Source organism: Bombina bombina, chromosome 1 (genome assembly GCF_027579735.1).
Source record: "Bombina bombina isolate aBomBom1 chromosome 1, aBomBom1.pri, whole genome shotgun sequence".
Classification (NCBI taxonomy): domain Eukaryota; kingdom Metazoa; phylum Chordata; class Amphibia; order Anura; family Bombinatoridae; genus Bombina; species Bombina bombina.
Window position 1 is genome coordinate 296,867,574 of NC_069499.1, and position 72,089 is coordinate 296,939,662.

A 72,089-nucleotide genomic window follows, 5' to 3' on the forward strand; every position below is an offset into this window, starting at 1 on the left:
GAGAGCCAAAAAGAATTATTTTCAATGTTGTTTTTTCGTATGATACTAATGTCTGGTTCCTTTTTTGTATGTGTCTATACCCAGAGTGCCAGAGACACATGGCACTGCCCAACCAGAAGAAAATATTATGGTGGTTGTCGTTGCGGGGGTTTTTTTTTTTTTTTTTTTCCTCTCTTAGGTTTCAGGGTATTAGAGATATGGCGAGAGCCAAAAAAAACTATTTTTAATGTTGTTTTTTTGTATGATATTAATGTCCGATTCCTTTTCTGTATGTGTCTATACCCAGAATGCCAGAGACATATGGCACTGTTTAATCAGAAGAAAATATTATGTTGGTTGTTGTTGCTGTTTCCTTTTTTTTTTTTTTTTTTTTTTCTCACCTTCCCTTTTCCGCCTCCCTCCTCTCTCCAACTACACCCCCCTCCAATCCTCCCTTCCATAAATATGCTCTGTATATATCCTGTAGGAGTACAATATATCTTATATCCCTATTATGGCTGTACCATTTAAGCTAACCTCCTGGAACGTTGGAGGTATCACCTCCCCAATTAAAAGAAAAGCAATAATTAAACAATTGGCTAAAACTAGAACAGATATTGCGTTCGTACAGGAGCTACATTTAACGGCTACTGAAATCCCGAAACTTCAGACCAATTGGGTTGGGGAAGTGATCGCTTCCCCGTTTAATGCACGCAAAAGGGGAGTAGCAATTCTATTGAACAAAAGATTTGACTATAAGATAGATGCCCATATCACAGATCCAGAAGGGCGGTTTATAATTATAGAACTAACACATAATAAGACACGATACGTATTATGTAACATATATGGACCTAATAATACTGATAAAATATTCTGGGACAAACTTGTCTCTTACCTTCATAAATTTATAGGTCAGAACCTCATTATAGCAGGGGATTTTAACATAATAGCAGATCCCTCTCTTGATAGGCTTAATAGAACAAATAACGTTAAGCCTGATAAAAAGACACGTATTCTTCAGAGATTTTGTTTTCAACTGGGGCTGATAGACATTTGGCGGATACAGAACCCGGACCTAAGAGCCTATACATGTATGTCAAAAGGTCAGCAGGCACTTTCCAGGATTGATTTTTTTTTGATTGCTGAATCTTTGACTGGTCTAAACTGGGAAGCAGAGATAGGGGAAATAGTGATCTCAGATCACGCTATAATCTCATTATTATGTAAGTCCCCAAGGACAGATAGGGGAATGAATCAATCTATATGCTTCCCAAAATACTTAATAAATAATCTAAAATTTAACAACTGGTTGATTGAACAGTGGCGAGACTATGTGAGGCATAACCGAGACTATGAATTTAAACCTGAAGTGTTCTGGGAAGCAGCTAAAGCTGTGTTAAGAGGCAAAATAAAGGCGTATCTATGTAAAATGAAAAGGAAAGCTAGGTCTCTAGAAATCCAACTATCCCAGCATGTCAAGAACACATATAGCACATATCTTGCGGATCGTTCGATCCTACACTGGCGGAAATACATCTCCGCTAAATCCACCCGAGATGTTTTTATTAAACAGGAAACCAGAGCAGAAACACAACGTCAAAAAGCCCTTTATTGTGGATTCGCGGGTAGATCCGCTAAATTTGTGGCAAGACTGATTAAACCTAACAATAAAAACAAAATAAGTGCTATTAGAAAAGGTACCGAGAGATTTACATCTAGCAAAGATATTGCCAAAGTTTTTTATGAGTTCTTTTCAGAACTATATGGGGCAGAAGAACAAGACACAATGAAGGAGGTTTTTTGGGATAAAATTAAGGTGCCTAAAATCCCCGCCGAGAGCTTAGCAGAAATTAATGCCCCAATTACCATAGAGGAAACTCTGGAAGCAATTGCAGGTGCTAAGAATAATAAGGCTGCAGGTCCCGACTGTTTACCTTCTGAATTTTACAAGATTTTGCAGCTACATATTGCCCCATCTCTAGTTAAACTATTTAATTATTATTTTATTGAACATAATAAGTGCTCACCCTATTTTGCAGCAGCAGTAATTACGCTGATCCCAAAAAAAAACAAAGACCCAGAGGTGCCCGGCTCATATAGGCCTATATCGGTCATGAATGGCGATTATAAACTGTTAACATCGATTCTTGCAAAACGTCTAAAACCCCACCTCGGTCTTATAATTCATGAGAACCAAGCAGGTTTTATGGCTGGGAGAAACCCAACCAGGAACATACGTAAGATTATGACATTAATTGACTACTTCTGGTACAAATTTAGTATAACTAGGAATAACACGATGACAGATCTAGCGCTTTTAACCATTGATGCGGAGAAAGCATTTGATCGTGTTTCATGGAAACACCTATTCTTTTCTTTAGGGCAGTTCGGTCTGAGGGGACATATTCATGAAGTGATACGTATCATCTATTCATCTCCGATCTCCACATTGCTTATCAACGGAGATCTATCACAACCAGTGAAACTATTTAGGGGCACTCGACAAGGATGTCCCCTATCCCCGTTACTTTTTAACATCTCACTGGAACCATTAGCAATTCTCCTGCGCCAACAGTTAGACGGAATACGTATCGGGACACAGAAATTGGTCCTACTGATGTATGCAGACGATATTCTGCTCTGTCTAAGTAATATTAACAAGAACCTCCCGTTATTCTTGGATATAGTCGATATCTTTGGCAGGATTTCGGGTTTTAAAATTAATTTAGTCAAATCAGAACTTCTCTGGTTAAATAAAAAAGCCCGAACGATAAAGCATCCATTCAGAGAAACTGCTTACATAACTTACTTAGGGATCCTATTGAACCCAAATCCACAAGAATGGTATAAGTTGAACTACAATAAATGTTTCGCAGAATGTAAGGAAAAAATGGAAGATTGGATAGACCTCCCTATTTCCTTGTCCGCTAAAGTTACCCTCATAAAAACTATTTTGTTTCCTAAAATTTTTTACCTTATTCAGAATATCCCATTACCTATGCACAAAAAAGATATAATACAATATAATAAGGCTTGCTCTAGATTTTTATGGCAAGGGTCTAGAGCAAGAATCTCGGTAGCACGACTGATGAAAAATATAGAAGCGGCGGGTATGGCACTCCCCAACATATCATTTTACAGTTTAGCGGCACGGGTTAAAACGGCAATCGATTGGATAACCAGACAGGATCAGATATCTCCATTAGAATGGGAAGCCACATTAATAGCCCCTTATCGTCTAGATGCTATTTTACATTGCCCAATCACAGCGTTACCTACACAGATCTTCATGTTAGAAACTTTTAAAAACATCATCACAGCTTGGCAAAGATTGTGTGTCTGCCTCGATATCTCGCCCCATGTGTCTAAATACTTACCTATTACTGGGAATCCGACTTTCACGCCAGGAGTTACAGATGAGGTATTCAGAACTTGGTCCAGTAAAGGGCTAGAATATGTAGTGCAAATCTTGAACTCAGACTTAGAACTTTTAACGTTTGGGGAAATTAGTAACCAATTTGGATTGTCTAATAAAGAGTTTTATGCGTATTTACAGATAAGACACTTTATCTATGAACTCAAAAAAAAACACGGGACTGAATGGTCTTTATGTGAGCTCCAAAACAGTATCAATAATTTTCAAATTGGTACCTATTCTATCGCCCCATTCTATGCCCTTCTTACTAATGAGACAGATAGAGTTCAAATAAAGCATATTGTGACTATATGGGAAAAAGTTTTTCCACATATAGACGAAGAAGTTATAGAGAATGCTTTTAAGGTAATACAGAAAAGCTGGGTGCAAACTACGTGGAGAGAATCCCAGATTAAAGTGGCTTTAATGACATATCTAACCCCGGCAAAATTAACTAAATGGTATAAGACAACGATTAAGTGTTCTAGATGCAGCTCAGTTGAGGCAGATATGTGGCATTGTTTCTGGGCATGCCCCAAAATCGCCCAATTCTGGGCCAAGGTAATATACTGGACGAAAACAACCCTTAAAGTGGAATACGTTATACGCCCTATAGAAATATTTTTTCTAGTGAAACCACAAAACCTGGTTTCGAATCATAAAATGATCAATATAATTATACTACTTGTACGTAACTTAATATTAAGAACCTGGAAGGCTAAGTCAGCACCAAGTTTAAAAGAATTCAAGAATGCATTGACCTCCCATTATATATCTGAGCAACTTAGTCTTCAGAATCCTACTGATACCCAGCTAGCTAGGTTTTTTAATGAGTGGAAAAATTTTATTACTTCCTTTCCAGAGGAGACACAGAAGACCCTAGTTAGGCCATTTAAAAGTTCGTCTTACCTGCAACTTCAAGTTCTAGCAGGACATCTGCCAGATATCTGGATTTGTGACAATGAGGATAGGACATAGACTGATCCAGAGTAAGCCATGGATGTGGGGGCGTGGAGGAGAGGGGAGAGAGTATATTTTCCCTTTTTTTTTTTTTTTTTTTTTTTTTCCTTTCTCTCTTTTCTTTTCTTTTCCTCTCTTTTCTACGACTTGTATAATGCTAAAGAATTATAAGGATAATGAAGCATAATCTGTTTTGTTGCAAGGTCTCTGACCTATTGGGGGCCCTGCGTGGCGCACAAGGTAAACGACTTGTATATATGTACATCTTGGTGAATATCAATAAAAATTTGAAAAATTAAAAAAAAAAAGAAAGAAAAAGAAAGGAAAACTTTGTATTGCTGACATTTGACAAAGGTGTTTTGTAAACACAGAAACGTTATGTATTTTTAATTTTTGCATATTTATTAAAAGTTACATTTTATGTGAAAAAAAAAAAAAAAAAAAAAAAAAAAAAACTACGGAGGTGCGCGTGCAGGGATCTAAGGCCAAGTGTTTGTCTCTACTGCGCATGACGGCTTCAGACAAGCACTTGGCCTTTTATAATATAGGATATCATTATCCCAAATTTAAGATACTGCAAAACAATGCAAGTTTTGCTAACAAACAGTGACAAGCTTTGTCCAATTCTGTAAAAAAAAAAATCCTGGTTAAATAAAGCAGGTGGAGTGTGAGTTTGGCCATCAAAAACAATTTCAGCAAACAATGTGCTAATGCATTTAGAACGTTTTCATAGTCAACTAACATTTTGGAAATTACACAGTGTTTTATATCACTTCAATTTTATTATAGCACAGGGGTATGACAAATAAAAAAATGGATATTTTTCACATATTAAAACTTCTTTCTTATACAATTTACAAACTGGTAGTAGATAAAAAAAAAAAGAAATCTATATAAAGTTACTGAAATCTACATAAAGTTACTGATTATTGTGTTTCACTGCCAAGTAAAGTGAAAGTAAACTGAAATAAAATGTAGGCTAGCGTTTATCAAGGTTGACAGAATTTACAACTTTGTTCCGATGTAGACAAATACGTCCCGGCAGGAAGGGGTTAAACACACTGGCAAATGAAAAGAAAGCTAAAACCGCCAAGGCCGTTTTCACTTTACAGCGGAGCTCCGGTCCCTAACCCGCTGTATGAGCGAGGTATATCTGTACTGGCTAAAGTTACTATATAGTTACTTTTATAAGTGCTTTAAAAAAATTAATATATGAGTATCTGATACTCAAAACAACTTGCATAAAATTTTTTAAAAAAAAACATAGGACCCCATAGGAACATTACCTGGTTAGGTTCCATTTGGATATCTATATATGATCCTGGAGTTTGAAGACCGCATTACAAAAACACAGATCTTTAGAAGACCCAGGATGTTTCTCAAAGCACAGATCATAATGCATGTGCAGGTAGCCAATCAGTTCCCTGCCTTGTTGTATACCACTCCTACACCCCCCTAAACCAATCAGGGAGGCTGTAACAAATAAAACTAATATTTTATGTATAAATTTAAATTACTTGATGAGCAGGTGGAAATTACAGGACCTTTAAAAACTCAATCCCAATGTCTCTCTTTTCTCTGTTTATGCATGTTTTAAATGTATGGTTTTTGTCTATATATGCAAAGCTAAATGTGGCTTATAGAAACAGATATACATTACATACCGTTTATATTATTTCAGAGAGCTAAGTTAGTGTTCAGGCATGTGCCAATATCATATATATATATATGAACTCCCTAAGGGCCTCATTAGAATAGATAAGGCTAAGGAGAAACTGCCCAATTACAAACTCATAGACTGGCAAAGTTTTACATGTCATACTCAGCAACAAATGTGGTGACACCTTAGCTTTAATTCTCAAAAACATATTGCAATCTGAAGGCTTTAAATCTTACATCTTGTCCTGGGCTTATAGCATTTAATTTTAATGGAAACACCATCTCTAATGAATAGGTAACAAATTTCAAGCTGAGAACTTGCCACATATAAAAACTCTGAAGACAGATCTAAGTGAGATGTCTTTTAGGAAATGTATACTTTCCCACAGAGTTGGTTCTATAATGGGTCCTGGTGGGACCATGGAGACATTTGTCAGGGATAGCAATTGAGGAGAGTAGGTTTGCCTTAAATATTATGAGCCCACGTTACCTGTACATATCTATGTATCTATGATGTCTTTATGATAATGCAATGCAGTACTATGGTTGGGTTTAGACTGTAGTGGTAGGAAAGATGGGGGAGTCATTGTTTAATTATTGGTCTCAGACAGCACAATGTCTGGCCCTACTTTCCCATATCAATAAAGTTTTGGTGAACTTAGGCCAATGTCTCTTTCCTCTCTAAATGTAAAATGCATGAAGAAACTGAAAGAAATGGGGCAATTAAAGTAAATATGTGAAAAATAAATGTACTGTCCCTATAATCCATGCCTCTCAAGCCTCACTATTTTGGACAGCAAGTGCTTTTTTTTAAAGGCAAATATTTATTTCCTTCATCTGTCCCTTACATGCGTTTATAGAGAATCCAGCATGTTAAAAAGGACATTCTCATTTTAATCATAATCATTTTAATCATAAAATGACGTCATGTTTTATCAGAATATTTTATTTTTAAACAAATTATTTTCTTTTACTATGTGTTCTCCTGTAAAGAAGTTAAATGAATAATGAAATTTGTGGCCTTGTGTACCCCAGATGAGGATAGAGCTGGAGGGCCAATCAGGAGCACACATACTTGTGTATGCTCCAGTCCCTGGCAATATCCTCATATGGAGCAGAATATGGGTTTTTCAAAGTGCAACTGAGACTACGAGGCCTATTTATTAAAGGTCTGTCGGACCTCATCCGACAGTGTGGATCAGGTCCAACAGACCTAGCTGAATGTGGACAGCAATACGCTCTCCGTATTCAGCATTGCTGGTGCAATGCCCCCCTCTGCAGATTTGCGGCCAATCGGCCACTAGCAGGGGGTGTCAATCAACCCAATCGTACTTGATCGGGTTGAATTGTGGCAATGTCTGTCCGCCTCCTCAGAGCAGGCGGACAGGGTTATGGAGAAGCGGTCTTTAGACTAAGGCTAAGTTTTAACAAAGGTTACCAAGAGAAAAAAGTGCATTTGATAGTAGCAATAAGGGCAGCCACAGACCTATGAATATATAGGAGGGGCATTTAACCCAGGGAAGGTCAAGTGAAAGAAGAATATGGAAGGGGTTTGAGGAGAGGGCTTTAAAAAGGCTGGGGATGGGAAAAAGGCCTCCTTTCTGGAATGCCGTGCCTATTAAGTATTAAGGGTCAATTGCATTATTTTAATTGTACACTATCTGAATCTAAAAAGTTTAAATTTGACTTCTATGTCAAATCTTTAACGTGGATTTAATTTAAAACCATCAGTTATCTGAATAAAAACAACACAGATATGCCAGTACATTTCTCAACTATAACATTACTGTTTGTGTCATTATTGGCAGGAATTGCAAATCCCGGTATGGTTAAATCATGAGGTACTTGTACGTTATGACCAAGGAGGTACTTTCCAGCACTAACTTACACTCAAGAAACTCCACAGGCCACATTTTGCTTCTAGAACAGAGGCTGGTGGTAAAAATATACTTGACATCTCATCGCTCATTCTGAGACAAATAGGTGAAGCTGTTCCTAATTTGAGTTTTCATCTAATTTTATCCCTGAACTCCTTGAGGAAATAAGGCTAAGCGAAAAAATCTTTCATTATCTCATCAATTACCTTATTAACATCTGACAAGACCTGGATTGAGAGCCCAGCTCTAATCATTCCACAGGGGCAAAACCATCATGCTTTGCATCCAGGCCAACTTTTGGTGTTAAATTTGCATTAGTTAATATTTTCACTTAGTATGCATTTAGACAGTGGTACTTTATTTTATCTAAACATGATTAAAGGGACAGTATAGCCAAAATTAAAACTTTAATAATTCAGATAGGGCATGACTTTTATCATTAAATTTGCTTTGTTCCCTTGGTGGTATTTTTGAAAAGCTAAACCAAGGTAGGCTCAAACTGATTTCTAAACCGCTGAAAAACGCCTCTTAGCTCAGAGCATTTTGAAAGTTTTTCACAGTTAGACAGTACTAGTTCATGTGTGTCATATTAGATAACATTGTGCTCACTCCAGTGGAGTTATTTAGGAGTCTGCACTGATTGGCTACACTGCATGTCTGTCAAAAGTACTTAGATAAGGGGGCAGTCTGCAGAGGCTTAGATACAAGGTAATCACAGAGGTAAAACATATATTAATATAACTGTGTTGGTTATGCAAAACCGGGGAATGGGTAATAAAGGAATTATCTATCTTTTTAAACAATAAAAATTCTGGTGTAGACTGTCCCTTTAACTTATTTCTTCAGGGAAAATACAATATTTGTAGATAAAAAGTTTTCAGGAGTAACAATGAAGGATTATGTCTATAATTCACATAGCAGTTTTCTGTATACCATATAACTTTGCATCATAAAGTGGTCTTTTAATGAGAATGACTGTAAAATGGTCTGCATTTATCTGACTTCCATTTAAAGGGACATAAAAGTAAAAATAAAATCTTGAAACATCCATTTTGTTGTTGACTATTTGCCTCTTATTTCCTTTGTTCCGCACCTTGTAAATGCTAAGATATAGTTTAAAGCGACACTCAAGTCAAAATTAAACTTTCAGGATTAAGATAGAGCATACAATTTTAAACAACTTTCCAATTTACTTCCATTAACAAAATGTGCACAGTCTTTTAATATTTACACTTTTTTGAGTCACCAGCTCCTACTGAGCATGTGCATGAATTCACAGCATATACATATATGCATTTGTGATTGGCTGTCACATGATACAAGGGGAGTGGAAAACAGAATTTATGCTTACCTGATAAATTACTTTCTCCAACGGTGTGTCCGGTCCACGGCGTCATCCTTACTTGTGGGATATTCTCTTCCCCAACAGGAAATGGCAAAGAGTCCCAGCAAAGCTGGTCACATGATCCCTCCTAGGCTCCGCCCACCCCAGTCATTCGACAGACGGACAGGAGGAAATATATATAGGAGAAACCATATGATACCGTGGTGACTGTAGTTAGAGAAAATAATTCATCAGACCTGATTAAAAAAACCAGGGCGGGCCGTGGACCGGACACACCGTTGGAGAAAGTAATTTATCAGGTAAGCATAAATTCTGTTTTCTCCAACATTGGTGTGTCCGGTCCACGGCGTCATCCTTACTTGTGGGAACCAATACCAAAGCTTTAGGACACGGATGAAGAGAGGGAGCAAATCAGGTCACCTAAATGGAAGGCACCACGGCTTGCAAAACCTTTCTCCCAAAAATAGCCTCCGAAGAAGCAAAAGTATCAAATTTGTAAAATTTGGCAAAAGTGTGCAGTGAAGACCAAGTCGCTGCCTTACATATCTGGTCAACAGAAGCCTCGTTCTTGAAGGCCCATGTGGAAGCCACAGCCCTAGTGGAGTGAGCTGTGATTCTTTCAGGAGGCAGCGGTCCGGCAGTCTCATAAGCCAATCGGATAATGCTTTTAAGCCAAAAGGAAAGAGAGGTAGAAGTCGCTTTTTGACCTCTCCTTTTACCAGAATAAACAACAAACAAGGAAGATGTTTGTCTGAAATCTTTAGTAGCCTCTAAATAGAATTTTAGAGCACGGACTACGTCCAAATTGTGTAACAAACGTTCCTTCTTTGAAACTGGATTCGGACACAAAGAAGGTACAACTATCTCCTGGTTAATATTTTTGTTGGAAACAACTTTCGGAAGAAAACCAGGCTTAGTACGCAAAACCACCTTATCTGCATGGAACACCAGATAGGGCGGAGAACACTGCAGAGCAGATAACTCTGAAACTCTTCTAGCAGAAGAAATTGCAACTAAAAACAAAACTTTCCAAGATAGTAACTTAATATCTATGGAATGTAAAGGTTCAAACGGAACCCCTTGAAGAACTGAAAGAACTAGATTTAGACTCCAGGGAGGAGTCAAAGGTCTGTAAACAGGCTTGATCCTAACCAGAGCCTGAACAAATGCTTGAACATCTGGCACGGCTGCCAGTCTTTTGTGAAGTAAAACAGATAAAGCAGAGATCTGTCCCTTTAGAGAACTTGCAGATAATCCTTTCTCCAAACCTTCTTGTAGAAAGGATAGAATCTTAGGAATTTTTATCTTGTTCCATGGGAATCCTTTGGATTCACACCAACAGATATATTTTTTCCATATTTTATGGTAAATTTTTCTAGTTACAGGCTTTCTAGCCTGAATCAGAGTATCTATTACAGAATCTGAAAACCCACGCTTTGATAAAATCAAGCGTTCAATCTCCAAGCCGTCAGTTGGATGGAAACCAGATTCGGATGTTCGAATGGACCCTGAACAAGAAGGTCCTGTCTCAAAGGTAGCTTCCATGGTGGAGCCGATGACATATTCACCAGCTCTGCATACCAAGTCCTGCGTGGCCACGCAGGAGCTATCAAGATCACCGAGGCCCTCTCCTGATTGATCCTGGCTACCAGCCTGGGAATGAGAGGAAACGGTGGGAATACATAAGCTAGGTTGAAGGTCCAAGGTGCTACTAGTGCATCTACTAGAGTCGCCTTGGGATCCCTGGATCTGGACCCGTAGCAAGGAACCTTGAAGTTCTGACGAGACGCCATCAGATCCATGTCTGGAATGCCCCATAATTGAGTTATTTGGGCAAAGATTTCCGGATGGAGTTCCCACTCCCCCGGATGGAATGTCTGACGACTCAGAAAATCCGCTTCCCAATTTTCCACTCCTGGGATGTGGATCGCAGACAAGTGGCAGGAGTGATCCTCCGCCCATTGAATTATCTTGGTCACTTCTTTCATCGCCAGGGAACTCCTTGTTCCCCCCTGATGATTGATATATGCAACGGTCGTCATGTTGTCTGACTGAAACCTTATGAATTTGGCCTTTGCTAGTTGAGGCCAAGCTCTGAGAGCATTGAATATCGCTCTCAGTTCCAGAATGTTTATCGGGAGAAGAGACTCTTCCCGAGACCATAGACCCTGAGCTTTCAGGGATTTCCAGACCGCGCCCCAGCCCACTAGACTGGCGTCGGTCGTGACAATGACCCACTCTGGTCTGCGGAAGCTCATTCCCTGTGACAGATTGTCCAGGGTCAGCCACCAACGGAGTGAATCTCTGGTCTTTTGATCTACTTGAATCATCGGAGACAAGTCTGTATAATCCCCATTCCACTGTCTGAGCATGCACAGATGAATTCGTGCAAAAGGAACTATGTCCATTGTTGCAACCATCAATTCTATTACTTCCATGCACTGCGCTATGGAAGGACGAGGAACAGAATGAAGTACTTGACAAGAGCTTAGAAGTTTTGATTTTCTGACCTCTGTCAGAAAAATCCTCATTTCTAAGGAATCTATTATTGTTCCCAAGAAGGGAACTCTTGTTGACGGGAACAGAGAACTTTTTTCTTTGTTCACCTTCCATCCGTGAGATCTGAGAAAGGCTAGGATGATGTCCGTATGAGCCTTTGCTTTTGACAGGGACGACGCTTGAATCAGGATGTCGTCCAAGTAAGGTACTACTGCAATGCCCCTTGGTCTTAGAACCGCTAGAAGGGATCCTAGTACCTTTGTGAAAATCCTTGGAGCAGTGGCTAATCCGAATGGAAGTGCCACAAACTGGTAATGCTTGTCCAGAAAAGCGAACCTTAGGAACTGATGATGTTCCTTGTGGATAGGAATATGTAGGTACGCATCCTTTAAATCCACAGTAGTCATAAATTGATTTTCCTGGATAGTAGGTAGGATCGTTCGAATAGTTTCCATTTTGAACGATGGTACCCTGAGAAATTTGTTTAGGATCTTCAGATCCAAAATTGGTCTGAATGTTCCCTCTTTTTTGGGAACTATGAACAGATTGGAATAAAATCCCATTCCTTGTTCTCTTATTGGAACTGGATGTATCACTCCCATCTTTAACAGGTCTTCTACACAATGTAAGAATGGCTGTCTCTTTATTTGGTTTGAAGATAATTGAGACCTGTGGAACCTTCCCCTTGGGGGTAGTTCCTTGAATTCCAGGAGATAACCTTGAGAAACTATTTCTAGCGCCCAAGGATCCTGAACATCTCTTGCCCAAGCCTGAGCAAAGAGAGAAAGTCTGCCCCCCACTAGATCCGGTCCCGGATCGGGGGCTATCCCTTCATGCTGTTTTGGTAGCAGTGGTAGGCTTCTTGGCCTGCTTACCCTTGTTCCAGCCTTGCATTGGTTTCCAGGCTGGTTTGGGTTGTGAAGTATTACCCTCTTGCTTAGAGGATGCAGAATTAGAGGCTGGTCCGTTTCTGCGAAAGGGACGAAAATTAGGCTTATTTTTAGCCTTAAAAGACCTATCCTGTGGGAGGGCGTGGCCCTTTCCCCCAGTGATGTCTGAAATAATCTCTTTCAAATCAGGTCCAAATAATGTTTTACCTTTGAAAGGAATGTTAAGCAATTTTGTCTTGGAAGACACATCCGCTGACCAAGACTTTAGCCAAAGCGCTCTGCGTGCCACGATAGCAAACCCTGAATTTTTCGCCGCTAATCTAGCTAATTGCAAAGCGGCATCTAAAACAAAAGAGTTAGCCAATTTAAGTGCTTGAACTCTGTCCATAACCTCCTCATACGAAGATTCTTTACTGAGCGACTTTTCTAGTTCCTCGAACCAGAAACACGCTGCCGTAGTGACAGGAACAATGCATGAAATTGGTTGTAGAAGGTAACCTTGCTGTACAAAAATCTTTTTAAGCAAACCCTCTAATTTTTTATCCATAGGATCTTTAAAAGCACAACTATCTTCGATAGGAATAGTAGTGCGTTTGTTTAGAGTAGAAACCGCCCCCTCGACCTTGGGGACTGTCTGCCATAAGTCCTTCCTGGGGTCGACTATAGGAAATAATTTCTTAAATATAGGGGGGGGAACAAAAGGTATGCCGGGCTTTTCCCACTCTTTATTTACTATGTCCGCCACCCGCTTGGGTATAGGAAAAGCGTCGGGGGGCACCGGAACCTCTAGGAACTTGTCCATCTTATATAATTTCTCTGGAATGACCAAATTGTCACAATCATCCAGAGTAGATAACACCTCCTTAAGCAGTGCGCGGAGATGTTCTAATTTAAATTTAAATGTCACAACATCAGGTTCAGCTTGATGAGAAATTTTTCCTGAATCTGAGATTTCTCCATCAGACAAAACCTCCCTCATGGCCCCTTGAGATTGGTGTGAGGGTATGTCAGAACAGTTATCATCAGCGTCCTCTTGCTCTTCAGTGTTTAAAACAGAGCAATCGCGGTTTCTCTGATAAGTAGGCATTTTGGATAAAAGATTTGCTATGGAGTTATCCATTACAGCCGTTAATTGTTGCATGGTATTGGCGCACTAGATGTACTAGGGGCCTCCTGTGTGGGCAAAACTGGTGTAGACACAGTAGGGGATGATGTAGTATCATGTTTACTCCCCTCATTTGAGGAATCATCTTGGGCAATATCATTATCTGTGGCATTACTGTCCTTACTTTGTTTGGACACTATGGCACAATTATCACATAAATTTAAATGGGGAGACACATTGGCTTTCATACATATAGAACATAGCTTATCTGATGGTACAGACATGTTAAACAGGCTTAAACTTGTCAACAAAGCACAAAAAACGTTTTAAAATAAAACCGTTACTGTCACTTTAAATTTCAAACTGAAAACACTTTATTACTGAATATGTGAAAAAGTATGAAGGAATTGTTCAAAAATCACCAAAATTTCACCACAGTGTCTTAAAGCATTAAAAGTATTGCACACCAAATTTCAGAGCTTTAACCCTTAAAATAACGGAACCGGAGCCGTTTTCAAATTTAACCCCTATACAGTCCCAGCTATATGCTTTGCTGAGACCCAACCAAGCCCAGAGGGGAATACGATACCAAATGACGCCTTCTAGAAGCTTTTTTAGTGATTCTTAGATCCTCACACATGCATCTGCATGCCTTGCTCTCCAAAAACAACTGCGCAGTAATGGCGCGAAAATGAGGCTCAGTCTATAACTAGAAAGGCCCCCAGACTAAAAAAGGTGTCCAACACAGTGCCTGACGTTTTTTAAACGTTCCCCAAGATTATAATGCCAATTATTAGCTAGAATCTGCATAATATGCCCCAATAAAGCAATCGTTTTAGCCCATAAAAATGTCTACCAGTTATTAAGCCCTTTTTTAAGCCCTTTATTCTTTTAATTTTTGACTAAGAAAATGGCTTACCGGTCCCCATGAGGGGAAATGACAGCCTTCCTGCATTACATGGTCTTGTTAGAAATATGGCTAGTCATACCTTAAGCAGAAAAGTCTGCTAACTGTTTCCCCCAACTGAAGTTACTTCATCTCAACAGTCCTGTGTGGAAACAGCAATCGATTTTAGTTACTGTCTGCTAAAATCATCTTCCTCTTACAAACAGAAATCTTCATCCTTTTCTGTTTCAGAGTAAATAGTACATACCAGCACTATTTTAAAATAACAAACACTTGATAGAAGAATAAAAACTACATTTAAACACCAAAAAACAATTAACCATCTCCGTGGAGATGTTGCCTGTGCAACGGCAAAGAGAATGACTGGGGTGGGCGGAACCTAGGAGGGATCATGTGACCAGCTTTGCTGGGACTCTTTGCCATTTCCTGTTGGGGAAGAGAATATCCCACAAGTAAGGATGACGCCGTGGACCGGACACACCAATGTTGGAGAAATAGACATAGCATTGATATTTTTCAGAAAAAAAATCTACTACTCATTTGAAGTTCAGAATAAGTGCTATTGTATTGTCTTTTTATCATGTATTTGTTGATTATGCAACTCTACTTTATTTACTGGTCCTATAAATTATGCCACCCATCCAAAAAGATACAGGCAAATCAACTACTCAGAAAGATCCATTACAGCCTCAGATTGGCTCATTTTCTTTTGCATGTAAGGAGCCCTGATAGTCAACAAGTTCTAATGATATAGAGTGGTTTGTGTTATATTCTTTTGCCATTTAAAAGGTGACCCCATTATGAGCTTAAAGGGACATAATACTCATATGCTAAATCACTTGAAACTGATGCAGTATAACTGTAAAAAGCTGACAGGAAAATATCACCTGAGCATCTCTATGTAAAAAAGGAAGATATTTTACCTCACAATCTCCTCAGCTCAGCAGAGTAAGTTCTGTGTAAAAAGTTATACTTCACCTGCTCCCAGCTGCAGGTAAAAATAAAAATAAATGAAGAAATGAACAGCAGCCAATCAGCATCAACAGTGCTGAGGTCATGAACTCTTACTGTGATCTCATGAGATTTCATAGTAAGCTTCCATTACCTGATTGGTGAAATAATATGAGAGTTCACAAGGCTCATCCTTTCAGCGGTCCCAGGACAGACACACTAAAATGCTGCTTAGAAATCCTTTACAATGGGAGGTGGCTACTGAGGAACTTTTGAGGTAAAATATCTTTCTTTTTTACATAGAGATGTTCAGGAGATATTTTCTAGTCAGCTTTTTACAGCTATGCTGCATCACTTTCAAGTGTTTAAACATTTGGGTATTATGGCCCTTTAAGCCTACTTGGGGCATAGGACCATGACTGCAGTGGAGATGGATAAAAAGTCTGTAATGTCAGAGAAAGGGAAGTGTGTAATTTCTATAATGATGTATGTGAGGCTACATTTTCCAATATTTAGTAAAGAGCAAGACAGGGAGCCTTTTCTTTCCCTCCTCCCCACCCCAGCTTTAATTGTTTTGTTGTTATGATTCCTTGTATTGATGGCTTCCAGAAATATGAAAAACTCTTTGTATAAAGATTAAAACATTTTGAAAAAAAATATGCTAAAATAGGGAGAAATCATAAAAACAGAATTTATGTTTACCTGATAAATTACTTTCTCCAACGGTGTGTCCGGTCCACGGCGTCATCCTTACTTGTGGGATATTCTCTTCCCCAACAGGAAATGGCAAAGAGCCCAGCAAAGCTGGTCACATGATCCCTCCTAGGCTCCGCCTTCCCCAGTCATTCGACCGACGTAAAGGAGGAATATTTGCATAGGAGAAATCATATGATACCGTGGTGACTGTAGTTAAAGAAAATAAATTATCAGACCTGATTAAAAAACCAGGGCGGGCCGTGGACCGGACACACCGTTGGAGAAAGTAATTTATCAGGTAAACATAAATTCTGTTTTCTCCAACATAGGTGTGTCCGGTCCACGGCGTCATCCTTACTTGTGGGAACCAATACCAAAGCTTTAGGACACGGATGATGGGAGGGAGCAAATCAGGTCACCTAGATGGAAGACACCACGGTTTGCAAAACCTTTCTCCCAAAAATAGCCTCAGAAGAAGCAAAAGTATCAAATTTGTAAAATTTGGTAAAAGTGTGCAGTGAAGACCAAGTCGCTGCCTTACATATCTGATCAACAGAAGCCTCGTTCTTGAAGGCCCATGTGGAAGCCACAGCCCTAGTGGAATGAGCTGTGATTCTTTCAGGAGGCTGCCGTCCGGCAGTCTCATAAGCCAATCTGATGATGCTTTTAAGCCAAAAAGAGAGAGAGAGGTAGAAGTTGCTTTTTGACCTCTCCTTTTACCAGAATAAACAACAAACAAGGAAGATGTTTGTCTGAAATCCTTTGTAGCATCTAAATAGAATTTTAGAGCACGAACTACATCCAAATTGTGCAACAAACGTTCCTTCTTTGAAACTGGATTCGGACACAAAGAAGGCACGACTATCTCCTGGTTAATGTTTTTGTTAGAAACAACTTTCGGAAGAAAACCAGGTTTAGTACGCAAAACCACCTTATCTGCATGGAACACCAGATAAGGAGGAGAACACTGCAGAGCAGATAACTCTGAAACTCTTCTAGCAGAAGAAATTGCAACCAAAAACAAAACTTTCCAAGATAATAACTTAATATCTACGGAATGTAAGGGTTCAAACGGAACCCCCTGAAGAACTGAAAGAACTAAATTGAGACTCCAAGGAGGAGTCAAAGGTTTGTAAACAGGCTTGATTCTAACCAGAGCCTGAACAAAAGCTTGAACATCTGGCACAGCCGCCAGCTTTTTGTGAAGTAAAACAGATAAAGCAGAAATCTGTCCCTTCAAAGAACTTGCAGATAATCCTTTCTCCAAACCTTCTTGAAGAAAGGATAGAATCTTAGGAATTTTTATCTTGTTCCATGGGAATCCTTTAGATTCACACCAACAGATATATTTTTTCCATATTTTATGGTAGATTTTTCTAGTTACAGGCTTTCTGGCCTGAACAAGAGTATCAATGACAGAATCTGAGAACCCTCGCTTTGATAAAATCAAGCGTTCAATCTCCAAGCAGTCAGTTGGAGTGAGGCCAGATTCGGATGTTCGAACGGACCTTGAACAAGAAGGTCCTGTCTCAAAGGTAGCTTCCATGGTGGAGCCGATGACATATTCACCAGGTCTGCATACCAAGTCCTGCGTGGCCACGCAGGAGCTATCAAGATCACCGATGCCCTCTCCTGATTGATCCTGGCTACCAGCCTGGGGATGAGAGGAAACGGTGGGAATACATAAGCTAAGTTGAAGGTCCAAGGTGCTACTAGTGCATCTACTAGAGTCGCCTTGGGATCCCTGGATCTGGACCCGTAGCAAGGAACCTTGAAGTTCTGACGAGAGGCCATCAGATCCATGTCTGGAATGCCACACAATTGAGTAATTTGGGCAAAGATTTCCGGATGGAGTTCCCACTCCCCCGGATGAAATGTCTGACGACTCAGAAAATCCGCTTCCCAGTTTTCCACTCCTGGGATGTGGATTGCAGACAAGTGGCAGGAGTGAGTCTCCGCCCATTGAATGATTTTGGTCACTTCTTCCATCGCCAGGGAACTCCTTGTTCCCCCCTGATGGTTGATATACGCAACAGTCGTCATATTGTCTGATTGAAACCGTATGAATTTGGCCTTTGCTAGCTGAGGCCAAGCCTTGAGAGCATTGAATATCGCTCTCAGTTCCAGAATATTTATGGGGAGAAGAGATTCTTCCCGAGACCAAAGACCCTGAGCTTTCAGGGGTTCCCAGACCGCGCCCCAGCCCACCAGACTGGCGTCGGTCGTGACAATGACCCACTCTGGTCTGCGGAAGCTCATCCCCTGTGACAGGTTGTCCAGGGTCAGCCACCAACGGAGTGAATCTCTGGTCCTCTGATCTACTTGTATCGTCGGAGACAAGTCTGTATAATCCCCATTCCACTGACTGAGCATGCACAGTTGTAATGGTCTCAGATGAATTTGCGCAAAAGGAACTATGTCCATTGCCGCGACCATCAAACCTATTACTTCCATGCACTGCGCTATGGAAGGAAGAGGAACAGAATGAAGTACTTGACAAGAGCTTAGAAGTTTTGATTTTCTGGCCTCTGTCAGAAAAATCCTCATTTCTAAGGAGTCTATTATTGTTCCCAGGAAGGGAACTCTTGTTGACGGAGATAGAGAACTTTTTTCTACGTTCACTTTCCACCCGTGAGATCTGAGAAAGGCCAGGACAATGTCCGTATGAGCCTTTGCTTGTGGTAGGGACGACGCTTGAATCAGTATGTCGTCCAAGTAAGGTACTACTGCAATGCCCCTTGGTCGTAGCACCGCTAGAAGGGACCCCAGTACCTTTGTGAAAATTCTTGGAGCAGTGGCTAATCCGAATGGAAGTGCCACAAACTGGTAATGCTTGTCCAGAAAGGCGAACCTTAGGAACCGATGATGTTCCTTGTGGATAGGAATATGTAGATACGCATCCTTTAAATCCACCGTGGTCATGAATTGACCTTCCTGGATGGAAGGAAGAATTGTCCGAATGGTTTCCATTTTGAACGATGGAACCTTGAGAAACTTGTTTAGGATCTTGAGATCTAAGATTGGTCTGAATGTTCCCTCTTTTTTGGGAACTATGAACAGATTGGAGTAGAATCCCATCCCTTGTTCTCCTAATGGAACAGGATGAATCACTCCCATTTTTAACAGGTCTTCTACACAATGTAAGAATGCCTGTCTTTTTATGTGGTCTGAAGACAATTGAGACCTGTGGAACCTCCCCCTTGGGGGAAGCTCCTTGAATTCCAGAAGATAACCTTGGGAGACTATTTCTAGCGCCCAAGAATCCAGAACATCTCTTGCCCAAGCCTGAGCGAAGAGAGAAAGTCTGCCCCCCACCAGATCCGGTCCCGGATCGGGGGCCAACATCTCATGCTGTCTTGGTAGCAGTGGCAGGTTTCTTGGCCTGCTTACCTTTGTTCCAGCCTTGCATTGGCCTCCAGGCTGGCTTGGTTTGAGAAGTATTACCCTCTTGCTTAGAGGATGTAGCACTTGGGGCTGGTCCGTTTCTGCGAAAGGGACGAAAATTTGGTTTATTTTTAGCCTTGAAAGACCTATCCTGAGGAAGGGCGTGGCCCTTACCCCCAGTGATATCAGAAATAATCTCTTTCAAGTCAGGGCCAAACAGCGTTTTCCCCTTGAAAGGTATGTTAAGCAATTTGTTCTTGGAAGACGCATCCGCTGACCAAGATTTTAGCCAAAGCGCTCTGCGCGCCACAATAGCAAACCCTGAATTTTTCGCCGCTAATCTAGCCAATTGCAAAGTGGCGTCTAAAGTAAAAGAGTTAGCCAATTTGAGAGCATGAATTCTGTCCATAATCTCCTCATAAGAAGAATCTTTATTAAGCGACTTTTCTAGTTCATCGAACCAGAAACACGCTGCTGTAGTGACAGGAACCATGCATGAAATTGGTTGTAGAAGGTAACCTTGCTGAACAAACATCTTTTTAAGTAAACCCTCTAATTTTTTATCCATAGGATCTTTGAAAGCACAACTATCTTCTATAGGGATAGTAGTGCGTTTGTTTAGAGTAGAAACCGCCCCCTCGACCTTGGGGACTGTCTGCCATAAGTCCTTTCTGGGGTCGACCATAGGAAACAATTTCTTAAATATAGGGGGAGGGACAAAAGGTATGCCGGGCCTTTCCCATTCTTTGTTTACAATGTCCGCCACCCGCTTGGGTATAGGAAAAGCTTCGGGGGGCCCCGGGACCTCTAGGAACTTGTCCATCTTACATAATTTCTCTGGAATGACCAAATTCTCACAATCATCCAGAGTAGATAACACCTCCTTAAGCAGAGCGCGGAGATGTTGCAATTTAAATTTGAATGTAATCACATCAGGTTCAGCTTGTTGAGAAATTTTCCCTGAATCTGAAATTTCTCCCTCAGACAAAACCTCCCTGGCCCCCTCAGACTGGTGTAGGGGCACTTCAGAACCAATATCATCAGCGTCCTCATGCTCTTCAGTATTTTCTAAAACAGAGCAGTCGCGCTTTCGCTGATAAGTGGGCATTTTGGCTAAAATGTTTTTGATAGAATTATCCATTACAGCCGTTAATTGTTGCATAGTAAGGAGTATTGGCGCACTAGATGTACTAGGGGCCTCCTGTGTGGGCAAGACTGGCGTAGACGAAGGAGGGGATGATGCAGTACCATGCTTACTCCCCTCACTTGAGGAATCATCTTGGGCATCATTTTCTCTAAATTTTGTGTCACATAAATCACATCTATTTAAATGAGAAGGAACCTTGGCTTCCCCACATACAGAACATAGTCTGATAGTTCAGACATGTTAAACAGGCATAAACTTGATAACAAAGTACAAAAAACGTTTTAAAATAAAACCGTTACTGTCACTTTAAATTTTAAACTGAACACACTTTATTACTGAAAATGTGAAAAAGTATGAAGGAATTGTTCAAAATTCACCAAAATTTCACCACAGTGTCTTAAAGCCTTAAAAGTATTGCACACCAAATTTGAAAGCTTTAACTCTTAAAATAACGGAACCGGAGCCGTTTTTATATTTAACCCCTATACAGTCCCTGGTATCTGCTTTGCTGAGACCCAACCAAGCCCAAAGGGGAATACGATACCAAATGACGCCTTCAGTAAGCTTTTTCTATGTATCTGCATGTCTTGCTTCCCAAAACAACTGCGCAATAGAGGCGCGAAAATGAGGCTCTGCCTATGATTAGAGAAGGCCCCCAGTGAAAAAGGTGTTCAATACAGTGCCTGCCGGTTATTTTACATAATTCCCAAGAATAAAATAACTCCTCAAAACTATGAAGTATTAAAAATGCTTATATATCAATCGTTTTAGCCCAGAAAAATGTCTACCAGTCTTTAAAGCCCTTGTGAAGCCCTTTATTCTTATTTAATAAAAATGGCTTACCGGATCCCATAGGGAAAATGACAGCTTCCAGCATTACCAAGTCTTGTTAGAAATGTGTCATACCTCAAGCAGCAAAAGTCTGCTCACTGTTTCCCCCAACTGAAGTTAATTCCTCTCAACAGTCCTGTGTGGAAACAGCCATCGATTTTAGTAACGGTTGCTAAAATCATTTTCCTCTTACAAACAGAAATCTTCATCTCTTTTCTGTTTCAGAGTAAATAGTACATACCAGCACTATTTTAAAATAACAAACTCTTGATTGAAGAATAAAAACTACATTTAAACACCAAAAAACTCTAAGCCATCTCCGTGGAGATGTTGCCTGTACAACGGCAAAGAGAATGACTGGGGAAGGCGGAGCCTAGGAGGGATCATGTGACCAGCTTTGCTGGGCTCTTTGCCATTTCCTGTTGGGGAAGAGAATATCCCACAAGTAAGGATGACGCCGTGGACCGGACACACCTATGTTGGAGAAATTAATATTAAAATATGGGAAAATGCCTTAGAATAAAACGTTATTTTTTATGCATTTATTTTTTATGCATTTATTATTATTATTATTATTTTATTATTATTATAGCGCCAACAGATTCCGCCGCGCTATAAACAAAGGCAGAGTACAACAAAACAATTATAGGGATCAAATGGGTAGAGGGCCCTGCCAAGAGTTGCACTCTTGAAGTCAGCTCTTGAGAAGGTGATCTACAAACAGCTGGACTTTTAGGCTTACATGCTAAGGGGGTTCAGGGGATAGCAATGGAAAAGAGGAATTGGTATAAAGAAAGGTTAGCGTAGTTTTTTGTTTTTAGTTATGGGTCCATACATACTTTGACCACAGAATCACATGTCCCTGCTCTTGGGTCAAAATCTATGGGTTAAAAAAAAAAGGGAATATCTTTGGAGATATGCACTATCGTCACATTTTTCTTTTCTTGATTTAGGAGATCACTCTGGGTGTAGTGCTGTGTTATACTTGTATAACGTTACTTAAAATGTTTTTATTTATTACCCACACTGATCGTTCCTCTGATATACCCTGCTACTCGTGCCATTCTCTCCTCTAAGTAAAATACCTACAAGTACATATGACATTGTAATGCACTTACCCATTGTACTGATTTTCCTGCAAGCCTTCCCTTCATTTGAGATCTTTAAAGTAGGGTTTCCATAGCCCCTGACCAGTCTAGGCAACAAAATGCCTCTGTAATACTATTAAATGGCTACTCTAAAGTAATTGTATACAAATAAATAGACAAATAGCAATTTTCAAGAGGACCCAAATTACATAAAGCTATCAAGTCACATAACCTACTCACCAAGACCGTGAAATTCTCCTTCACAGTTACAAATGACTGCACAGTTCCTTTACCGCCCCCACCACCACCACACACACAGCATCCTAAAGCCACTTACTGAGACTGCATAATTACAGCTTCTTCAGGTTGCTCCATCCGTATCACTTTCTAGATATAGACATTTTTGTGTCATTTTATTGTAAAAGCACATAGTCTGGGAAACAATAATTTGGTACGAGTAACATAATACCCCACCAAAAGAAATATTCACAAATCAGATCTCCCCAATACCTTCATATTTTAGAGAATCTTGGAAAAAGCACAGTTACTGTTCACTGCATTATTATAGCTGAAAAACAGTGTGTAATAATCACTGAGGTACAGGTTTAATTAAGGGAATATAAAAGAATGTTATGTGGCTTAGTGTGGAGAAACTATTATATGTAATTTAAATCTCTGGCAAAGTTGTACAACATAATCAAACACAAATACTCAATCTCCTTCCTAATTACATCTAATACTATTTTAACCAATTGCTGTGAAAGAAGACTGCAAAATATATTGCTATCCAATCCACTGCAGTCGTCTCTTGCAGGCAGGAGGTTTAATGTAATATTCCATATGGCGAACTACTCAGTCTGGCTTTTAGTTTATGTGTATTTATATGGAACCTCTCCGTTTTTCTCCTCTAATAGTCAGAAAGGGAATTCATCCTCTTTTGTTCTTGGAGGGTGTGCCATGAAAAATGTGGAAATTGTGAATGAAAGAAACATTTGACATGGTTTAAGGCTGGCCACTCTCCCATATCTTGCAGGGTTTTAATTCATATATGGATAACTTTTTACAATACTCACTAAATCATATTACCAGCAACCTATTGCTTTCCTTCCAGTAATCAGTATATGCAAAGCTTTTACTAAACAAAACTGCTTTTTAATACTTATGAAGCCACTTGGGCTAATGAGGGAGAGACTAAGCTGTACAACATGGGTTAGCAACTAAATCTAGGGCTTTATGGCTCATTTTTATTCTGATTCCCAAAAGCATCTACAATTACACAGAGCTGCAGTACTTTGTACAGATCTCTGCCATGTGAATGTTTTCTTGAAAAATGATTGTGTCATAATTTCTTCAAATGATATGTGTTCATATGATTTATACAGATCTAGTTCTCAATGTCTTTATTATGGGGCTTTAAGTGATTATTTCCTCTAGACCATAATTTGGGCACCCTTCTTTACAGACCCCGCATGTAAAGTTCTATTATGCACCATATTTGCACAGATAAAGCTAAGCCACTACTTTCTTTAAATAATTTAGCTACAAAATTAGGAGTGGTTCTAAACTAGACCATAAAATGTGCTGGTGCAAAAAAAAAACTATATGTGAAGTATCCAGAGGTGGGGGTTTTCATTATATACTAGCTATTCCCAGCTTTATTGTTAATCCCTCTCTTCCCATCTCCTTTTTATGGCTAGAGACCATTACCTAAATAAAAATGCACTACTGTGAAAATTTAGGAAAACTGTCACTTTTTGTTCTGAGGTACTGCAATAATGAATGGAGTGTATTGCACTGTCCTTCCATTTGAATCACCACTGCATGCAACCATTTTTTGGACTTTAATGTAGAAGAAACTCCATAACATTTCACATTGTAAAGACCTTGAAATTCACCCTTCACAGTCAAGAAAAAAAAAAAAGGCCTCACCATCACCAAAAGCCACAAACCCCTCCCCAGCATCATACAGCTGCTGCTAAAGCTCTATATAACCACAGTTCCCGCCTTCCTAGTTCTTGAACATCCCTTCCTCAAAAAAAAAACCTTTTGAGGTAATTTTCTTGTGGAAATGGAACACCAGTGCAGAACACAGTTTGCAGACATATGGGCTATCCACAAAACACTTGTGCATCCTTTCCCAAGGTCAACAGGACACACAGAGCCCTGTATGTATGAATGTGCATTGGATTTCTGGGAGGGTCTGGGGTGTAATTGCTGCTTTAAGAGCAGAGCCTTCTGATTGATATTTTAGTGCAAATCTGCAGCTCAATAAATATTTATAAACCACAAATATTCCAGATCTTGTGGCTGAACAAGCTGCTGCCCAGAGCTGTCAGCGTGAAGTATTAAACCTACAGTGCCAGCAAAGCATTAACTCTTTCACTGCCTGTGAGGTTGCTGGCTACAGACACTGCGGGAAGGGAAGCTGAACAGACACTGTGGCCTTCAGATGCATATAATGTTCTTCTCTTCAAACCAGGCTTGTTATATTCATTTGCAGTTAGCATGAAAACCATAATACAAAATACTGCAAACGCATTTAGTTTCTCACCTGCACAAATGAAGCAGGGAGTCAATATATTGTGGTTATACATCATTAATCTGTATAACTGTATTAATTACAGTAATGTTGCTAGATATGAACCAGTCATACTTGTTGACGCGCACTTAGGAATGGAAGATAAAATCCCTTTGTGGTGGTACCCGGCATGGTATCAAGTTTCAACCACTTATATAACATTTTGCCTCTCACAGTTCACATAAAAAAAAGGTCTCTGGTTTGTATACTGCAAATTTTTGACTAACCTTTCAATCATGGAGCAAGAATGTAATATAACATTTATTGTTCATTTTGATAGTCTGCATTAATGATCTATATAAGCAGTTTCAGCGTCAACAACCAAGGATAAGGACCCCCCACAGAATAAGATTTTAGCATGTGGCTCAAAGCATCAATTAATCCACTGATCCTGTGCTCAAGCAAGGATATCCTAAAATCCTGTCCATTTGAGGGACCTGGGGCACAGGATTTAACCTACATAACAGACAAGGATGGGTATTTCTGCAAGTCCACCAGACAATGACTAGTAAGAGATTCTAGGAGATTAGTAAGAAATTAGAGTGGATGATTAAGAAATGAGGATGTTAACCAAATACAACGTAACAACTAAATTAGTACATTTTTCCCTTTTGAATTAAATGTTTTTTTACACTCAGGTATTTATCTTCTTTTAATTCAGTTTTCAAAAGCTTGTATGTAACGTGTCTTATCTGTAAACAGAAGTTTAATTAATTTTATTAAAAAGTACCAGCACCTATTACAAAATTGATCATATAATATAGCATTTTCAATACACATTCACATTTCCTCTTCGGCCATGCAAAATTACTGGGAGTCTCTAATTTCAGTTTCTTCTCTCTTAGGCCTTTCACTGCAGGATGATTTCCGCGTCTGGAATAATTACAGAACCTCAAACCTCATATCCTCTTGTATGGTTTCTCAGAAGTATACATTTTACATGAGAGTGCAACTATAGAATACATGTGGAATGGTAGTAGGTGAAAAAGCCTAGGACTGTCCTCTGGGAAAGATGAAACTTCTAACATACAGACTGCACCAAGCTCAATGCAAGTTGGTGAAACAGATGCTTTCGATATTCAGATAAGGTCTAATAATCAACGACTCCCCAGGGCAAATGTGCTACTATTTTAGTCTATTTGTATGTAACTAGGTTTAGGATTATTAAAACCATTCGTGCTGCTGATGTAATTGCAATCAAAGATAAAAGATGAGAGAGAAAATAGAATCACTGATCTTTCCATATTTCATCCCCTTATTTATGAAAATAGCTGAATCTCAAAAGTAACGAGAGAAAAGAGATGTTCCTTCAGACTAACCAGCTCATTTATTTATGTAATGTCTTGTTTGGTGAGTCCAGTTTAAGATGACATTGTTACTTATCAGTGTGAAATAACCTCCATTATATGTGACTACAAGTTAAATCACTGTTGTAACATTATCTTTTAAAAGCACTAATGTTGAATTTATTTTTTGAATTAAAATGTATTTTTGTTCAATATCACCAAACAAGGAAGGAGAGAAGACAACAAATCGGAATTCAATGTATAGAATAAGCACGAGATCCGGACTAGCCAAATTAATTTGACAAATTAAAGCACAATGAATATTAAGTATTTTGCCACGTTCTATCCTTTAGTCAATACAGGGAGGTTCATTTAAATTTAGAACTTGTCTCTAATTCATACAACAATGTTCTTGGCAAAAATGTAGTCGATCTCATAAAATGTCTCAAATGTGTGGGAGAACCAATTAATCTATAGGCAGAACATGAACTACCTAGGTAACAACCAAGCAGTTTTGCTCTAAGAAGAATTTATATTTATATTAAAATGTTAACGTACAGGTTAAAGAACCTTCCTGTCTGGCTATAGGTTTATCTGTGATCAGCTAATCAAGTGGTTCTGTACATTTACATGCTGCATTTATATTTCTTTGTCTTAGAATTCTGCTTTGTTTGGGGTTTGGAGCAACTGGGCTAAATCTGTATTTCTCTCCTCCTTTCCCAAGCCTCCATTACAACTTCTAATGGACAGTTATGCCACATATAAGCTTTTTGCAAGGAAGTGCTTCCACAAATTATTCCTAAACCTGCTTCCCTCAACTTAAAAACATGATGCACATTAACAAACAAACATGCTTACTGTCAAAAAGCAACTATCAGCTAGAAATTCCACACAAAATCTCACCATCACAAAGACACCCTACAACACTAAATACACCTGCAATCTCAACTTCAAATACTTTTATCCTAACAGTCACACATAAATGCTCATCTACAAAATAAAGCCCATACATATAGGCATTTTTACCTACATTACATACACTGGTACTCATGCAAACATTACATACACTGGTACTCGTGCCTACCTTACATACACTGGTACTCGTGCCAACATTACATACACTGGTACTCGTGCCTACATTACATACACTGGTACTCGTGCCTACATTATGTACACTGGTACTCGTGCCTACATTACGTACACTGGTACTCGTGCCTACATTACGTACACTGGTACTCGTGCCTACATTACGTACACTGGTACTCGTGCCTATATTACGTACACTGGTACTCTTGCCTACATTACGTACACTGGTACTCTTGCCTACATTACATACACTGGTACTCTTGCCTACATTACATACACTGGTACTCTTGCCTACATTACATACACTGGTACTCTTACCTACATTACATACACTGGTACTCTTACCTACATTACATACACTGGTACTTGTGCCTACATTACATACACTGGTACTCGTGCCTACATTACATACACTGGTACTCTTACCTACATTACATACACTGGTACTCGTGCCTACATACTGGTACTCGTGCCTACTCATACACTGGTACTCTTACCTACATTACATACACTGGTACTCTTACCTACATTACGTACATTGGTACTTGTGCCTACATTACATACACTGGTACTCTTACCTACATTACATACACTGGTACTCTTACCTACATTACATACACTGGTACTCTTACCTACATTACATACACTGGTACTAGTGCCTACATTAGATACACTGGTACTCATGTTTACATTAGATACACTGGTACTCGTGCCTACATAACATACACTGGTATTCTTACCTACATTACATACACTGGTACTCATGCCTACATTACATACACTGGTACTAGTGCCTACATTACATACACTGGTACTCTTACCTACATTACATGCACTGGTACTCTTACCTACATTACATGCACTGGTACTCTTACCTACATTACGTACACTGGTACTCTTACCTACATTACGTACACTGGTACTCTTACCTACATTACGTACACTGGTACTCTTACCTACATTACGTACACTGGTACTCTTACCTACATTACATACACTGGTACTCTTACTTACATTACATACACTAATACTCTTACTTACATTACATACACTGGTACTCTTACCTACATTACATACACTGGTACTCTTACCTACATTACATACACTGGTACTCTTACCTACATTACATACACTGGTACTCTTACCTACATTACATACACTGGTACTCTTACCTACATTACATACACTGGTACTCTTACCTACATTACATACACTGGTACTATTACCTACATTACAATACATTACCTACATTACAGTACACACTTTACACTAAGGCACTCTCCCCCAAACACACACAAGCATTCTCACAGGTACTTTAACTAAAGGCAAAACACTATCTCAATATTCCTAATGTTTGATTTGTTGCAGGAGTATGTATACAAGATCTGACATGTGGTCGCTCTAAATCATTATGGATAGTAAATAATAAAAGCAGCAAAACGTCAGTCAGTCATTTAAAGAGACAGTAAAGTCAAAATTAAACTTTTACGATTCAGACAGAGCATGCAATTTTAAACAACTTCCAATTTGCTTTTATTATCAAGTTTGCTTTATTTTCTTGGTATTCTTTGTTGAAGAATACGTAGGTAGGCAAAGGCATGTGTCCATTGCATTATATGGCAGCCGTGTTTGTAACTATGTGCAACATTGCTATAAACAATGTTGAAAAACACTGCTGCCAGGTGGATTACGACACATGCACACTCCTGAGCTCACCTAGGATTACTCTTTAGCAAAGTATACCAAGAGAACTAAGCAAATTTGATTAACAGAAGTAAATTGGAAAGTTGTTGCAAATGACATGCTCTATCTAATCAATGTAAAAATAATGTACTGTCTATCAAGGTAGCCTAATAAAAGTATTCCTGAAGTATTCCCTGCATTGCAGAGCAAAACATAAAGCTCACCATGTATCAATCATCTGGCCTACTCACATCCTGCTGAGATGACACTACCCTTGAAAGTGAATATCCGGCAATCTGAGACACTCAAACTCACATTACAACCAGACTGAAAATGTTCTCACACATTCTATATTGAAAGCAAATTCTGTGAGAGATACTCACAAACCAGCTTTGGCCTTCATATACTTGTTGCACAAATCGGCTAATAAGAATAGAGGTGCTTGGATCTGCAGAATTTACTGCTTACAGAACTCAACAAGAAAACACATAAAGGTCTGGAGAGAGCTGGAAAAGACCAAAGGCTAATAGAGAGATTAAACAGAAATAAATGATGTGGATGCAGCAGGTCAGGCAGGGGCATCTTATGTAAAAACAGAATTTATGTTTACCTGATAAATTTCTTTCTCCAACGGTGTGTCCGGTCCACGGCGTCATCCTTACTTGTGGGATATTCTCTTCCCCAACAGGAAATGGCAAAGAGCCCAGCAAAGCTGGTCACATGATCCCTCCTAGGCTCCGCCTACCCCAGTCATTCGACCGACGTTAAGGAGGAATATTTGCATAGGAGAAACCATATGGTACCGTGGTGACTGTAGTTAAAGAAAATAAAATATCAGACCTGATTAAAAAAACCAGGGCGGGCCGTGGACCGGACACACCGTTGGAGAAAGAAATGTATCAGGTAAACATAAATTCTGTTTTCTCCAACATAGGTGTGTCCGGTCCACGGCGTCATCCTTACTTGTGGGAACCAATACCAAAGCTTTAGGACACGGATGAAGGGAGGGAGCAAATCAGGTCACCTAAATGGAAGGCACCACGGCTTGCAAAACCTTTCTCCCAAAAATAGCCTCAGAAGAAGCAAAAGTATCAAACTTGTAAAATTTGGTAAAAGTGTGCAGTGAAGACCAAGTCGCTGCCCTACATATCTGATCAACAGAAGCCTCGTTCTTGAAGGCCCATGTGGAAGCCACAGCCCTAGTGGAATGAGCTGTGATTCTTTCGGGAGGCTGCCGTCCGGCAGTCTCGTAAGCCAATCTGATGATGCTTTTAATCCAAAAAGAGAGAGAGGTAGAAGTTGCTTTTTGACCTCTCCTTTTACCTGAATAAACAACAAACAAGGAAGATGTTTGTCTAAAATCCTTTGTAGCATCTAAATAGAATTTTAGAGCGCGAACAACATCCAAATTGTGCAACAAACGTTCCTTCTTTGAAACTGGTTTTGGACACAGAGAAGGTACGATAATCTCCTGGTTAATGTTTTTGTTAGAAACAACTTTTGGAAGAAAACCAGGTTTAGTACGTAAAACCACCTTATCTGCATGGAACACCAGATAAGGAGGAGAACACTGCAGAGCAGATAATTCTGAGACTCTTCTAGCAGAAGAAATCGCAACTAAAAACAAAACTTTCCAAGATAATAACTTAATATCAACGGAATGTAAGGGTTCAAACGGAACCCCCTGAAGAACTGAAAGAACAAAATTGAGACTCCAAGGAGGAGTCAAAGGTTTGTAAACAGGCTTGATTCTAACCAGAGCCTGAACAAAGGCTTGAACATCTGGCACAGCTGCCAGCTTTTTGTGAAGTAATACCGACAAGGCAGAAATCTGTCCCTTCAGGGAACTTGCAGATAATCCTTTTTCCAATCCTTCTTGAAGGAAGGATAGAATCCTAGGAATCTTAACCTTGTCCCAAGGGAATCCTTTAGATTCACACCAACAGATATATTCTTTCCAAATTTTGTGGTAAATCTTTCTAGTCACAGGCTTTCTGGCCTGAACAAGAGTATCGATAACAGAATCTGAGAATCCTCGCTTCGATAAAATCAAGCGTTCAATCTCCAAGCAGTCAGCTGGAGTGAAACCAGATTCGAATGTTCGAACGGACCCTGAACAAGAAGGTCTCGTCTCAAAGGTAGCTTCCAAGGTGGAGCCGATGACATATTCACCAGATCTGCATACCAAGTCCTGCGTGGCCACGCAGGAGCTATCAAGATCACCGACGCCCTCTCCTGCTTGATCCTGGCTATCAGCCTGGGGATGAGAGGAAATGGCGGGAACACATAAGCTAGTTTGAAGGTCCAAGGTGCTACTAGTGCATCCACTAGAGCCGCCTTGGGATCCCTGGATCTGGCCCCGTAGCAAGGAACTTTGAAGTTCTGACGAGAGGCCATCAGATCCATGTCTGGAATGCCCCACAGGTGAGTGACTTGGGCAAAGATTTCCGGATGGAGTTCCCACTCCCCCGGATGCAATGTCTGCCGACTCAGAAAATCCGCTTCCCAATTTTCCACTCCTGGGATGTGGATAGCAGACAGGTGGCAGGAGTGAGACTCCGCCCAAAGAATAATTTTGGTTACTTCTTCCATCGCTAGGGAACTCCTTGTTCCCCCCTGATGGTTGATGTACGCAACAGTCGTCATGTTGTCTGATTGAAACCGTATGAACCTGGTCCTCGCAAGCTGGGGCCAGGCCTGGAGAGCATTGAATATCGCTCTCAGTTCCAGAATATTTATCGGTAGAAGAGATTCTTCCCGAGACCAAAGACCCTGAGCTTTCAGGGATCCCCAGACCGCGCCCCAGCCTATCAGACTGGCGTCGGTCGTGACAATGACCCACTCTGGTCTGTGGAACATCATCCCTTGAGACAGATTGTCCAGGGACAGCCACCAACGGAGTGAGTCTCTGGTTCTCTGATTTACTTGTATCTTCGGAGACAAGTCTGTATAGTCCCCATTCCACTGACTGAGCATGCACAGTTGTAATGGTCTTAGATGAATGCGCGCAAAAGGAACTATGTCCATCGCCGCCACCATCAACCCGATCACTTCCATGCACTGAGCTATGGAAGGAAGAGGAACGGAATGAAGTATCCGACAAGAGTCCAGAAGCTTTGTTTTTCTGGCCTCTGTTAGAAAGATCCTCATTTCTAAGGAGTCTATAATTGTTCCCAAGAAGGGAACCCTTGTTGACGGGGATAGAGAACTCTTTTCCACGTTCACTTTCCAGCCGTGAGATCTGAGAAAGGCCAGGACAATGTCCGTGTGAGCCTTTGCTTGAGGAAGGGACGACGCTTGAATCAGAATGTCGTCCAGGTAAGGTACTACTGCAATGCCCCTTGGTCTTAGCACCGCTAGAAGGGACCCTAGTACCTTTGTGAAAATCCTTGGAGCAGTGGCTAATCCGAAAGGAAGCGCCACGAACTGGTAATGTTTGTCCAGGAATGCAAACCTTAGGAACCGATGATGTTCCTTGTGGATAGGAATATGTAGATACGCATCCTTTAAATCCACCGTGGTCATGAATTGACCTTCCTGGATGGAAGGGAGGATAGTTCGAATGGTTTCCATCTTGAACGATGGGACCTTGAGAAATTTGTTTAAGATCTTGAGATCTAGGATTGGTCTGAACGTTCCCTCTTTTTTGGGAACTATGAACAGATTGGAGTAGAACCCCATCCCTTGTTCTCTTAATGGAACAGGATGAATCACTCCCATTTTTAACAGGTCTTCTACACAATGTAAGAACGCCTGTCTTTTTATGTGGTCTGAAGACAACTGCGACCTGTGGAACCTCCCCCTTGGGGGAAGTCCCTTGAATTCCAGAAGATAACCCTGGGAGACTATTTCTAGCGCCCAAGGATCCAGAACATCTCTTGCCCAAGCCTGAGCGAAGAGAGAGAGTCTGCCCCCCACCAGATCCGGTCCCGGATCGGGGGCCAATATTTCATGCTGTCTTGGTAGCAGTGGCAGGTTTCTTGGCCTGCTTTCCCTTGTTCCAGCCTTGCATTGGTCTCCAAGCTGGCTTGGCCTGAGAAGTATTACCCTCTTGCTTAGAGGACGTAGCACCTTGGGCTGGTCCGTTTTTACGAAAGGGACGAAAATTAGGTCTATTTTTTGCCTTGAAAGGCCGATCCTGAGGAAGGGCGTGGCCCTTACCCCCAGTGATATCAGAGATAATCTCCTTCAAGTCAGGACCAAACAACGTTTTCCCCTTGAAAGGAATGTTTAGTAGCTTGTTCTTGGAAGACGCATCAGCCGACCAAGATTTCAACCAAAGCGCTCTGCGCGCCACAATAGCAAACCCAGAGTTCTTAGCCGCTAACTTAGCCAATTGCAAAGAGGCGTCTAGAGTGAAAGAATTAGCCAATTTGAGAGCATTGATTCTGTCCATAATCTCCTCATAAGGAGGAGAGTCACTATCGAGCACCTTAAGCAGTTCATCAAACCAGAAATATGCGGCAGTAGTGACAGGGACAATGCATGAAATGGGTTGTAGAAGGTAACCCTGCTGAACAAACATCTTTTTAAGCAAACCTTCTAATTTTTTATCCATAGGATCTTTGAAAGCACAACTATCCTCTATGGGAATAGTGGTGCGTTTGTTTAAAGTAGAAACCGCTCCCTCGACCTTGGGGACTGACTGCCATAAGTCCTTTCTGGGGTCGACCATAGGAAACAATTTTTTAAATATGGGGGGAGGGACGAAAGGAATACCGGGCCTTTCCCATTCTTTATTAACAATGTCCGCCACCCGCTTGGGTATAGGAAAAGCTTCTGGGAGCCCCGGCACCTCTAGGAACTTGTCCATTTTACATAGTTTCTCTGGGATGACTAAATTTTCACAATCATCCAGAGTGGATAATACCTCCTTAAGCAAAATGCGGAGATGTTCCAATTTAAATTTAAATGTAATCACATCAGATTCAGCCTGCTGAGAAATGTTCCCTAAATCAGTAATTTCTCCCTCAGACAAAACCTCCCTGGCCCCCTCAGATTGGGTTAGGGGCCCTTCAGAGATATTAATATCAGCGTCGTCATGCTCTTCAGTAACTAAAACAGAGCAGCCACGCTTACGCTGACAAGGGTTCATTTTGGCTAAAATGTTTTTGACAGAATTATCCATTACAGCCGTTAATTGTTGCATAGTAAGGAGTATTGGCGCGCTAGATGTACTAGGGGCCTCCTGAGTGGGCAAGACTCGTGTAGACGAAGGAGGGAATGATGCAGTACCATGCTTACTCCCCTCACTTGAGGAATCATCTTGGGCATCATTGTCATTATCACATAAATCACATTTATTTAAATGAATAGGAATTCTGGCTTCCCCACATTCAGAACACAGTCTATCTGGTAGTTCAGACATGTTAAACAGGCATAAACTTGATCAGAAAGTACAAAAAACGTTTTAAAATAAAACCGTTACTGTCACTTTAAATTTTAAACTGAACACACTTTATTACTGCAATTGCGAAAAAACATGAAGGAATTGTTCAAAATTCACCAAATTTTCACCACAGCGTCTTAAAGCCTTGAAAATATTGCACACCAATTTTGGAAGCTTTAACCCTTAAAATAACGGAACCGGAGCCGTTTTAAGCTTTAAACCCCTTTACAGTCCCTGGTATCTGCTTTGCTGAGACCCAACCAAACCCAAAGGGGAATACGATACCAAATGACGCCTTCAGAAGTCTTTTATAAGTATCAGAGCTCCTCTCACATGCGACTGCATGCCATGCCTCTCAAAAACAAGTGCGCAACACCGGCGCGAAAATGAGACTCTGCCTATGCTTTGGGAAAGCCCCTAAAGAATAAGGTGTCTAAAACAGTGCCTGCCGATATTATTATATCAAAATACCCAGATAAAATGATTCCTCAAGGCTAAATATGTGTTAATAATCAATCGATTTAGCCCAGAAAAAGTCTACAGTTTAAATAAGCCCTTGTGAAGCCCTTATTTACAATCGTAATAAACATGGCTTACCGGATCCCATAGGGAAAATGACAGCTTCCAGCATTACATCGTCTTGTTAGAATGTGTCATACCTCAAGCAGCAAGGGACTGCAAACTGTTCCCCCAACTGAAGTTAATTGCTCTCAACAGTCCTGTGTGGAACAGCCATGGATTTTAGTTACGGTTGCTAAAATCATTTTCCTCATACAAACAGAATTCTTCATCTCTTTTCTGTTTCTGAGTAAATAGTACGTACCAGCACTATTTGAAAATAACAAACTCTTGATTGAATAATGAAAAACTACAGTTAAACACTAAAAAACTCTAAGCCATCTCCGTGGAGATGTTGCCTGTACAACGGCAAAGAGAATGACTGGGGTAGGCGGAGCCTAGGAGGGATCATGTGACCAGCTTTGCTGGGCTCTTTGCCATTTCCTGTTGGGGAAGAGAATATCCCACAAGTAAGGATGACGCCGTGGACCGGACACACCTATGTTGGAGAAATGAGCATTAATTGAGCTGTTCTCATAGCAGATTAAATCAGGCTGCATCACTGCATGCATTACCTATTTTTCTGATTTCTTGTCTCATTTCCTTCTCTCATCTGGTCTTTAGAATACAAGCACATAAGCCCACCATTTTGTGTGCACATAACTTGTTAACTCACCAGCATGGCACTCTATTAAGCCCACCATTTTGTGTACACATAACTTGTTAACTCACCAGCATGGCACTCTATTAAGCCCACCATTTTGTGTACACATAACTTGTTAACTCACCAGCATGGCACACTATTAAGCCCACCATTTTGTGTACACATAACTTGTTAACTCACCAGCATGGCACTCTATTAAGCCCACCATTTTGTGTACACATAACTTGTTAACTCACCAGCATGGCACACTATTAAGCCCACCATTTTGTGTGCACATAACTTGTTAACTCACCAGCATGGCACACTATTAAGCCCACCATTTTGTGTGCACATAACTTGTTAACTCACCAGCATGGCACACTATTAAGCCCACCATTTTGTGTGCACATAACTTGTTAACTCACCAGCATGGCACTCTATTAAGCCCACCATTTTGTGTACACATAACTTGTTAACTCACCAGCATGGCACTCTATTAAGCCCACCATTTTGTGTACACATAACTTGTTAACTCACCAGCATGGCACACTATTAAGCCCACCATTTTGTGTACACATAACTTGTTAACTCACCAGCATGGCACTCTATTAAGCCCACCATTTTGTGTACACATAACTTGTTAACTCACCAGCATGGCACACTATTAAGCCCACCATTTTGTGTGCACATAACTTGTTAACTCACCAGCATGGCACACTATTAAGCCCACCATTTTGTGTGCACATAACTTGTTAACTCACCAGCATGGCACTCTATTCAGCTATTGCTAACACAGGGCTTGATAAACCCAGGTGCCAGTGGCACCCAAGAAGAAGAGTGAAAAAAGGAAAATGCCACAGGCTCTGCTTTATGGAAGGAGAGCTGTGTATACTTTCCATCTGGCTGCAGTGTTTCTCTGCAGCTAAGTGCTGTCTTCCTCTTTCCTGCCAACCAAGCTCACAAGAAAGGGTTAAGCATAATGAAACAACTTTGCAATATACTTTCATCAATTAATTTATCCCATTTTGGGCTAAATTACGAGTGGAGCACAATTTATCGCTCTCGCTCATGTGTTAAAGGGATATGGAACCCAAAAATGTTCTTTTGTGATTCAGACAAAGCTAACCATTTTTAAAAAAAAGCTATTATAAAATTTGCTTTGTTCAAATGATATTCTTTGTTGAAAAGATACCTAGGTAGGAATCTGAAGCACTACATTGCAGGAAATAGTGCTGTCATCTAGTGCTCTTGCAAATGTATAACATTCTTGCTTTTCAACAAAAGATACCAATAGAACAAAGACAATTTGATAATATTCAATTAGAACGTTATTTAAAATTGCATGCTCTATCTGAATCATGAAGTTAAACTTTTAGATTTCATATCCCTTTAACGTAGCTAGACAGAGGCTTTTTGCATACTTATTACAAAATTAAAGTAAAAAGTTTTAGCACAATCGCTAACCTGACACACGCAAGAAGGCCGAACCTTGAATATTGTGACCGCATTAACATTTTCCTCTATAGACTTCAATGGAGTGTGAAAGGTAGAAAACAAACAAACACCCTTACTCGTGTGCAAACCTGATTGATAATAAAGGGACATTAAACACTTTGCAATGGTAATAAAAAATGATAAATCATGTTTTAAAAAAAACACGGCAATATACTTTCATTATTTATTTTGTCCCATTTTCCTATAATTCCATTCTGAAATTGTGAGCTTTTCAGTTCCTGTTAGAAATGGATGTGCAGAACACTGTTATATTCCACACAGCCATTGGCTGCACACTCTAGTGACCTATTTATAACTGTCTCTAATTGGCCAAAGCAGAGAAGGTAACCTAAGTTACAACATGGCAGCTCCCATTGTTTTATACAAACTAAAACTTTAAACTTATTTTGTCAATATTTAAACAGCTATTGTTTTTGTAAAAATGTATAGTTTTGCTTTTTTTAAATAACATTGTGCTGATTTTCAGACTCCTAACCAAGCCCCTAATTTGGAGATATATACTGATGTCTACAGACTTCAGATTGCTTCTGTTTGTATAATGGGTGTTTTCATATGCAGGGGAGGGGGAGGGGAGAGGGTCTGCTCTCAGCACCTTCCAGTTGGTGTCCCAGCCAAACCTCATCAACAGTGCTAAATTGGGTGCTTCTAAGTAAGTTTTTAAAAGGTTTTATACTGGATTTTTGTATCAGTATCTGTGCAGTTATATGAAAATTTGTGTATATTGTCCCTTTAACACCTGCTCTAGCCTTGTTGTCTGCAGACTCATGCCCTGATTGGCTGAGTGGGTAGAGTTTGTCTATTGAAACACAACTGTGGTAAACAAGAGGCTACTTCATTTTAAAAATCTTTAGACTTGGCAGATATGTTATTGTAGAGCAAGACAACAGAAGTGTCTTGTAATTCCAAGTTCCTTTAAGGCAATGGTTTTACATCTTTCATTTTAAAAGTTACCTTCATTTCCAAGCCACATTTTAATTAATTCCAGCTAATAATTACAGTGAGATCACAAAGCTCAAACAAATAACTAGTGAATATTTAGCAGACCAGCAGTAGGACCTGGTCATTAACAGCAAATTCTGAATGAAATACTCTTTAGCAAATATAATAACCACTTTCCTTATACTTCCCTTGAAATTCACAAGACATTAGTCTTAAAGGGACAGTAAAGTCAATGTTTCATGTTTCAGATAGAGCATGCAATTTTAAACAACTTTCCAAATTACTTCTGTTATCAAATTTGCTTAGTTATCTTGGTATTTTATATTGAAGAATAAAACTAGGTAGGCTCATAAGAGCTCAGGAGTGTGCACGTGTCTTTAGTACTCTATGGCAGCAGTTTTGCAACATTGTATAACAAAGCTACAAATAATGAGCCCACCTAGTTTTACTCTTCAATAATAAATACCAAGAGAACTTGATTCCTGATTCCTAATTCTTTAGATACCCCATGAGAAACTTATACAATATATGTTGTTATCTTTAATTAGCCTTTAATGTACCCTTAAATACAGTAGAACTGCCTAATAATCAAATACATAGTACAAAGGTAATGCAATAGAACTTTTGTCTGATAAATTTTAAATGTCTTCCATTTGCCAGACCCCTGAATCATGTGACAGCCATCGGCAAATCACAGACTTATATAAGTATACATTGTGAACCCTTGCACATCTTCAGTCAGAAAGATTTTATTTTAATTGCGTGTCTATCTGAATTATGATAAACAAAACATTATGACTTTGACTAAATTCTATGTAAAACTTTAGCCAAAGTATTGTAAAGGATGCTAACCCCTTAATGACCGCAACATACCCTGTACGTCTCTGGTCATTAAGGAAATGTCTGGGTATATAAGTGCAGGTCTTGCGGTGAGCAGCAAATCTGCACTATTAGACCCTCCCTCCCTTGCTCTGTGCAAATAAAACAATTATGGTTCTCTCACTATTTGATCTCTCACTAATTAGTGACTGTCAAAATCACTGCAGTCCTGCTGAAATGGCATCGCAATCCAATATAAATTGTTATTCCACTGGATATGAGTAGCCACTGTTACTACAACTTGCAGTCATTGTAAATGTACGTCCTCTTTACAAGCTTGTTTGTCATGTGCAGACGGGCTCCAAACTAGTACAAGTAGCGCAGTATAATCTTTTAGCCATGAACTAATAGCATTTTTATTGGTATGTCTTTATTTTGCCAGGATTGGAGAGATATAATAGAAGAACATACAACATTAGCATACAGCTGTGAACAGTTACATCCTATAGATTGAAAATGGACATATAAAATAAAGACATTGAGAATAATAATTATTAACGTAATATAAATAATATATTACAGATAATGAAACATGCTACTTTGAGGAGTCAGGTTTCAAGTGCAATAAGTTCACATTGTTATAATGAAAAATACATTTTGGTAATGCACTATGAGGGACAGGGTGTGATGAATTAAAGCAAAGCAACTCTTCAGTGTACTTTTAAAGAGACAGTACACTGTAAAATAGTTTTTCCCTTAAAGGGACAGTCTACTCCAGAATTGTTTTTGTTTAAAAAAAAAGATAATCCCTTTATTACCCATTCCCCAGCTTTGCCATTTTAGCCAATCAGTGCCCTCTCATAAGCAACTCCACGTGCGTGAGCACAATGTTATCTATATGGCACTAACGCCCTCTAGCTTTGAAAAACTGTCAAATGCATTGAGATAAGAGGCGGCCTTCAAGGACTTTGAAATTAGCATATGAGCCTACCTGGTTTAGCTTTCAACTAAGAATACCAAAAGAACAAAGCAAATTTGATAATAAAAGTGAATTGGAAAGTTGTTTAAAACATCATGCCCTATCTGAATCATGAAAGTAAAATTTTGAATAGACTAATTTTCAATTACTTGTTATACTAGCTGGAGAGTATAAAATGTATGAGAAAATAGGTTGTGCTTGGCTTGAAGGCAATATCGGATCTCATTATGTTATCACTTTGTGTACACACACTTGTTTCCTTATCTTATATTTGTATGTAAACCAAAGCTCAATACTTAGAAGGAAAAATAGAAAATTAACATTGTATTACTTAACTATCCAGCATCCCACTGAGTTTAATCTCTTCTGCTGGCTGTGTTTACTTAGGCTATTCAATAGCTGAGACTCCAGTATCAAAACTTTCAGTATAGGTTGGGATACCACAGGCTAAATCAGCTATTTCAAAGGCCAAAATAAGGGTAAAGGTATTTGTAAACAATTTAATACACTCCAGCAGGTAAAATGGATAATTAGGAACAATTTAAAGGGGAGAATACATTTGGGTGAACTGTCCCTTTAAGTTATCTACTCTTTCTGTCTCAAGCCATATTGTCAGAGGTCTCATGTTGCTTCATAAATAACAGATGACAACAAATAGTAGTGTTAATGACTAAGTCATGAAAGTAAATGTCACTTCCAGGTGAATTAGTAGGTCACAAACCCTCCTGAATTATTCATGACTCAATCGCTACAGCACCCCCAGCAGCCAATAAAACTGCATTTTTCAAGTACAAATACAGATATGAAAGTCATGTAATGCTGAATGTTTTCTCACAATAAACCGGCAGCAGTTTGTGGGAAATATGTGATTTGCAGACTTGGTGCTGAAAGTGACAGCAATTTAGTTTACTCCATTATGGAAGAAAATGACTATGGAAATAGCAGCTAAACTGCATGTGAAATTTAGGGTGAATTCACACCTCATCTGCAATCAAAGAAAACAAGCAACATCTTAGAACCATTTGTTGTTTTCCTCATCCATAACAATCAATAGCGTGCAAGTCATTCAGCTGAATCACACTTGCATCTTGTCTGACCTGGTTACTGCACTTCCAGAATCCCCAAAGACCTTTCAACTGTGCAACAAAGTACTCAGAAATCCGAACAAAGGATCCTGCGGCTGCTGCATGCATTATACTCCAACAGCAGCTGACTTATTAGGCTTTAACACTTCCCGGCATTAAGCCTTACATAAGCAATTGTCACTGAATTTACTGGAATGATGCACCTGAATGATTAAAGGGCCATTATACACTCATTTTTTCTTTGCATAAATGTTTTGTAGATGATCTGTTTATAAAGCCCATAAAGTTTGTTTTTTAAAAAAATTTATAATTTTGCTTATTTTTAAATAACATTGCTCTGATTTTCAGACTCCTAACCAAGCCCCAAAGTTTTATGAGAATACAGTCAGCTACCTTCTCCAGCTTGCTCCTGTTTGTGTAAAGGGTCTTTTCATATGCAAAAGAAGGGGGAGGGGGGAGTGTCTTATTTGCCACTTGCAGTGGGCTTTCCAGCTGCCTTTTCAACAGAGCTAAAGTGAAAGCTTCTAAGTACGTTTTTAAACCATTTTATACTGGATTTTTATATCAGTATCTGTGCATCTTATTCTTTATAGTAGTGTCTATTACATGCAGTTATATGAAAATGAGTGTATACTGTCCCTTTAACTTTGCACTATAATCATTTATAAAGCAAAGTCAATTGTTCAAGTGTGTCTTTATACAATTATAGTGCAGATGCAACTATTAAACTGCAGCCTCACTTATTAGGACCAGTAAATACAGAAGTTTTACATAATCAACAAATCCATGATAACAAGACAATGCAATAGCACTTAGTCTAAACTAGATTTTTTTTCTGACAATTTTCAGTTATGTCTATTTCCAGTACCCCCTGTATCATGTGACAGCCATCAGCCAATCACAAATGCATTTATGTATATTCTGTGAATTCTTGCACATGCTCAGTAGGAGCTGGTGACTCAAAAAGTGTAAATATAAAAAAAGACTGCACATTTTGTTAATGGAAGTAAATTGAAAAGTTATTTACAATTTCATCTCTATCTGAATCATGAAAGATTAATTTTGCCTTTTGTGTCCCTTTACATTTTATAATTTCAGCACTCCTTGGGCTTAATGGAGAGTAACTAGCAACTTTCAGAAACAATCAATGTTAGAGCCGGAAACTAAGCTTTCCAAATTACTTTTATCACAAATTTTGCTTTGTTCTCTTTGTATTCTTAGTTGAAAGCTAAACCTAGGTAGGCTCATATGCTAATTTCTTAGATCTTGAAGGCCACCTCTTATGTGCATGCATTTTGACAGTTTTTCACCACTAGAGGGCGTTAGTTCATGTGTGTCATATAGATAACATTGAGCTCACGCATGTGAAGTTACATAGGAGTAAGCACTGATTGGCTAAAATACAAGTCTGTCAAAAGAACTGAAATAACAGAATTTATGTTTACCTGATAAATTACTTTCTCCAACGGTGTGTCCGGTCCACGGCGTCATCCTTACTTGTGGGATATTCTCTTCCCCAACAGGAAATGGCAAAGAGCCCAGCAAAGCTGGTCACATGATCCCTCCTAGGCTCCGCCTACCCCAGTCATTCGACCGACGTTAAGGAGGAATATTTGCATAGGAGAAACCATATGGTACCGTGGTGACTGTAGTTAAAGAAAATAAATTATCAGACCTGATTAAAAAAACCAGGGCGGGCCGTGGACCGGACACCCCGTTGGAGAAAGTAATTTATCTGGTAAACATAAATTCTGTTTTCTCCAACATAGGTGTGTCCGGTCCACGGCGTCATCCTTACTTGTGGGAACCAATACCAAAGCTTTAGGACACGGATGAAGGGAGGGAGCAAATCAGGTCACCTAAATGGAAGGCACCACGGTTTGCAAAACCTTTCTCCCAAAAATAGCCTCAGAAGAAGCAAAAGTATCAAACTTGTAAAATTTGGTAAAAGTGTGCAGTGAAGACCAAGTCGCTGCCCTACATATCTGATCAACAGAAGCCTCGTTCTTGAAGGCCCATGTGGAAGCCACAGCCCTAGTGGAATGAGCTGTGATTCTTTCGGGAGGCTGCCGTCCGGCAGTCTCGTAAGCCAATCTGATGATGCTTTTAATCCAAAAAGAGAGAGAGGTAGAAGTTGCTTTTTGACCTCTCCTTTTACCGGAATAAACAACAAACAAGGAAGATGTTTGTCTAAAATCCTTTGTAGCATCTAAATAGAATTTTAGAGCGCGAACAACATCCAAATTGTGCAACAAACGTTCCTTCTTTGAAACTGGTTTCGGACACAGAGAAGGTACGATAATCTCCTGGTTAATGTTTTTGTTAGAAACAACTTTTGGAAGAAAACCAGGTTTAGTACGTAAAACCACCTTATCTGCATGGAACACCAGATAAGGAGGAGAACACTGCAGAGCAGATAATTCTGAAACTCTTCTAGCAGAAGAAATTGCAACTAAAAACAAAACTTTCCAAGATAATAACTTAATATCAACGGAATGTAAGGGTTCAAACGGAACCCCCTGAAGAACTGAAAGAACTAAATTGAGACTCCAAGGAGGAGTCAAAGGTTTGTAAACAGGCTTAATTCTAACCAGAGCCTGAACAAAGGCTTGAACATCTGGCACAGCTGCCAGCTTTTTGTGAAGTAACACAGACAAGGCAGAAATCTGTCCCTTCAGGGAACTAGCAGATAATCCTTTTTCCAATCCTTCTTGAAGGAAGGATAGAATCTTAGGAATCTTAACCTTGTCCCAAGGGAATCCTTTAGATTCACACCAACAGATATATTTTTTCCAAATTTTGTGGTAAATCTTTCTAGTTACAGGCTTTCTGGCCTGAACAAGAGTATCGATAACAGAATCTGAGAACCCTCGCTTCGATAAGATCAAGTGTTCAATCTCCAAGCAGTCAGCTGGAGTGAAACCAGGTTCGGATGTTCGAACGGACCCTGAACAAGAAGGTCTCGTCTCAAAGGTAGCTTCCAAGGTGGAGCCGATGACATATTCACCAGATCTGCATACCAAGTCCTGCGTGGCCACGCAGGAGCTATCAAGATCACCGACGCCCTCTCCTGATAGATCCTGGCTACCAGCCTGGGGATGAGAGGAAACGGCGGGAACACATAAGCTAGTTTGAAGGTCCAAGGTGCTACTAGTGCATCCACTAGAGCCGCCTTGGGATCCCTGGATCTGGACCCGTAGCAAGGAACTTTGAAGTTCTGACGAGAGGCCATCAGATCCATGTCTGGAATGCCCCACAGCTGAGTGACTTGGGCAAAGATTTCCGGATGGAGTTCCCACTCCCCCGGATGCAATGTCTGACGACTCAGAAAATCCGCTTCCCAATTTTCCACTCCTGGGATGTGGATAGCGGACAGGTGGCAGGAGTGAGACTCCGCCCATAGAATGATTTTGGTCACTTCTTCCATCGCTAGGGAACTCCTTGTTCCCCCCTGATGGTTGATGTACGCAACAGTTGTCATGTTGTCTGATTGAAACCGTATGAACTTGGCCCTCGCTAGCTGAGGCCAAGCCTTGAGAGCATTGAATATCGCTCTCAGTTCCAGAATATTTATCGGTAGAAGAGATTCTTCCCGAGACCAAAGACCCTGAGCTTTCAGGGATCCCCAGACCGCGCCCCAGCCCATCAGACTGGCGTCGGTCGTGACAATGACCCACTCTGGTCTGCGGAATGTCATCCCTCGTGAAAGGTTGTCTAGGGACAGCCACCAACGGAGTGAGTCTCTGGTCCTCTGATTTACTTGTATCTTCGGAGACAAGTCTGTATAATCCCCATTCCACTGACTGAGCATGCACAGTTGTAATGGTCTTAGATGAATGCGCGCAAAAGGAACTATGTCCATTGCCGCTACCATCAACCCGATCACTTCCATGCACTGAGCTATGGAAGGAAGAGGAACGGAATGAAGTATCCGACAAGAGTCTAGAAGTTTTGTTTTTCTGGCCTCTGTCAGAAATATCCTCATTTCTAAGGAGTCTATTATTGTTCCCAAGAAGGGAACCCTTGTTGACGGAGATAGAGAACTCTTTTCCACGTTCACTTTCCATCCGTGAGATCTGAGAAAGGCCAGGACTATGCCCGTGTGAGCCTTTGCTTGAGGAAGGGACGACGCTTGAATCAGAATGTCGTCCAAGTAAGGTACTACAGCAATGCCCCTTGGTCTTAGCACAGCTAGAAGGGACCCTAGTACCTTTGTGAAAATCCTTGGAGCAGTGGCTAATCCGAAAGGAAGCGCCACGAACTGGTAATGCTTGTCCAGGAATGCGAACCTTAGGAACCGATGATGTTCCTTGTGGATAGGAATATGTAGATACGCATCCTTTAAATCCACCGTGGTCATGAATTGACCTTCCTGGATGGAAGGAAGAATAGTTCGAATGGTTTCCATCTTGAACGATGGAACCTTGAGAAACTTGTTTAAGATCTTGAGATCTAAGATTGGTCTGAACGTTCCCTCTTTTTTGGGAACTATGAACAGATTGGAGTAGAACCCCATCCCTTGTTCTCTTAATGGAACAGGATGAATCACTCCCATTTTTAACAGGTCTTCTACACAATGTAAGAATGCCTGTCTTTTTAAGTGGTCTGAAGACAACTGAGACCTGTGGAACCTCCCCCTTGGGGGAAGCCCCTTGAATTCCAGAAGATAACCTTGGGAGACTATTTCTAGCGCCCAAGGATCCAGAACATCTCTTGCCCAAGCCTGAGCGAAGAGAGAGAGTCTGCCCCCCACCAGATCCGGTCCCGGATCGGGGGCCAACATTTCATGCTGTCTTGGTAGCAGTGGCAGGTTTCTTGGCCTGCTTTCCCTTGTTCCAGCCTTGAATTGGTCTCCAAGCTGGCTTGGCTTGAAAAGTATTACCCTCTTGCTTAGAGGACGTAGCACTTTGGGCTGGTCCGTTTCTACGAAAGGGACGAAAATTAGGTTTATTTTTTGCCTTGAAAGGCCGATCCTGAGGAAGGGCGTGGCCCTTACCCCCAGTGATATCAGAGATAATCTCTTTCAAGTCAGGGCCAAACAGCGTTTTCCCCTTGAAAGGAATGTTAAGTAGCTTGTTCTTGGAAGACGCATCAGCCGACCAAGATTTCAACCAAAGCGCTCTGCGCGCCACAATAGCAAACCCAGAATTCTTAGCCGCTAACCTAGCCAATTGCAAAGTGGCGTCTAGGGTAAAAGAATTAGCCAATTTGAGAGCATTGATTCTGTCCATAATCTCCTCATAAGGAGGAGAATCACTATCGACCGCCTTTATCAGCTCATCGAACCAGAAACATGCGGCTGTAGCGACAGGGACAACGCATGAAATTGGTTGTAGAAGGTAACCCTGCTGAACAAACATCTTTTTAAGCAAACCTTCTAATTTTTTATCCATAGGATCTTTGAAAGCACAACTATCCTCTATGGGTATAGTGGTGCGTTTGTTTAAAGTGGAAACCGCTCCCTCGACCTTGGGGACTGTCTGCCATAAGTCCTTTCTGGGGTCGACCATAGGAAACAATTTTTTAAATATGGGGGGAGGGACGAAAGGAATACCGGGCCTTTCCCATTCTTTATTAACAATGTCCGCCACCCGCTTGGGTATAGGAAAAGCTTCTGGGAGCCCCGGCACCTCTAGGAACTTGTCCATTTTACATAGTTTCTCTGGGATGACTAACTTGTCACAATCATCCAGAGTGGATAATACCTCCTTAAGCAGAATGCGGAGATGTTCCAACTTAAATTTAAATGTAATCACATCAGGTTCAGCTTGTTGAGAAATGTTCCCTGAATCAGTAATTTCTCCCTCAGACAAAACCTCCCTGGCCCCATCAGACTGGGTTAGGGGCCCTTCAGAAACATTATTATCAGCGTCGTCATGCTCTTCAGTATCTAAAACAGAGCAGTCGCGCTTACGCTGATAAGTGTTCATTTTGGCTAAAATGTTTTTGACAGAATTATCCATTACAGCCGTTAATTGTTGCATAGTAAGGAGTATTGGCGCGCTAGATGTACTAGGGGCCTCCTGAGTGGGCAAGACTCGTGTAGACGAAGGAGGGAATGATGCAGTACCATGCTTACTCCCCTCACTTGAGGAATCATCTTGGGCATCATTGTCACATAAATCACATTTATTTAAATGAATAGGAATTCTGGCTTCCCCACATTCAGAACACAGTCTATCTGGTAGTTCAGACATGTTAAACAGGCATAAACTTGATAACAAAGTACAAAAAACGTTTTAAAATAAAACCGTTACTGTCACTTTAAATTTTAAACTGAACACACTTTATTACTGCAATTGCGAAAAAACATGAAGGAATTGTTCAAAATTCACCAAATTTTCACCACAGTGTCTTAAAGCCTTAAAAGTATTGCACACCAAATTTGGAAGCTTTAACCCTTAAAATAACGGAACCGGAGCCGTTTTGAACTTTAACCCCTTTACAGTCCCTGGTATCTGCTTTGCTGAGACCCAACCAAGCCCAAAGGGGAATACGATACCAAATGACGCCTTCAGAAAGTCTTTCTAAGTATCAGAGCTCCTCTCACATGCGACTGCATGCCATGCCTCTCAAAAACAAGTGCGCAACACCGGCGCGAAAATGAGGCTCTGCCTATGCTTTGGGAAAGTCCCTAAAGAATAAGGTGTCTAAAACAGTGCCTGCCGATATTATTATAGCAAAATACCCAAATAAAATGATTCCTCAAGGCTAAATATGTGTTAATAATGAATCGATTTAGCCCAAAAAAAGTCTACAGTCTTAATAAGCCCTTGTGAAGCCCTTATTTACGATCGTAATAAACATGGCTTACCGGATCCCATAGGGAAAATGACAGCTTCCAGCATTACATCGTCTTGTTAGAATGTGTCATACCTCAAGCAGCAAGAGACTGCTCACTGTTCCCCCAACTGAAGTTAATTGCTCTCAACAGTCCTGTGTGGAACAGCCACGGATTTTAGTGACGGTTGCTAAAATCATTTTCCTCATACAAACAGAAATCTTCATCTCTTTTCTGTTTCTGAGTAAATAGTACATACCAGCACTATTTCAAAATAACAAACTCTTGATTGAATAATAAAAACTACAGTTAAACACTAAAAAACTCTAAGCCATCTCCGTGGAGATGTTGCCTGTACAACGGCAAAGAGAATGACTGGGGTAGGCGGAGCCTAGGAGGGATCATGTGACCAGCTTTGCTGGGCTCTTTGCCATTTCCTGTTGGGGAAGAGAATATCCCACAAGTAAGGATGACGCCGTGGACCGGACACACCTATGTTGGAGAAAAGGGGGCAGTTTGCAGAGGCTTAGATACAAGATAATCACAGAGGTAAAAAGTGTATTATTATAAGTATATTGGTTATGTTGGAATGGGTAATAAAGGGATTATCTATCTTTTTAAACAACAAAAATTCTGGTGTTGAAGCAGCGGTCATAAATTAAGTGGCAGACAGCAATCATCCCAATCCAATCCGATCGGAATTATTGACACCCCCTGCTAGTGGCCGATTGGCCGCAAATGTGCAGGGGGTGGTACTGCACAAGCATTTCACAAGATATGCAGTCGGCATTTAGCAATGCTGGGCGGACATGATTTGCTACAGCAAATCATGTCCTCCTGGCATTTGATAAATCTACCCCTATGTCTTCTCTCCTTGAGGTGAAAGTCAAATTGGAAATTGGAATTTCATCTTTAGTTATTTGGACTATATCCTTTTAAAGATTTAAACACATAGGTATGTGCACACTAAAAGACATTTTAAGATTTTCTGAAAAGTATACACAAGTCAAAATTAAACGTTCATGATTCAAATAGAGCATGCAGTTTTAAACAACTTTCCAATTTACTTCCATTAATAAAATGTGCACAGTCTTTTTATATTTACACTTTCTGAGCCACCAGTTACTACTGAGCATGTGCAAGAATTCAATATACGTATATGCATTTGTGATTGGCTGATGGTTGTCACATGACATAGGGGAGTGGAAATAGACATAACTTTGAAATTTGTCAGAAAAAAATCTACTCATTTGAAGTTCAGACTAAGGGGCCAATTTATCAATGTCTGTCCGACATGATACGCTGTACCGCTAGCAGGGGGTGTCAATAAGCCCGATCGTATAGGACCGCTGCTTCATAACCGCTGTTTCCGGCAAGCCTGGAAACAGGAGCATCAAGCTCCATTCAGAGCTTAATAATTCGGCCCCTAAGTGCTATTATATTGTCTAAAGCACTGTATATAGTGCAAACACAAACATTGTTTGATTGTGATATTGTATTTTTTTATTGGTTTTGTTAGTTTATTAGTGATATTTTGTATTTTATAACTTTCAGAAACAAACTGCTCTGCACAGCTACTGCACCCCTCTGTTGTAGACACGCGGGCTGGCAATGAAAGCAGAAACAACTGCCCTCACCTTGCTCTAGTCTTATTACCATAAAAATATGTAAAGACTATGTAAGTGGACGTATGGCCAGTCCTGCTTTAGCCCAATTCATTCACGTTTACTAGCCTCAGCATTTTTATCCCTGAATTTGTCAACCACAACTAGCAATATTTAGAGACACGTAGATACACACAGTTCTGATATCCTTGCTTTAATCAATCTCCACTAGAACAAATACTGATCAAGGGTCTCATGGCCCCAAAGAAAGGCAATGACACTCAGTTAATGCCCTCAACCAATGACATGAGGAAAAGTGTGGGAGTTAAAGACACTCCCTACCATTTGAGGCATGCACTGGCACATTTGCTTATCATTCAATTCTCTGCTCAGTGTAATGCCAAATAAGAAGTAGTCAGTTATTATTTGATTAATACAACTTCAATCATTTGTTCAGTGTCCCTTAAACTGAAAAATAAATTAGAAAGCAGCTTCTCATTTGAAACAGTTGGACTGATGTAACGTATCTCAGCCAATGGCTTTCATGTATATTGTACATGTTTTTATGTTTGCAGATTTCCTATACAATCCCATTGCTAAATATTACTACAATAAAAGTAATACTCTTTAGTAGTATTTAGTAAAGTGAATCATTAAAAGCACATTAAACACCTCTTGCTTTTGTGTAAAAATGGTGCTTGTCCTCCACTCCTTAGAGATACTAAAAAGCAATTTATGTAACATACAAATGCTGCAAATCAAATAGCTGGTTTTAAACAGCATTTTGCAGCGTGTTGAATGCATAGGTTATAGCTTTTGCTTTTTGGCCTCTCTAGGGGATATGGGACAAAGAACAATTTAAAAAAAAAAAGCCAGACTTGATTAATAAGTGATATCAGTGCCTATAAGATACATATTCATGATCATGTGATAAAAAACAAAACAAATTAAAACACAAACACATTCACCTAGATTACGAGTTTTGCGTTAGCCTTAAAAAGCAGCATTGAGAGGTCCCAACGCTGCTTTTTTCCTAATGCTGGTATTTTTTTCAGCGACTCTAAAATACCGCAAATCCACTTACATCAATTGCGTATCCCATATTTTTAATGGGACTTGCCTAACGCCGGTATTACGAGTCTTCCTAAAAGTGAGCGGTAGACCCTCTCCTGTCAAGACTGGTACCGCATTTCGGAATTGAAGGGACGCCATCTTGGATGACGTCACTTAAAAGGTACCGTCATTTAGTCGTCGGATGAAGACAGAAGAGGATGCTCCGCATCGGATATCTTGAAGATGGACCCGCTCCGCTCCAGATGGATGAAGATAGAAGATGCCGTCTGGATGACCACTTCGCCCCGGCTTGGATGAAGACTTCTGCCCGTCTGGGGGACCACTTCTGCCCGGTTGGGTGAAGACGTCTCAAGGTAGGGTGATCTTCAAGGGGTTAGTGTTAGGTTTTATTAAGGGGGGGATTGGGTGGGTTTTAGAGTAGGGTTGGGTGTGTGGGTGGTGGGTTTTAATGTTGGGGGGATATTGTATTTTTTTTTACAGGTAAAAGAGATGATTACTTTGGGGCAATGCCCCGCAAAAAAAGCCCTTTTAAGGGCTATTTGTAATTTAGTATAGGGTAGGGATTTTTATTATTTTGGGGGGCATTTTTATTTTATTAGGGGGATTAGATTAGGTGTAATTAGTTTAAAAAACTTATTTTATAATTATTTTATTATTTTCTGTAATTTAGTGTTTGTTTGTTTTTTGTACTTTAGTTTATTTTATTTAGTTGTAATTTATTTTATTTAATGTAGGGAATTAATTTAATTATAGTGTAGTGTTAGGTGTAATTGTAACTTAGGTTAGGTTTTATTTTACAGGTACTTTTTTATTTATTTTAGCTAGGTAGCTATTGCATAGTTAATAACTATTTAATAACTATTGAACCTAGTTAAAATAAATACAAAGTTGCCTGTAAAATAAAAATAAACCCTAAGCTAGCTACAATATAACTATTAGTTATATTGTAGCTAGCTTAGTGTTTAATTTATAGGTAAGTATTTAGTTTTAAATAGGAATAATGTAGTTAATTGTAGTAATTTTATTTAGATTTATTTAAATTATATTTAAGTTAGGGGGGTTAGGGTTAGACTTAGGTTTAGGGGTTAATATCTTTATTATAGTGGCGGCGACGTTGGGGCGGCAGATTAGTGGTTAATAAGTGTAGTTAGGTTACGGCGACATTGGGGGCAGCAGATTAGGGGTTAATATATATATAATATAGGTTGCGGCAATGTTGGGGGCATCAGATTAGGGGTTCATAAGTATAATGTAGGTGGCAGCAGTGTCCGGAGTGGCAGATTAGGGGTTAATAATATTATGCAGGTGTCGGCGATGTCGGGGGCGGCAGATTAGGGGTTAATAAGTGTAAGATTAGGGGTGTTTTGACTCGGGGTTCATGTTAGGGTGTTAGGTGTAAACATAAATTTTCTTTCCCCATAGGAATCAATGGGGCTGCGTTAAAGGGACAGTTTACTCAAAAATTTTCTCCCCTTTAATTTGTTCCCAATGATCCACTTTACCTGCTGGAGTGTATTTAATTGTTTACAAGTAGCTCCTTTACCCTTATATTGGCATTTGAAATTGATAATTTAGCATGTGGTATCCCCACCTATTCTGAAAGTTTGTGGCCGCACGTACCAGCTATAGATAAGCTTTGTAAACACAGCCAGCAGAAGAAATTACACTCCCAGTGTGATAAAGCAGAGATAAGGTAATAAAATGTTGATTTTCCATTGTTCTCTCAAAGTATTGGTGATTGTTTTAAGGACAGATATAAGATAAAGAAGCAGGTATATGTGCACAATGTGATACAGTAATGAGATCTGATTATACCTACAAGCTCAACCTATTTTATTAGGCTGTGGCTTCAAAACACAAAATCAGAGCTTTAATATACAGAAATAAACCTTAAAAAGCTAATTTTCATAAATTTTTTACTCTGCAGTTGGTAAAAAAAGCAATTGTAAACACATTAAGGGAAAAACTATTTTACAGTATACTGTCCCTTTAAGAGCTGAACGCTGCTTTTTTGCAGGTGTTAGGTTTTTCTTCAGCCGGCTCTGCCCCATTAATTCCTATGGGGAAATCGTGCACGAGCATGAGGTGAGATGTGGAGCAAAATTTTGCTCTTCGTTCACTAACGCCGGGTTTAAAAAGAAACGTAATACCATCGCTGTCTGTAGGTGAGCGGTGAGCATAAACTGCTTGTTAGCACCGCAAAGCCTTACCGACAAAACTCGTAATCTAGCCGATTGTATTTAGTGTTGATAGGCCCTAACTGTACTAGCTAACAGAGCAAGTATATTGCAAAAACAGTTTAAAGCTTTATTTATGTGCAGTTAAATAAATTGCTCCAAATTGCAATTATATATAAAACCACTAAGGTTTAATTTATCTCATAAATCACATTGAATAAAAAAAAAAAACAACTATCGGATAGATTACGAGTTTTGCGTTATGAGTGAAAAAGCATTGTTATGGCTCTTTTTCACTACCGCTGCTATTACGAGTTTTGCAGGTATAGCTGTACCACACACTTTTTTGGCTATAACGCAAAGTAACTACCGCACCTTTCAAAAAGTATTTTTTCAATGGGACTTCCATAGCGCCGGTATTACGAGTTTTGCCTGGGAGGCCAAAAAGTGAGTGGTACAGCCTATACCGTCAAGATTCGTACCACCATCTAAAGTCAGTAGTTATGAGTTTTACGTTACAAATCTGTAGCATAAAACTCATAACTAAAGTGTTACAAAGTAAACTAACACCCATAAACTACATATTAACCCCTAAACCGAGGCCCTTCCTGCATTGCAAACACTAAAATAAAATTGTTAACCCCTAATCTGCCGCTCCGGACATCGCCGCCACTATAATAAGCATTATAACCCCTAAACAGCCGCACTCCCGCATCACAAACACTAGTTAAATATTATTAACCCCTAATCTGCCGCCCCCAACGTCACCAATCAGCCAATAGAATGCGAGCTCAATCCTATTGGCTGATTGCATCAGCCAATAGGATTTTTTCACTTTTAATTCCGATTGGCCAATCGGAAATTCAAGGGACGCCATCTTGGATGACGTCCCTTAAAGGAACCTTCATTCTTCAGTAGCCGTCAGCAGAAGAGGATGCTCCGCGCCGGATGTCTTGAAGATGGAACCGCTCGGAAGGATGAAGATAGAAGATGCATTCTGGATGAAGACTTCTGCCCGCCTGGAGGACCACTTCTTCCCACTTGGATGAGGACTTCTGCCCGCTTGGATGAAGACTTCTCCCGGCTTGATGAGGATGTATGTCCGGTCTTCAAAAACTGTAAGTGGATCTTCGGGGGTTAGTGTTAGTTTTTTTTTAAGGGTTTATTGGATGGGTTTTATTTTTACTTTAGGGTTTGGGCAAAGAAAAAGAGCTCAATCCCCTTTAAAGGGCAATGCTTATCCAAATGCCCTTTTCAGGGCAATAGGAAGCTTAGGTTTATTTAGATAGGATTTTATTTGGGGGATTGGTTGTGTGGGTGGTGGGTTTTACTGTTGGGGGGTTGTTTGTATTTTTTTTACAGGTAAAAGAGCTGATTTCTTTGGGGCAATGCCGCGCAAAAGGCCCTTTTTAGGGCTATTGGCAGTTTAGTTTAGGCTAGGGTTTTTTTTATTTTGGGGATCCTTTTTTATTTTGATAGTGTTATCAGATTAGGTGTAATTGGTTTAAATATTTGATCATTTCTTTTTTTATTTTGTGTAATTTAGTGTTTATTTTTTTGTAATTTAGTTAATTGTATTTAATTAATGTAATTTATTTAATTTTAGTGTAATGTTAGGTGTTAGTGTAAGACAGGTTAGGTTTTATTTTACAGGTAAATTTGTATTTATTTTAACTAGGTAGTTAGTAAATAGTTAATAACTATTTACTAACTAGTCTACCTAGTTAAAATAAATACAAACTTAGCTGTGAAATAAAAATAAAACCTAAGACAGCTACAATATAACTATTAGTTGTATTGTAGCTAGGTTAGGTTTTATTTTATAGGTAAGCATGTATTTAGTTTTAAATAGGAATTATTTAGGTATTAATTGTAATTTTTATTTAGATTTATTTTAATTATGTTAAAGTTAGTGGTGTTAGGGTTACGTTAGGGTTAGGGTTAGACTTAGGGTTATGTTTAGGGGTTAATAACTTTAGTATAGTGGCAGCGATGTTGGGGGGAAGATTTGGGGTTAATAAGTGTAGGTACGTGGCAGCGACATTGTGGGCGGCCGATTATGGGTTAATAAGTGTAATGTGGGTGGCGGCGATGTCGGGGGTGGCATATTAGAGGTTAATAAGTGTAATGTAGGTGGCAGCGATGTCGGGGGCGGCAGATTAGGAGTTAATAAGTGTAGGTAGGTGGCGGCGATATCGGGAGCGGCAGATTAGAGGTTAATAACATTATGTAGGTGTCGCCGATGTCAGGGACGGCAGATTAGGGGTGTTTAGACTCAGGTTTTATGTTAGGGTGTTATGTGTAAACATAACTTTTCTTTCCCCATAGGAATCAATGGGGCTGCGTTACGGAGATTTACGCTCCTTTTTTGCAGGTGTTAGGCTTTTTTTTAGCCGGCTCTTCCCATTAATGTCTATGGGGAAATTGTGCACAAGCACGTAAAACCAGCTCAAAGCAGCGCTGGTATTTGTGTGCGGTATGGAGCTCAACGCTGCCATATTGCCTGCTAACGCCGGGTTTTTGCAAACCTGTAATAGCAGCGCTATAGGGAGGTGAGCGGTGGAAATAACTTGCAAGTTATTACCGAGTCTCTCATAACGCAAAACTCGTAATCTAGGCGTATGTTATTACATGGAGTTTATGTGTGATATTCTAAACATTTTGACAAATATAGTTCAATATTCTAGGAATCTGCTTTACATGAGATAACAGCCCCTGATTGATCTGGCTGAATGTTAATTGATCTCATGTACTCCTCCACTTATTCATTATACTATCACATCACCAGTGTGTGCATAAACACACACACACATACTCACACACCTACACATTCATACACATCTACACATGCACACACACACATATACATACACACAAAACACACAGACCTACACATACATACATACACACAAAACACACCTACATATACATACATACACACACCTACACACATACATACACACAACACACACACACCTACACATACATACACACAAAAAACACACACCTGTACATACGTACACACAAACAAACACACAAAACACACACAACACACACCTGCACATACATACACACACACACAAAACACACGCACCTACACACAACACACACCTGCACATACATACACACATAAACACACACAAAAACACACATACACCTACACATACATACACACAGAAAACAGACATATACACATGTATACATACATACATACATACATACACACACAAAACACACATGTGTACACATACATACATATAAAACACATACACACCTACACATACATACAAACACATAAAACACACACACACATGCATACACACAAAACACACACACCTATACATACATACACACACAAAACACACACACACCTATACATACATACGCACACAAAACACACACACCTACACATACATACACACAAAACACACACCTACATACCCCCCACACACATACAAACACCTACATACACACACATACACACAAAACACACACTTCTACACATAAATACACATACACACACAGAAAACACACACACCTACATACATACACACACAAAACACACACACCTACACATACATATACACAAAACACACACCTGCATACCCACACACAAACACACACATACACCTACATATACATACACATACATACACACCTACACAAAATACACATACCTACACATAAATACACAAATACACACAAAACATACACACCTACATATACATACATACACACACACCTACACATACATACACACAAAACACACACCTATATACCCCCCCACACACACACACATAGATACACACAAAACACACACACCTACACAAAATACACATACCTACACATAAATACACACATACATACACACAAAACATACACACCTACACATACATACACACAAAACATACACCTACATACCCCCCCACACACACATATATACACACAAAACACACACACCTACACATACATGCACACATACAAAACACACACAACTACACAAAATACACATATCTACAAATGTATATACACACAAAACACACATAGATATACATACGCACACCTACACATACATACACACAAAACACACACCTACATACCCCCACACACACACATACATACACACAAAACACACACACCTACACATACATACACACATACAAAACACACACAACTACACAAAATACACATATCTACAAATGTATATACACACAAAACACACATAGATATACATACACAAAACACACACACCTACACATGCATACCCACATAAAATACACACACAATGACACATACAAACACACATAACACACAGAAAACACACACAACCACACACTGCATTGTTTCACACATAATACATGTTATCCTGTAGTGCAATTACACATTAGTATAGTCCATAGTACACTAATGCACCTACAGACACACAAATATTAGTCTTGTTTTTAACACAGTTTAGACCTAGTATTTAGCATCATCTTTCATTTTACTGATCTTAATGATTTATTAGTGTATTTATGACAGGAGAAAAGCCACATAAGTAACCAAACTGTTCTCTTCTAACAACCAAAGTAAGGTCCCTACATAATAAATCAATATCTAATAGTTCTCAGGAAGTATCTAATTGAAATAGCTGTCATTAGGCAAATTAGCTTTGGGCAAAAACAACACTGATACAGTGAATTTATAATGCAATGTTGCTGGAGGATCTTCCTGAATAATTTCTTATACAGATGTTAATAATACTCAAAGCACGTCAGCCTCCATTATAAAGGAGCGGCATATATCCAAGAATCTTATATAGATGAATAAAATGGAGGCAACAGTTTAGGCGACTCACAGAGCTTACTCTAGCGTTAGCAAATGGAGTGAGCACACTAGCTAACATAGGAACAATTCCTTCTCTGTAAAACCATCATAAGAAAATAGTTTATTATTAGAAACATTTTGTATGTTAGAAGTTCAGTCAGAACATTATTTCTTGACGACAAGATGAAATCGAGCCCAATATTCTCAATGTCTTTAAACTATACCTTTATCTGAATTGGTGATTGACAAAACCTTTATGTTTGTTGTTGAACCCTATCACATACACTGTAATCAAGCCACAGATCTTACATGGAATTCTCGTAGAAAAATAGTTTCCAAAAAAAGGCCACGACCCTCAATACGATAATAAAAAGTCCAATTTATTGTGTACACATAGTACAAACATTTAAAATCAGTAGAGCAGCATCAAAAATGTACAAAGTGTAGGTAAGATCACAGTCTTACGCGTTTCAGCATGGATTTGCCGTAATCATAGACTCATTGTGAAGTTAATTACTACATACATTTAAAGAACCAACTCTCACCTGATTGGTACTCTAAAAACATACAACTACCACTTTGAATAGAGGCAACATCTAGGTCCTAAAGACCTCCCTATCTCCTACTCATGTCATGTGTGATACTGTTTGTATTAGTCTCTTATAATTGTTTTTCCCTTTTTACTTCAAGATTCAAACTTCTATATCTTAACCCTTGTATATACTCTAACCTAATCATATACCTCTATCCTCATAGCCATACTGAACATATAGAAAAAATCTAAAAGATATTTTATTATTCTTCTATATAGCTTTAGGTGAGTTGCTAGAGGGAAGATGTAGATAAGCTTATTAAAAGAAATAATACTAAAGAGTTATTTGAAGTGTCCAAAAGACATCAAAAGACATAATGACAGTAGTATTAAAAAGACTTGTTCATGAGAATCATTACCCTTATAATTAGATTCTTAGCTAGACCTTCCTATTTGGTAGATAGACAATAATATCAGTTTGTACATTGATATATAGATTATAGATTAGAAATTATACATTTATACCACCAAGTGTCACTTAAAATGTCACATAAAGAAGAGGGACTAAAACTAAAACTGAAATAAGAGGATGGGCACGTCTGGTAAAGAGGTTATTACCACCTTTACTCCCAAAAATTAATAATATCATTAGCTGAGTTGAAACCCATTGGAATCAACGTGCCCATCTTATTAATCCAATAGACTTCCTGTCTGGCTAGAATGGACCTCCTGTCACCTCCCCTGGGGGGATTTTTAACTAGTTCAATAGCATTCCACTTGAATGTTGACACATTCTGATGATGTTCATCTATAAAGTGTCGTGCTAATTCTCAGCATCTCACATTGTTTGTGATATATCCCAAATGCTCCCTTATCCTTGTACGGACATCTCGAGATGTCATTCCTATATATTGTTTGGAATGAACCGAGCATTCAATCAGATATACCACAAAGGTCGAAAAACATTTAATACATCCTTTTGTGTCAAAATTCAGGCCAGTTGAATGTGACCTAAAATTAGGGCCCACTTTTATGTGTTCACATGCCTTGCAATTTTTTCCACACCTGTATGTACCATTGTGTGTAAGCCAGGAACTATTACTTCTTGGTGTTCGCAATTGACTAGGAGAGAGCATATTGCCCAATGATAGATTCCTAGAATGTACAAATTTACATCCCCGTTTAATAGTGTCCTTCAGTAAATCATCCCCATATACAGGGAGTGCAGAATTATTAGGCAAGTTATATTTTTGAGGATTAATTTTATTATTGAACAACAACCATGTTCTCAATGAACCCAAAAAACTCATTAATATCAAAGCTGAATAGTTTTGGAAGTAGTTTTTAGTTTGTTTTTAGTTATAGCTATTTTAGTGGGATATCTGTGTGTGCAGGTGACTATTACTGTGCATAATTATTAGGCAACTTAACAAAAAACAAATATATACCCATTTCAATTATTTATTTTTACCAGTGAAACCAATATAACATCTCAACATTCACAAATATACATTTCTGACATTCAAAAACAAAAGAAAAACAAATCAGTGACCAATATAGCCACCTTTCTTTGCAAGGACACTCAAAAGCCTGCCATCCATGGATTCTGTCAGTGTTTTGATCTGTTCACCATCAACATTGCGTGCAGCAGCAACCACAGCCTCCCAGACACTGTTCAGAGAGGTGTACTGTTTTCCCTCCTTGTAAATCTCACATTTGATGATGGACCATAGGTTCTCAATGGGGTTCAGATCAGGTGAACAAGGAGGCCATGTCATTAGATTTTCTTCTTTTATACCCTTTCTTGCCAGCCACACTGTGGAGTACTTGGACGCGTGTGATGGAGCATTGTCCTGAATGAAAATCATGTTTTTCTTGAAGGATGCAGACTTCTTCCTGTACCACTGCTTGAAGAAGGTGTCTTCCAGAAACTGGCAGTAGGACTGGGAGTTGAGCTTGACTCCATCCTCAACCCGAAAAGGCCCCACAAGCTCATCTTTGATGATACCAGCCCAAACCAGTACTCCACCTCCACCTTGCTGGCGTCTGAGTCGGACTGGAGCTCTCTGCCCTTTACCAATCCAGCCACGGCCCATCCATCTGGCCCATCAAGACTCCCTCTCATTTCATCAGTCCATAAAACCTTAGAAAAATCAGTCTTGAGATATTTCTTGGCCCAGTCTTGACGTTTTAGCTTGTGTGTCTTGTTCAGTGGTGGTCGTCTTTCAGCCTTTCTTACCTTGGCCATGTCTCTGAGTATTGCACACCTTGTGCTTTTGGGCACTCCAGTGATGTTGCAGCTCTGAAATATGGCCAAACTGGTGGCAAGTGGCATCTTGGCAGCTGCACGCTTGACTTTTCTCAGTTCATGGGCAGTTATTTTGCGCCTTGGTTTTTCCACACGCTTCTTGCGACCCTGTTGACTATTTTGAATGAAACGCTTGATTGTTCGATGATCACGCTTCAGAAGCTTTGCAATTTTAAGAGTGCTGCATCCCTCTGCAAGATATCTCACTATTTTTTACTTTTCTGAGCCTGTCAAGTCCTTCTTTTGACCCATTTTGCCAAAGGAAAGGAAGTTGCCTAATAATTATGCACACCTGATATAGGGTGTTGATGTCATTAGACCACACCCCTTCTCATTGCAGAGATGCACATCACCTAATATGCTTAATTGGTAGTAGGCTTTCAAGCCTATACAGCTTGGAGTAAGACAACATGCATAAAGAGGATGATGTGGTCAAAATACTCATTTGCCTAATAATTCTGCACTCCCTGTAAGATGGGCCGATATTTCCTCACTATCCTACACACATCATAATACTGTGATGAATATTTGGTTACTAAAATGGGTTTTTTTACATATTTCATCTTTACTCTCCTGTCTCTTTCTCCTTCCGCCCAAGAGGTCTACCCTATTACATTTTTGAACCTCTTTAAATGTGTCTTTTATCAGATTGTCTGAATACCCCCTTTGTCTGAATCTAATTGCTAGAGCACTAGCTTCAGCTTCAAAGGTATCCTCTTTAGAATTTATGCGTCTATTTCTTAGAAACTGACTTTTTACAATTCCCCTAAAGACATGCTTTGGGTGTGCACTAGAAGCATGCAATAGTAAATTGGCTGTAATGGCTTTGCGATACAAAGATGTATGTAGTTCCTTAGACTGAAAATCAAATATCAGTCTAATATCAAGAAAGTTAATCTCTGTTTTGTGCCACTCATATGTAAAGTTAATCTCCGGTACACAGGAATTGAGGTATTCTACAAACCTCTATGTCTCTCTTTGATCAAAGGTACTGATGAATATGAGGTCATCAATAAACCTTTTATAGAATTTAATTCCATCCCTGAAGGGGTTATTCTCCCCCAGAAGAAAGGTATATTCTAGCCAACCCATGAATAGGTTGGCATACGAAGGGGCGAATTTCGCCCCCATCGCTGTACCTCTCTTCTGGAGGTAAAAAACCCCCTCAAAAGAAAAGTAGTTATGTTCCAAAAGGAACTCTATAGATCTTAACACAAAATCTTTCGTTTCATCATTATAATCAGTTAACAAATCCAGAAAGAACAGCTCTGATACCAAGAGAATGGAAGTATAGAGAGCGGCGACATCCACTGTCAACCAACTCATATCCTCTTCTACCTGTATCTTTTCAATCATGGTCAACATGTGAGATGTATCCCTAAGAAAACTTGGTAAAGAGCTGACTAATGGCTGTAAGATATTATCTACCCATTCCGACAAATGTTCGGACAGTGATCCTATACCAGAAACTATTTGTCTCCCCTTAATATGCTCTAGGCCCTTATGAACTTTTGGCATATGGTGGAATATGGGTAAGACAGGATTCTCTACCAAAATGTAGTCCATTGTATTCCTATCAATCACACCCATATACATCCCATCGTCCAAAAGAGACCTAAGTTTTTTGCCAAATTTCACAGAAGGGTCCCCACATAGTGGCTGGTATGAATCACCGTCACCCAATTGTCTAAGGGCTTCCTTAATGTACATTTCTCTGTCCATCACAACCAAACAGCCACCCTTGTCCGATTGCTTAATAACAATTGACAAATTATTCTGCAGAGATGAAATGGAATTCTCGCTTTGGTCCACGGAGCAGCTGCTTTCTATGGCTAAGTGATGGGCGCATAAATCTAGCTACTGCTGCTTTAAATCATTTGCAATCTCAGCAACCGCTGCCTCAAGCCTGATTCAGCCGACATAAGTGCACTATAGTACACAAATGTAACTTACAAACAAAAACCCCTTTATAAAAGGTAAATGTATATGTACAGAGAAAAAATGCATTTCTTTCTTACTTTACAATTTGTTTTAATATTGGCCCTAAGAAGAATTTCTGGACATTTTAAACAATTAAAAAAAAAGGTTTTGGTTTTGCAGGGGTGAGTCCTTCAACACCAACATAGTGTAGGCATTGCTCTATCAGCCAGTGAACAATAGCAGTACTTCTCTTTTATGTTTCAGAAATGTATATACACACTTATGTTGCAATATCGCGACTACGTTAACGCATTCCCCCATAGACTTCTATGGAGCGAGAAAAGTGGGAGGAAAAAAACAATAACATTTTCTCAAGAGTTCTAACCTGACATGAAATATTAATATTTCCCATTCCAATGTTCTTCACATAGAAAAATATATTCTATTTATTCATAAATACATGTTTATAGATATATATATTTATTTATTTAGAAATACATAGAATACATTCCCCTATGTGCAGAACATCGAAATGTGAAGTATTTACAGTAAAAACACAGTATAACACTTTATTAAATATGGATATTGCATAAATATGATTTTACATGTTTTCAGCTACTTAACTGCAAAGGGCTCCAATACAATTATATATATGTCTATATATGTAAATATATGTATTTATGTGTTTATATATGTATATACATGTGTGTTCGTGTGTGTGTGTGTGTGTGTATATATATATATATATATATATACTGTATATAACATATTTAATTGTGATTATCATCTTCCTAAGCAAATTATTACTGACATACTATATTAGACTAATGTAAGCAAGAAGAAAAAAAATCACAAACTTTTAACTCATTTCAAACTATTATGTGCTTGGGGTATTGACCATCCGTTTTATGCATTACATGGGTATCTGATTTGAAGAGTTTCTTTCCTACAAACTGGAATCCAGCAATAAAATGAAGATAACAACATTATTTAAAGCCTCCATGCAAATTAGATGGTTATTTTTAGTTATTGGCACAGACTCTACTTTCCCACTAAAACAAAACAAAACCAATGGCTTGAAGACCTCTCCTCTTCCTGCCACTGCTTGTTCAGTACACACTGTCTTCCTTTCACAAGTCTCCTTCAGAGAAGTCATTTTACTTAGTTCTACCCTGTAGCTGGGGATTATTCACCAGTGTTCTCCAGAGAAGATCACTCAATTGGTTTTAAAAGGGCTTGTGAATAGTATGGAGATGTATTTTATAATTAAATTAGATGTTTAAATATTGAAGCAATAAGGATGACATTTTTGTTTCTATAATGTACAGTAATTGGTGCCACCATATTGTAAAAGTTTTTGTTGTAAATCAGCAGGTTAGGTAATTATCTCAGAGGGTTTAATGTCCCCTTAAGAAAAACATCAGGGATCTTCTTTTGCTAACATATGTATGTGTGTGCACATTTTATGTGTGTGTTTCCATGTGTCTATATAGCTTAAAAAAAATGTATCTGTATACACTTCAATTGAGGTTTACTGACGAAAACAAATCATATTATTCTGTTAAAGGGTTATAAAACTAATTTGTACATAACACCCAGGTGTATATACAGGTTAAAAGTGGGTCCCATTCCTGAAGAAGCTATCGTAAAACAAATCTGTGTGGAATTAACCTATTTATATAATGTACGTCAATAATGAGTTTCATTCCAGGCCACTCTCAAAATTGGCATAATATAATATTATATTTAAAGCTCTGAATTACACTTTATAAATGTAAAAACATTTTTTGTGATAAAATCTCAAAATATTATCTATAATAGTTTGCACACTGTAAATAATATATATACACACCAAAAATGCTAAATGCTGAAATACTGTCTCTTTAACCCCTCAACGACTGTGACGTACCATGTACATTGCCGGTCGTTAATGGTTTCCTTACTAATAATAGCATTGGTTATGCCACAAGTGGCGCACCCACGCTATTATGCCCTCCCTCCACCATTCTGGTCACGGCCGCAAGCGGTGAGACCGCACTACTAGTGATGCAAACCCCATCATACCCTCTAAGTCGCTGGTCCTTATGGGGTTAAAGGGGCAGGAAATCCCAAAATGTTCTTTCATAATTTATTAGTACATACTATTTAAAACAACTTTCCAAATTACTTCTATTATCAAATTTGCTTGATTATTTTGTTATCCTTTGCCAAAGGAACAGCATTGCACTACTGGCAGCTAGCTGAACACATCTAGCTAGCCAATCACAAGAGACAAATATGTGCAGGCCACAATCATGTAGGATATGTGCATATTCTTTTTCAACAAGGGATACCAAGAGAACAAAGCACATTTAAAAATAGAAGTGAATTTAAAAGTGTCTCTATCTGATTCATGCAAGTTTAATTTTGATTTCCCTTCCCCTTTAAAGTCTCTTTAATTTATGTGCAAAAAAAAAAGTCTTAAACGTTTCTCATACAGATTCAGATCATTTTGTATTGCTGGTAATTTATCTTTTCTAAGAGAGTTAATAAAATGCAATAGAATTTTCTTATGTTCCACTTTTAGGCGCCTGCTGTAGATGCTTTTATGGTTGGTATTGAGAATCGGAATAAAACAAAATAAATGTTTGTTAGTGCAGTGAGGTCGTGGCTCGCATTCTGTGACAGGGTTCAGTGGTTTATTTATGCCACTGAAGTTTTTTTCATGGATTTTATCTGACAGTAGGAATGAAAGGCAAAAGCAAACCATCTCAATTTCAAATACAAAATAACTGAATTAGCAAAAGGAAAAAGACAGAGTTGACTTGATCTGACCTCAGGGTTCTGATTGTGCTTTTGTTACTCTGCGTCTACAATGTCCCCAATATTATTCGTTTTTGGCTAATTTCATGTAGTTTTTGTTAGCCGGATAGCTCTTGGCATAGTTCCTGGCTCATTGGCTGACATATGGCCAGGCAACAATAAAGATAAACTCAACGACTCTTTGACCAACTTCCTAGGTCGTGATAATCCCTGTAGGTTTCCTTCATCCTGTTTGATGGTCCCAGTGGTTTATCATGTCCAATTAGCCATCTGCCATGCTTGTGTCTGTGCACAAAAGGAGCTTGCTCCGTTGCTTACCGCCCATAAGCAGTCCCATTGTAGCAGCTGACAAACAGGAATCATGCACCATTGTCCTGAACCACTGCTCAGTGCACAGTGTAGGCTGTGATTACAGCAGCCGGCTGAAGAGCTTTCTTGCATATATGGTTTTCATATATAAGAACATTTACTACATATACTACTATATATATATATATATATATATATATATATTAAAATTATGGGGGGGGGAGATAAAAAACTGAAATTAAAATCCTCCATGTCTCAAAATTAAATCAATGTAAATATTTGCATAGGAAATTAGTACATCTAAGCAAGTATCCCCGCTTGCCCCCAGAAATTCTTAATATGCAATGTTTCCAATGCACAAGAGAATTGTGGGTAAGATATGCAAATTAGGTATGCAAATTCTCAGTTTTTTTGCTTCAAAATACTGTTTTAACACAGCGATCCTTTTAAACAGGAATATGACAGCAAACCAGAAATCACTGTTGCTGTCATATTCCTGTTTAAAAGGATCGCTGTGTTAAAACAGTATTTTGAAGCAAAAAAACTGAGAATTTGCATACCTAATTTGCATATCTTACCCACAATTCTCTTGTGCATTGGAAACATTGCATATTAAGAATTTCTGGGGGCAAGCGGGGATACTTGCTTAGATGTACTAATTTCCTATGCAAATATTTACATTGATTTATATATATATATATATATATATACACTTGACCAGTACTACTGATGCTACTAGAGTGGTCCTGTGTTCGTGAGAAGATGCAGAAATAATAGTTTCCAACTAAATTGATCTGTGTCATAAATAACAATAGTACACATATAATGCATTCAAGAATGAAATATTATATGGATGTAATAATAACTAAATAGCTTAACAGACAAAAGACTAGTATTAAACATTTTAGAAAATAATTACATGCACAGTTTTCAACTAATATAATAATTATTATTATTATGATTTATTTGTAAAGTGCAATAAAATCCCAAAAAGCTGAACAGAATGAGAACATAAAATAAACCATGGCTTGCCAAATAAGAGCAAAATATAGGAGGCATTTATATGATTAAACTATCTATCTATCTATCCATCCATCTATCTCTTTACACACTCAAAAAGTTCAGCACTCACATGAGTTTTCACGATTGTCCAAATGTAATAAATTTGCATGATTGCTGTGAAAACTTCTGTGAGTGCTGAACATTTTGAACGTATATGCAGTAACATCTATGAACCCAGGTGCACGTGCATAATATATAATATAATATATAAATATATATGTCCATGCTGTATTCATTCATTACAGAAATGCGTTTCCTGTTACTTTTAGTGTACAGAGCTAATATTTTGCATATTCTGTTGATGCTCTCTGATATAAATTATAAAATATATTTGCTTTCACAGATTCACGGTGTATATATTCATGGCAGAACCACCCATCACTTACTTACCATTACAATCTTCGCTTACAAGAAATCTATTATTTATTACCAGCAAATAATGATGCTCTAAAACACTGGTCAATAAAAATCTCTGAATATATATTTAAAGGGACAGTAAAGTAATAATTAGACATTCATGATTTAGACAGAACTTACAATTTTAAACAACCTTCCAATTTACTTCTATTATTTAATTTGCTTCCTTCTCTTGTTATCCTTTACTGAAAGGTTTATCTAGATAAGCTCAGGAGCAGCAAAGAACCTAGATCCTAGCTGCTGATTGGTGGCTGCTTATATACACCGATTGTCATTGGCTCACCCATGTGTTCACTTTGAAACCAGTAGTGCATTGCTGCTCCTTCAACAAATGATACCAGGAGAATGAAGCAAATTTGATAATAGAAGTAAACTGGAAAATTGTTTAAAATTGTATGTTCTATCTAAATCATGAAAAAAAAGGTTGAGTTTCATGTCCCTTTAAGATACCTTAATCACCAAACCCAGATGACAAAACAAAAAAAGGACCTTTGGAACCACTTCCACTTTACATAATATAAGGCTATCAATCAAAGAATCTTAAAGGGACACTGAACCCAAATGTTTTCTTTTGTGATTCAGATAGAGCATGACATTTTAAGCAACTTTCTAATTTACTCCCATTATCAAATTTTGTTTATTCTCTTTGTATCTTTATTTGAAATGCAAGAATGTAAGTTTAGATGCCGGCCTATTTTTGGTGAACAACCTGGGTTGTCCTTGCTGATTTGTGGATAAATTCATCCACCAATAATAAAGTGCTGTCCAGAGTACTGAACCAAGAAAAACAGCTTAGATTCCTTCTTTTTCAAATAAAGATAGCAGGAGAACGAAGAAAAAATGATAATAGGAGTACATTAGAAAGTTGCTTAAAATTGCATGCTCTATCTGAATCACAAAAGAAAAAATGTGGGTTCAGTGTCCCTTTAATACACCACTGTTAGCATTTATCAATCACAGAACACTGATTCAACTGAAAGTGTCAAAACTTGTCAAAAGAGGGGCTGCACGGGATATTACCTGAAACAATTTTTACATTTTAGAATTAACATTTCCTATTCTACATTTAGACATCAGCAAATTTTCCAATATAGAATGCATTACTGAAATTGTGTTGCTTTTTCACAGGGAGGTTGGATTGCATTCCACATGTTTTAGAATTACAACATTCTACACTGTGATTGCCTGAACAGCAAAACAATGTTATGTTTGCTAACGAAATAACAGATTACTATATTTATTTATAACGTGCATAAGTAGGGTTAGATAATGATACTGATTGATGGTAAAAAAAAGTCATACAGATTAGACAAAACAAATACAAGCAGAGGAGGGCCCTGCTCTGAAGAGATTAAAATATTTGTATGCACTGCAACATAGTTCTTAAAGGGACACTCAAGTCAAAATAAACTTTTATGATTCAGATAGAGCATGCAGTTTTAAGGCACTATTCCAATTTACTTCCATTATTAAATTGTGCACAGTCTTTTTATATTCACACCTACTGAGCATGTGCACAAGCTCACAGGGTATATGTATATACTAGTCTGTGATTGGCTGATGTCTGTCACATGATACAGGGGCCCGGCAAATGGGAGAAAAAATAAATTAGTCAGAAATTCAAAGTAAGTGCTATTGCATTGTCTTTGTATTATGCACTTGTTATTTATGTAATTCTACTGCATTGAGTGGTCCTTTAACGGGACACTGAACCCAAATTTTTTCTTTTGTGATTCAGATAGAGCATGACACTTTAAGCAACTTTCTAATTTACTCTTATTATCAAATGTTCCTTATTCTCTTGGTATCTTTATTTGAAATGCAAGAATGTAAGTTTAGATGCCGTCCCATTTTTGGTGAACAACCTGGGTTGTCCTTGCTGATTGGTGGATAAATTCATCCACCAATAAAAAAGTGCTGTCCAGAGTACTGAACCAAGAAAAAAAGCTTAGATGCCTTCTTTTTCAAATAAAGATAGCAAGAGAACGAAGAAAAAATGATAATAGGAGTAAATTAGAAAGTTGCTTAAAATTGCATGATCTAACTGAATCATCAAAGAAAAAATTTGGGTTCAGTGTCCCTTTAAAGGGATATTAAAAATTAAATACATGCTTGATAAAATGATGTATTCAAAGCAAAGATTAACCTTAGAATAATATGTAGTTGTATTTTTACAATTATATTAGTTGTTTAAATATTGAAAATATAAGTGTAGAGGTTTTATTTCAATAAAGTACTTTAGGTACTATAAAGTAATGGCCGCTACCATGTTTGAACTAGTTTTCTATTTATCTCTATTTGAGCAAAGCTGTGTGGAATCCCTTTTAGATTATCCTATGCTCCACACAGCCTTGTTTCGACAGTCTCTTTTATTGCCTGTGTTATATCTGTCCCCAATTGTCTTCAGCAGTGGAAACGAATAAGGGGCAACTTAAGTTCAAACATGGCTGCACTCATTACTTTACAGAAACTCAGTGGAATTTAGAGAAACAACCATTTTCAGAAGTGAAAGAAACAAAAATATATTGCAATTTTTTTTAACTACACATAAATAAACATTTTATATAACAATTTCATACTCTTTAGAGTAAATGTCCATTTTGATGCTAAAGTGCCCGGTTTTTGAAAATTCAATTAAAAACAGGGGCACTTTAATTCATCAAAATTTACATTTCACTCCTGTTGAGAAAAAATACTAACCTTTTAATCTTCACAGCAGCTCCAGCTGCCTCCGGTCATTGCAAGCCATGATGGATAGGTCATCCTCCAATCACGGCTTCCCCCCGGGGGAATCAGTGTCTGATTCAACGCCGTGATTGGAGGAATCCGGATTCCTCATTTTAGACCCAGGAAGAGGCTTTGCGACGGTGGAGGAAGTTGGAGCTGCTGTGAAGATTAAAAGGTAAGTTTTTTTTCTCAACAGGAGTGAAATGTAAATTTTGATGAATTGAAGTGCAACTGTTTTTAATCGAATTTTTAAAAACCGGGCACTTTAGCATCAAAATTGACATTCACTTTAATAACCACTGGCCCATACTATGTGTTTGTATGTATATATACAAATAAAATGTCCTTTTAAATAATATCTTGTTTGTGTCTGTGGTCAAGCAGCACATTATCTCACTTATTATTTAAATACACAATGTGCTTTGAAAGAACATTTTAAAGTTGTTGGCTAGTATTTAGAGATTGTGTTGCTGGGTTACAATAATTTAATAAGTGGCACAACGAGGAGCCCAGCTGAGCAAATACCTATCAGTCACGACCATGCAATCATGGCCTGTTCTCTTTATTTCAGTAGCCTGAGCTGATCCTGCACTGACCAAAACATGGAAAAGTTCAACATTATTAAAGGGATAGTAAACCCCAAAATGTTCTTTTATGATTTAGATAGAACATACAAAACAACTTTCCAATTTAATTATATTATCAAATTTTCTTCATTCTCTTGTTATCCATTGCTGAAGGGACAGCATTGCACTACTGACAGGAAGCTGAAAATATCTATTTAGCCAATCACACAGAATAAATGTGTGCAGGCACCAATTAGCAGCAGCCCCCACTAGTGTATGATATGTGCATATTCATTTTTTAACAAGGGATACTAAGAGAACGAAGCACATTTGAAAATAGAAGTGAATTTAAAAGTGTCTTAAAATGCTCTATCTGAATCATGCAAATTTAATTTTTACTTTTCTGTCCCTTTTAATAATGCAACATTTTTTTCCAGTAGCAAAGCAACTAAAGAAACATTCTACACAGTGATTGCTGAAATCAGTGCACAAACTTATTTACATCTGCCCCACAGCTAAGTAAACCAGGAACATAGATTGCACCATGCTATTCATTAGGTGTAACTATTTGTATAACCTTGAATTTTGTGCTAACAAAATGCCTTTAACCATTTACTTTGTAAACATTTATTTTCAATGCAGACTGTACAGTGCCTGATTGCTGATATAAGCTCTTATGATAGCCTTAAAGGGACAGTTGAACTAAACATTTTCTCCCCTTAATTTTATTCCTAATGGTCCATTTTACCTGCTGGGATGTATTAAATTGTTTACAAGTAGCTCATTTACAATTATATCTGCATTTGAAACAGCTGATTTAGCCTGTGGTATACCAACCTATACTGAAAGTTTCAGGTCTTAAAGGGACAGTTCACCCAAAATTTCCTCTCATTTAAATTGTTCCTAATGATCCATTTTACCTGCTGGAGTGTATTAAATTGTTTACAAGTAGCTCCTTTACCCCTATTTTGGCCTTTGAAATAGCTGATTTAGCCTGTGGTATCCCAACCTATACTGAAAGTTTTGATACTGGAGTCTCAGCTATTGAATAGCCTAAGTAAACACAGCCAGCAGAAGAAATTAAACTCAGTGGGATGCTGGATAGTTAAGTAATAACATGATGATAATTTCCCATCTATGTATTGAGCTTTAGTTTTCCAGACAAATATAAGATAAGGAAGCAAGTGTGTGTACACAAAGTGATAACATAATGAGATCTGATATTACCTGAAGCTCAACCCATTGTAATAGGCTGTGGTTTAAAAGCACAAAACCAGCTACTTCATATACACAAATAAACCTGAAAATGCAATTTCTCATTTATTTTTATGCTCTGCAGCTGGTATAACAAGTCATTGAAAATACATTAATATAAAAACAATTTTACAGTGTACTGTCCCTTTAAGTCCAGTCTAATGACAAGCTGTGTAAACACAGCCAGTAGAATAAATTATACTCCTGGAGGGGTGTAGAAGAGATAACTAATAAATTATAATTTTCCATTGTTCTCTCTAAGTACTAAGCTTTAATTTACAAACAGATATAAGATAAGGAAGCAAGTGTGTGTACACAAAGTGATAACATAATGAGATCTCAATTTACCTGCAAACTCAATAGGCTGTAGTTTCAAAGCACAAAACCAGCAATTTCAAATACACAAATAAACCTGAAAATGCAATTTCTCATACATTCTATGTGCAGCTGGAAT